General features: G+C 38.2%; 4 protein-coding genes across 5 annotated transcripts in view; 3 read left to right on the forward strand and 1 right to left on the reverse strand.

Annotated features, from left to right (window-relative positions):
• Nucleotides 1-9,868, reverse strand: part of LOC6036524 (cleavage and polyadenylation specificity factor subunit 6) — a 10,831-nt gene extending 963 nt beyond the window's left edge. The window contains exons 1-6 of one of the 2 annotated variants that reach the window (XM_038263266.1): nucleotides 9,551-9,868; nucleotides 8,776-9,489; nucleotides 8,483-8,704; nucleotides 8,284-8,344; nucleotides 4,711-5,095; nucleotides 4,346-4,654 (exon numbers count right to left, since the gene is read on the reverse strand). In XM_038263266.1, the coding sequence (XP_038119194.1) occupies nucleotides 4,346-4,654; nucleotides 4,711-5,095; nucleotides 8,284-8,344; nucleotides 8,483-8,704; nucleotides 8,776-9,489; nucleotides 9,551-9,616 (1,757 nt within the window). In that variant the 5' untranslated portion in view covers nucleotides 9,617-9,868. The remainder of the gene's footprint in view (nucleotides 1-4,345; nucleotides 4,655-4,710; nucleotides 5,096-8,283; nucleotides 8,345-8,482; nucleotides 8,705-8,775; nucleotides 9,490-9,550) is intronic. The other variant, XM_038263267.1, reaches the window with a different exon arrangement.
• A 4,403-nt stretch (nucleotides 9,869-14,271) lies between these two features.
• LOC6036526 (40S ribosomal protein S9) lies at nucleotides 14,272-20,148 on the forward strand. The gene is made up of 4 exons (XM_001846516.2): nucleotides 14,272-14,367; nucleotides 14,570-14,800; nucleotides 15,153-15,339; nucleotides 19,885-20,148. Exons 2-4 carry the CDS (start codon nucleotides 14,578-14,580, stop codon nucleotides 20,060-20,062), a joined length of 588 nt encoding a protein of 195 aa, XP_001846568.1. The 5' UTR covers nucleotides 14,272-14,367; nucleotides 14,570-14,577; the 3' UTR covers nucleotides 20,063-20,148.
• A 4,045-nt stretch (nucleotides 20,149-24,193) lies between these two features.
• Nucleotides 24,194-25,273, forward strand: LOC119769254 (serine/threonine-protein kinase RIO2-like). The gene is made up of 2 exons (XM_038261192.1): nucleotides 24,194-24,203; nucleotides 24,375-25,273. Exons 1-2 carry the CDS (start codon nucleotides 24,194-24,196, stop codon nucleotides 25,271-25,273), a joined length of 909 nt encoding a protein of 302 aa, XP_038117120.1.
• A 1,762-nt stretch (nucleotides 25,274-27,035) lies between these two features.
• Nucleotides 27,036-41,151, forward strand: LOC6052781 (transmembrane 7 superfamily member 3). Its single transcript, XM_038264746.1, has 4 exons — nucleotides 27,036-27,118; nucleotides 27,177-27,354; nucleotides 27,415-28,515; nucleotides 40,409-41,151. The coding sequence occupies exons 2-4, from the start codon at nucleotides 27,198-27,200 to the stop codon at nucleotides 40,969-40,971; spliced, it is 1,821 nt and encodes a 606-aa protein (XP_038120674.1). The 5' UTR covers nucleotides 27,036-27,118; nucleotides 27,177-27,197; the 3' UTR covers nucleotides 40,972-41,151.
• The last annotated feature ends 30,938 nt before the right edge of the window (nucleotides 41,152-72,089 follow it).

The raw sequence follows: 72,089 nt of genomic DNA on the forward strand, positions 1-72,089 counted from the left end.
TGCACATAATCGTCGACTTCTGTTGTTTTACTCCGTCGACGTGCCTTCCGAGGTGCAATGCTAAGAGAAAAAAAAGATAAATGAACCAAAATACAAGATGTAAAACATAAAAAAAAAACATTAAAAACTTATATTCAAGAATTCAAACATTTCAAAACCAAAAAAAAAACATTTAAAAATTACTGAAAATTCGATAAATTTTCAGAAAAATGAAAATTCCGCGATTTAAGAATTATTTTAGAATTATAAAACTTTTAAATTCCGAATATCTGAACTTGATTTTTTTCCCTGGGCATGAGTAGAGATCTCAACGCCGTTAGCAATGTTGGCTTAAAAATAAAATTCATTGGATAATATCACCCTCCCCCCAGCCAACATTTTTGCCATGCGAAGCGGGCCTCTAACACTGTGTCTAGGTAACACCTAGCTAGGAGCGATCAGTGGACAAACACAAGAGGTGATCCCAGGGTCGATTAGGAGTTCATGAAGCAAATTAGTCGTCTCCCACCCCTTTTAAATTGAAAAATGAACTCTGAAACCAGCGTCTACTCAAACAACAGAAACCGAGGCCTCTTCTAGGCATTGTAGGGTCTAAATTACTGTTTGTCATACAATTTTGAAATCAATGTTTAGAGTATTTAGGATACCCTGGGCTTTGTCATAATGAGTGTCATAGGTTTGATGCTTGTTTGGCAAAGAGTATGATTTGATTCAATGTGGAATTAAAATCGAAGTGTTCAGTATATTGCTGAAGCTTCCATTTTTACACATGGACACCACTTCATGCTGCGAGAACCCACTTTGGCGTAGTCTCAGGGCTTAATCGATGGCCGGTAAGCTGTCATCGAGACAAGGAGGTTCTCTGATAGTGGAAATATCACATTTGTACAATGAACCGCTACATATGTGATTTTTCCCTATCTTAATGTGGGTGTCAGGTTAGGATGCGGGTTTAAAAAATAGTGTTTGTAGAATTTAGGATTTTAACTATAAATATCAACTTTTTATACTTTGCCTTTAGTTATTTAGGGACAAAATTAGTAACAGTGAATTTAGTAATTCTATCAGAATCGGTGATTTTCATTCAAGTAGCATAAAAACCATTCTGATTTGTCAAAATTTCCATAGAATCTCGATCAATCAATAGTGAAATGATATCGGACTAAATTCGTTGATCTGTTGAACTAACGGTTGTCGGATTATGATTGTATCGACCATTGTTGCGAATCGAGGATCTACTGGAATTCTGACGAACAAATGGTCGTCTCTTTTTCAATTCACGACTTGTAAAATATCAACTGTTATTTTTTTTTTAAAAGAAGCCAGACAGGTTTTAAAAGAAACGTTTTTTTTTGGTTAATAATTAAAATGTCGGGGATTTGAGATAAGAGTAGCTTTAGAATAGGTTGCTTTAAATCTTGTATTCAATTCAAGTTAGGTAGTTATCCGCAAATGAATATTTGGACTTATATGAATAATTGAACATTTTGGACTTATGAATAACACACAACTGTGCATTTATTCTAGAGTCAGATCCATACAGCGTCAGTGTTTATTTGGTCGAAGTGTACTAATTCATTGGCAGATCTGATTCTAGTTGTAATGTACGACAAGACTACTGACGGACGTGACAGGACGAGGGCCCAGTTTAGAGGTTTCGACATCAACGATGTGCGGCTGGATCACCCTCCCAAAAAAAAAAAAAAAAATATCTGAACTTGATTTTTTTTAAATTTTAAATATTTTAAATTTAGAATTTTGAAATTTTGCAGCATCTTTGAATTTTTAAATTCATGAATTTTAGATTTTCTTTATTCTCAGATTTATGATTTTTTTGTTTCAGAATTTTCGATTTTGGATTTCTGAATGATTTTTTTTTGTTTTTGGATTCTGCGTCTTTGAATTTAGAAATTCTTGAATTTTAAGGTTTTCTTATTTCTCAGATTTTGGAATTATTAATTGTCGTTTTTTAAATATATATTTTTTTCTGAATGATTTTTTTATTTTTTATTATTCAGAATTTATAATTTAAAAATTTTGCATTCTGCATCTTTGAATTTTAAAATTCATGAATTTTGGGTTTTTAAATTCTCAGATTTTAGAATTTTCAATTTATGAATTTTCTATTTTTTTTATTTATATATTTAATTCATTGATTTTGTTAATTTTGGACTTAAAAAAAATAATTCGGAATCCAGAAATTTAAAATTTTGCATTCTGCATCCTTTAATTTCAAAATTTAATTAATTTTGAGTATTCTTAATTTCCACATTCTGGATTTTTTTATATATAATTTATAGATTTTTTTTACTATGGATTTTTTCAGCGTGCATTTTTTTAATTTTTTATTATATTTTGAATTTGTAATTTTAAAATTTTGCATTATGCATCTTTGATTTTTAAAATTGATGAATTTTAGGTTTTCTTCTTAAGTCTCTGTTTTAAAATTTAAAAATTTCTGAATTTTCTAATTTTTAATTTATTTTATTGTTTTGGATTAAAAAAATAATAATTCGGTATCTATAAATTTAAAATATTGCAATCTGCTTCCTTCAATTTCAAAATTTATTGAATTTTGAGTATTCTTAATTTTCACATTCTGGATTATTTGTACATAATTTATAGATTTTTTTATAATGGAATTTTTCAGTATGCATTTTTTTATTTTTTATTATATTTTGAATTTGTAATTTTAAAATTTTGCATTATGCATCTTTGAATTTTAAAATTCATGTATTTTAGATTCTCTTCTTAAGTCTCTGATTTTAAAATTAAAAAATTTCTGAATTTACGTCACAAATTTTTTTTTTAATTTTTGAATTTTTAAATGTATTTTTTTTATTTATAATTATTTAAAATTTAAATTTTTGCATAATGCATTTTTAGGTATTCTTTATTATCACATTTTGAAATTTGTAATTTCTGAATTCCAAATTTTTTGAGTGTTTAATTTAGATTTCTCATTTTAAAATATGAACAACTAAGAATTTTTGAAAAACATGTTTTTTTTACTTTTTTTTTATTTAACATCTTAAGTTTTCTTGATTCTCAAATTTTAGAATTTTAAATTTTTGTATTTTGGAATTTATTCTTAAAAAAATATTTTTTTTAGATATCTGTATTTTATAATTTTCGGTTATTTTTATGAATTTCTAATTTAATTTTCTAAGAAATTTTAAAGCTTATGTTTTTTTTAATTCCGAGTTTTTGATTTTTAAAATTTTTGCATTCTTGAATAATTTATTTTAAATGTTCTAAATTCCCAGATCTTTAAATTTTAATTACTATGTTAGATTATTTTTAAATTTTTGATTACAGTACTTGTTCGGTAACTGGGCTGAGAACGTAGCCCAGTCATCGAATGCTGCTCGCTAACTGGGCTTAACAAAAATAACGAGGGGACCACCGATGCATAATATTTTTCTGATGAAATATAAACGTAAAAGTTAGTCAAATTTATTTACAAAGCTTACTTTTAATATTTCTTTAATTGTGACTTAATATTAACTAAAAAAAAAAGTTGTTTTATTTATCGAACATGATTTTTGCATCCATTAACCCCTCGGTAATTTCGGTTTGTTTTGGTTTTTGACGTTCGACTGCTTTTTAACTCAAGTTAAAAAGCAGCCCGGTTAAACAACGCCCAGTTACCGAACATTAATAATATAATAATAATTTTGAGCAAAAAAAAACCCCCGTCCGTTTTATTTTTGCCATTTTTCACCAAAACAGCAACGTGTCTTCCCAGGAAATGTTTTTTGAAATGTTGAAAAAAAAAATTTGGAAAAATATTATTGGAAAGTAAAAAAGTGTTTCCCAATTTTAATTCTTGGCAATGCCTTATCTTAGCAATTGTTTGTCTGAATTTAAAAATGAAAAAAATGTAACCTTTACAGAACTAACTCTGAAATGGTTTTAAATTAAAAACAGTACGTTTTACCAAAAAATAACTTTTAGCTGGAAAGCAGAATTTTGGAATTTTTAAGACCATTTTTTTATATTATAAAAAAAAACAATTAAAAACCAAATAACAAATTTAACAAGCTTCAGAATGCATGACACCTTTCCAAAGTATTCTCGCTCGAATGGCACGTAAACGGACTGTTAAGAATATGTTTAGTTTTCTGCCATTTTTCGAGATAAAAATATTTTTTTTTTATAGTTAGAATGGCATGTCGAATAACAGAATATAGTTAGGATTAATAGTTTGGTTAGGAAATTGAACAATAATTCAATTAATTCAACATCAATTCACAAAGCAGACTGCAGAAATCGAAATTATTTCTTTTATCCGTCGACATGCCACCCAAGCTTCATTGCCATAACAAACAATCACACAACTCACCCGTCCCTCTCGCGATCGCGCTCTCTATCTCCGCGATCTCTCTCCCTCGAACGCTCACGATATCCACGCGAGCTGGATCTCTCCCGTCTCGATCTGGACCGCGGATGCGATGACCTATCCCGCGACCTGGACCGCTCCCGACGGCTGTAACTCTTCGTCTCAATGCCGTGCAACGTGTCCTGCAGCGAACTAATCAGAATCTTGCACCGTTCGTCGTGCGCCACCTTAGACTGCTTGATCAACGAGATGGCCGTCGCAAGCGTTTCAATCGCACTCGCGTACTCCCCAGCCGCGGCATCCGACACGGCTCTGAAAGAACCGCAATTAGTAACTCGAAAACCCGATGGTCATCAAAGTGATCTTACCTTGCAATAGCGGAACTGCTAACGGTGCGGTTCCTCGTCATAATCTCCTCGAACTCGGCCTCACTCAGCTGGGGTGTTATGCTGTGCTCGGGGAACGGACCACCCGGCGGTTTCCCACCCGGTCCGGGCCACGGTCCACGGGGTGCCGCTCCGCCCTGGGGGTTAAAGTGCGGCGGTGGGCCCTGGCCGGAGGACGGGCCATGCGGGCCCGGGGGTCCACCGTTCGGGTGACTGCCGGGGTTGCCGCCCTGGTTGAAGAAGGCCGGATTCACGTGCGGAGCCGGACCCTGTCCGGGGCCACCCATGGGTGGGCCGCGGTTCGGGCCGCCCTGCATGTGACCGGGGGGTCCCTGTCTCGGTCCGGGCGGTCCCGGTGGGAAGCCACCTGGAGAATGAAAAAAATATGTTAAAGATTACATATTACAAAGAATGAATTCGATGGCGGCCCGAAAAATTACGATCAAAATTTGCAATAGCATTTCGATTCCTCTGTGCTCTCTTGTACTAAGCTTGCTGGTTTTCCTATCTAGTTAGTATAAGAAAGGGCATCGATTTGTTGCCTTAAAATCCACAAATAATTTTTTTATTTCTTGATTTTTTTTATTGTTTGGGTGTTTAGGTAAATGAACTCTAAATTTTTGAAACTTCTTTTTGAAACTCTGTTTTTTTTTAATCTTAAGGCTCTGGAAGGCATCATTCCCGATCGGCCATGATTGTTTTAGAAAAAAATCAAATCTTGATTCAGAAGTTTTCAATCAAAAAAATGGGTTTCTTTGTGTTGCTTGTAGAAGCATTTTACATATAGTGATCATTTATTCATTTCAATTTACTATTTCTGGGCCCTGAATTCAGAACCATCATTGACAGTCATTGCCCCAAAAGTGAAAGACACCATCTACCCTTAAGGTGAAACGGGAAGCCAGCACCATGTTGACACAACGACTCGAGTTTTTGGAAATCTTGTATTTCCAGAAGAAAGTACGAAAAATTATGTAAATCCTGCTCTGTGAAATCAGGATTCCTATCTTGAAAATCTAAACTTAAAAATAAGGTTCCTGATTTTCAGTTCAAAGATCAGAAATCACTCACTCATCATCGAACGAATCTTTGCCGACTGGAGCGCGCAACCATAGGGGGGGAGCGTCGCTATTTTTAGACCATATTTTCCACTTTTCCTCCATCGAAACCGACTACTTTATCTTTTTTTTAGACGATGACTCAGCACTTTTCCACTTCACACAACCTGATGGCAGCACAATGTAACGCCACGTCCCTATTGCTCAATCGCTTCACGCTGCAGCGAAACCAATACTTCGTGAATTTCGTTTCCTACTCCGTCCGTCAATCCGAGTCACACACGAACATGCTCAGAGAGTAGAGAGCCTGAAAAAAATACTAGCGCGGCGCTCACTTGGCCTGCACTACAACAGTTTTCCGTTAATTAGAATTTGGCATTGTGGAAATTGCTGTCAAATGTGTCTTTGATGTTGTGTAAACAGCAACGTATTATTGATTTTAAGCAATTTCTTAAATAATCAAAGCAAAGCCGTTCGCAAACTATGTTCAGTCAGCTTTGAGCGACTTAACGAAATCGGTCTCTCTGAACCATTCGCTGTACTACCCGATTGGAGTGAGAGGGAGAGCAAAGAGAGAGTCTTCAGTAGCGATTGGTGTGGAAGTGAAAAACGGAAGGAATACATCAGAGCAGTTTTTCGTTGCGCTAGATTTGTGCTCGCGAGTGACTGAGTCTTTTTGGAGCAATGAGGACCCCTGCTTAAAATAAATCAAATTAAAAAATTTAAGGTTTTAACAATTTAAGAATTGATTGATTTACAAATAAATCCGAGAAACAAAAATTTAAAAATTCTTACTCATAAAACCTAAAATTCAAAAATCCTAGAATTCAACATTTTAAAAAGCTTAAATTTTTAAATTTAAGGGTCCTTTAATTCCTAAATCCTAAAGTTCCTTAATTGGTATCTCCCGTGTTGGATTATTGTTCTGGATGAGGGTCTAATACAGCCACACCAAACAGTGGGATAAGCGGGGGGTCCTCCAAATGCTAATCTGTCTATGTTCGCATAAATGTCCCGTATGCTTACGTGTTAAGTTTTTGCGAAAAAAAAGGATTTCCTCCTGATTTCTTGAGCCAAAGTACTGGATGTTGTAGGCTTTTCTGAAAGAGCACACGATTTTGAACCAAACTGCATCAATAACTCAAAAGTGATGAAAATGCATATGTGACATTTATGCGTTCAGGGGCAGCAATGCTATATCCTTAAGTTCCAAAATTCTAAAAATCTAAAATTAAAAAATCGTTTGATTCTGAAATTCCCAAATTCTATTTTTTTAAATAATTTTTGAATGCCGCCATCTCAAATATACTTTAGGTTAGAAACACAAATTCTGAGAAAGATAAAAATTTCTTGATTGGATTGAAAATTTTCAATAGGACTTCGAACATTTCTTTTAATTTCAGTTTTTATTTTATTTTCGATTTTTATATACGGTTTTTTTCTGAATACAGTCCAGTCTCGATTATCCGAAGGCCTTGGCAAAATTTCACTTCGGATAATCAAATCTCGATTTTTTTTTTTCGTTGTCTTATTTTTTATTGTTGAGCTTTAGTATGACCCCTAAACTACTCTAAAGTGATTTAGAATTTTTAAATCCAAGATGGGGGAGATTAAATATTCAAAAAATGCATTATTAAATTTAATAGGCATTCAACCAGTCAAATTTGACTGAAATGGGGTCGCAGAACTTGATTTTGATGTTTAAAGTAAGAAAATATAAAAAAATATGAAAAAAAATGTGTTCATGATTTGATTATCCGAAGTCTCATACAAACCTACGGATAATCGAACTTTGGATAAATAATCGAGCTTTAACTCGATGTCTGGACTGTATTCAAATTAAGAATCTAAAAATTTCAGATTTTTTGTTATTTTTAAATATATATTTTTTTATTCATGATTATATATTTCAAGATTAGAATTTGTAAATTTTAGATTTTTTATTTTTGTTGTTGTTTATGTGTAACAGAATTTGATAAGTATTGCACTCTCCGGAGGTAAAAAATTGTTTCGCATTTCTCCGTACATTTTTGACGGTTTTGTCCAAGGTTCAAGGAGTAGAGGGAGAGGGAGTGGTCAGAATGAACTAAAATTTGGATTTGAACCTAGTGATGGACCGACCTTTGATTTCAGGGGTTACCCGGATTTGGATCACCCTAGTAGATTCGTTTTTTTAAACTCAAGAGTTTTTTTTGAAAAGGACCAATAAACTTTTGTCTTTCATATCTCGAGTTTTTTTTGAAAAGGTCCTATAAACAAAATTTTTACTTTTTGCTTTTTGGGTGTTTTTGAATACCCCTGACTCAAGGCGGTTCTAAAAACACCCAAAAAGCAAAAATTGGAAATTTTGTTTATAGGACCTTTTCAAAAAAAACTCGAGATATGTTTATAGGACCTAATAAAAAAAACTCTAGAACTGTTTTCGTACGGAATTGTTGAATGATTTGTTGAGCATAGATCGTACTAAGCTGATCTTTTTCTGGTAACAGTCACTCACCTGGTCCTCTGTGCATCGGCGGTCCATTCCAGTCGGGTCGTGGTCCTCCGGACGGCGGATACTAGAATTAAACATTTTACAAAAGAAACACAAAAATCGCTAATTAATGACCCGTCCCTCGCGGGGTTTTCGAAATTAATTGCGAGTATTTGAGATGATACTGGTAATGTGAAACAATTAAGAGAAAGGCTATATTTACATCCATGAACCTGTGACCTTGTGATCTCTGATGTGATGGGTGGTGACTATTTACCATTTGCGGTCTGTGAGGCATACCGGGCCCCGGACCACCCGGTCCTCCCCCGGGCCGTCCAGGCGGACCGTTCATACGCGGTGGTCCGTTCCACTGGCCTTGCCCACCCTGGAAGGGACGGGGAGGACCTTGCTGTGGGGGCCCATTTCCGTGATGCATCGGAGGGCCCTGAAAACGGAGAAAACGGAACAGATGAAGCAAGCACACGGATTTAAGGTGGAATTTTGCGGTGGACTCACCTGTGGTCGTGGAGGGCCTCCCGGTCCCGGTGGTCCTTGCATGTGCATCGGTCCGGGCATCGGATGATTGTGCGGGGGTCGCATTCCCGGTGGCATTCCGCCGGGGCCACCCATCAACATACGGGGTGGTCCCGGAGGTCCGTTCGGGCCGCCTGGTCCGCCGTGTGGTCCACCCGGGCCCGGTCCCATTCCGCCCATGCCCGGTGCCGGAGGTCGCGGTCCGTTCGATTGGCCGCCACTTTGGGCCGGTGGAGTCGGTCTCGTTTTCTGCTGACTTTCAAACTGGTTCAACGCTTGTTTCGTGGGCAGCGTCACGACCGGATTTTGGCCGTGAAGTTCCTTCTTCGGAAGTCGCTCCATCACGTAGCGCATGCTATTCTCCGAGCCCAGCGAAACCACGCAAAAACCTTTGGACTGTCCGTTGGCACGGTTCTCGAAGAACTTGACCTCCTGGAAGTCATTCACGCCCACGTCACCAATCACGTCCGCAATGTCCTGATCCGTCGTCCACCAGGACAGATTCCCGATGTAAAGCTGGTGCCTCCGGGCGATGTGGTTCATCGACCCAGATCCATGATGATGGTAGTCCCCATTCCGGTCCGACCCATCCAACCGGTCCATCGACGGTCCTCTTCCGGAATTGTTTCGGCCATGGTCGCCGGACGGCGTAATCACATCGTCGTACAAATCTCCACCCTCGCCACCAAATTCATCCTACAAAATAAACCCAATTAATCGTCACCGCTTAAACCCCCCAGGCCATCGTTACACCTACGTTAGTTTGTGCAAAATCCTGCTCTAAATCGTCCGCATACAAATCAATATCCACGCCATCGGCCATTTTTCTTCTCCGCCAGCATCCAACAGAAAAAGCCAAAACCCAAACTTTCACCTCTCCCCGCGTCAAAAACCGGCCAAGTTCACCCCAAATCACGCCCAATCGATGCGCGCAACGTCCACCGATCGAACTAAACCACTTTAGCCGCACTAAATCACTTTATTTCAACTATTTTAAGCGAAAAAAGACGAGCAAAATCGCGGGTTTCTGGAAAAGCGAAATGCCGCAAACCAGAGAGTGGAATAACAAGAGTCGGAGCGGCGGCGAAACCGAAGAAGAAGCAGGGCAAAACTGTCAAAGCAACTGTAAATTCTGGTACTGCAGCAGGGCAGAAGGGGTGAGAAACGTCAGAAATGCTGTGAACGTGCTCCGGGTGGGGGTCCGACAATGGGATTTTACGAGCGGATGTAATCGTGAAGCGGCGCGCTGGGAGATTTTTTCAAGAGTGGAAATAGGGTGATATAGAGTTATCTACGTGCGCATGTATTGCGTGTACGTACACGAAAAAAAGTGAGGTTAAATTTTGTACCAGCCAGCAAAACAAATGGTGTGCTAGTGTGTGTGAGGTCGGGCTTAGATAGCTCTATTGGCGAATATTTGTTTACATTTTATGATTCAATGGATACTAGAATGTAACAAAACGGGTCAATTTTTTGGGTATTTCAGGGCATGATCCCCTAGGTGTACTAAGCTCGATTCCTAATATTGCGCGTATTCCCGAGAAAGACACGCGGCATATCAGCCTCGAAACGACGCGCCGCACTTTCGGCAAATGCGCGCTGTCAAATCCCATACTGCTCGTTTTGTTTTTGTTGATCTTCTTCTTCGAATGTTATGGCATTTTTGCCGGATATGTTTTTTATTGCACCAAAAGTGCAGAAAATCGCTGGCAACAGTGTCTGCGGCACATTCTGAAATGCCGCGCGGCGTGTACCTTTGAAAGAAATGGACAATATGAGCTTGATTTGTTGCGACAGGACCTGGTACATCGACTTTAAAGTTTGAATGGGATTTAACCCGTAAAATCGGTGCGTTTTGGCTTTTGCCAGTTTTGAGCCCCTAAACGATTTTTACATTTTTTTAAAATCTCTTGAGCTAATAGTCCGTGTTCCAGGGAACAACTTTGCCGAAGAGTGCGAAAAGATTCGTCCACTATTTAACGTGAAGACTTCCATCATTGCCATGATTTTTCGTTCAAAGATATAAATTTTGAGTCGCTATCAATATTTTGACAAAATTCCATCTACAAGTTGTTTAGAATAGAGCCCTACACACGATTATTCCATTCCTTGCAAAGCAAAACAGCACAACACTATTATATAAATTTTGAAACACATTTGATTTAGACCAAAAATTCTTTCAGTGGCTTCAAGAAGGCAACAACGGCACATGCTGATTCATTTTGGTGCAGAAATTCGTTAAGTTGAATTCAATACAGAGCATTTTAGAGTGATGATCAATTTTCTTCGAAAATGAACACCGGCTTCACCTTAAAATGTTACAGAATTTATAACAACGCCGCTGAAAACATCATTTTTTCTTCACACTCTTCTGGAAGCACCATCAGCTTGCTTGGTTGCATGAGCGTCGCAACGCCTGCCTCAATCTTTTCTGCAGGAGCTGAGATTGAACCTTGGAAAAAAAATCGATAATAAAATTTTAAACGACTGTTTTAAGTATTTTTTTAGATTAAAACTTTTTAAGTTTAAAATTTGATTTGTAAACTTTTAAAAATTTTAGTTTTTTAGTTGTTTTTAAGTTGTTGTTTTGGTTGCTGCATCTTTAAATTTGTAGTTTTTTCATTAATTTTTAATCCGAAATTTGAAATTATAAATGTTTAGGCTTCTATTTTTCATGTCTCGAGATCATTTAAAATTCGGAAGTTCACAAATTCTAAACATAGTATATCACTTAGTGGATACCAATATGTCGGCTGCGCCTGTGTTAATTCTGAAATTCAAAACTTTGAAATACAAAAAATAAAATTTTCAAGCATACGAAAACAAAACAAAATTATAAAATTCAAAATTTTATAAAGCTTAAAAAACAAAAACATCTTCATTCAATAATTATAAAAAATGTTTGTGTTTGCTAAACTACAAAAATACAGAAATTTGGACATTCAATAAAATAAATAATAAATTTAAACAAAATTCAAATTCAGACATTCAAAAAATCTTAAAACTTAAAAAAAAACTCTAAAATTCATAATGTTCGAAATTAAAACTTTTTAGAAATTTCAATTTATAAAACACGAAATTTGTAAAATACAGATTTTAAAAATTAGGATATTCAAATCAAATCAAAATAAAAAAAGGAAATTAAAAACAGTCTAATTTAGAAATTAAAATAGTTTGAAACTCGGTTTGAAAATACAAAAATACTACAACACAAAAATTCATCAATTTATAAATCAAAAAAACACTAAAAAAATTAAAAAATTAAAATTTTAACTAAATATTAATTTCAAAAAAAAATTCAATTTTGTAATAAAAAAAAATAAAATGCATTAACTCAAAAAATCAAAAATATTTAATTAAAAAATTCTTAAGCAAAAAAAAGACAAATTCAGCAATTCTTGTATTAAAATTTCGAAAGATTTCTATTTACAAATTCAAAAGATTTTTTATTTTTGAAATAAGACTAAGTGTCTATTTAAATTAAAAAAAACTGAAAATTTGAATTCTAAAATTAAAACTTGAAAATTTACAAAAAAAGTGTTGTTTTGAATTAAATAAAACCCAAAAAATCAAAGAATTCAAATCTAAAGTTCAAAACTTTTAAAATATAGAAAAATATAGTTTGTAACTTTAAAATTCAAACTTTAAAAATAACTAGAAAAATAAAAAGGTCAGAGAAACAGAAATTGGGTCCAAAAATTAAGCTTAAATTTGTGATATTATTGTTCATAACGATACAGTTTATTTTTCTAAGTTCAATGACCCTTTGTACAACCGCAAAGGATTTAAAATTATTTAAAAAAAAATCACGGCTCTTCTTGACAAAAAGTTCCTTCTTGACAATATTCGAATTTCGTAAGGGTGGTCCATATGGTTTTCCCTTGAAAATTAGACTTTTTCAATTGAAGATATCTCGAGTTTAACATAGATCTAGGGTTTTTTCTCAAAATTTATTTTCCCTAAAAGAACACCCAGTTAGCAAAATCTAAACTTAGAAATATGTATCCTCCCTGCAAAGGCTAATGAATTGATCTCAGTTGAAAGGTTCTCCAAATCTCTGAATTGCAAATGTAACATCCTGGTGCAGAACAGTTAAATTCTAATAAACACCAATTGAATTGAATTGAATATCTCGAGTTTAAAGAAAAACACCCCTGAGATTTATAGTGCTAGATCCGCTACATCTCTCCTTTCAAATGTAACCTGGCGCTTAAAATATGGCTTGCGCCTTTTCGAGATATTTGGGTTTTAAATGTGCATCTTTTTTACCGTAAAATGGCTGTAACTTTTGACCCTTAAGTCCAAATTGACAAGTCAAAAGATAAAAATGTTCGTTTTTCAAAGCTCTAAAAGTGCCCCGAATATCACTTTTCTCTCAAACTTAACCCTGAATTGCCACTTTGAAAAAAATGATTTTTGAAGGTTTTCTCAGAGGCTTTTTATAAATTTGGTCGTAGAAGGCGTAGATTATGAGATAAATTGTTGGTGTCTTCGACAAAGTTGCTTGAATTGGCAAGCCCAACAACTTTCTAGAAGACGAAAAAATTCACAAAAATATTCCTGAAAAGTTAGATTTTCAAAATCATCCTAATCGTGTTGTCATGTCAATTTTATTTTTTGCATTAAAATAATATAAAAAAGTGATTTTAAATAGTTTTCAATCGCGTTTTTTACCATTGTACATACAAATCTACATAGGGTTTAAGGACCCTATTAAACAAAGCTCAAACACTAAAAAATGTGAATACGGATTTTAAAAAAAATACTAAAACTTAAAAAATAGACTTAAAAAAGTCTGTTGCCTTGTCTGTTGCTCAAAAACTTTAACGTTAAAAATACAAAAGTTAAGAAATTCAAAATAAAATTATATTGTATATATTATAAAAATAACTGTATAAGAAATATACTAGGAAATATATAAAAAAAAACTTAAATTTGAAAATTGGGTCCTAAAATGAAACTTAGATTGCTGATATCTAGAGTTTTTTTTGATTAGGTCCTATAAACATATGAAAGACAATAGTTTATTGGTCCTTTTCAAAAAAAACTCTGGATATTATTGTTTACAGCGATAAAGTTTATTTTTCTGAGTACAATGACCCTTTGTACGACCACAAAGAGTTTAAAATAGATTTTTAAATCAATTTTGAAAAATTAACCTCGCGGTCCTTCTTGACAGAAAAGCTCCTACTTGACAGCTCGTTCCAAAGGGGACCATAGTTGATCCATCGAAAAAATGTTGTCTTGTCAAAAAAAATTGTTTTGCATTGAAATGAAAAAAAGTGATCAGAAATGGTTTTTGATCGTGTTTTTTACCGTTGTACATAAAAATTGACATAGGGCTTTAGTACCCAATTATTTAAAAACATATTATGTTACTCGTATCTTCTCCCCCATCGCATCGCCCGACCCCTCGTCATCCCTAATCCCAATTGATTTCAACTTTGCAGCGCCGCTTCATTTTGCTTCACCCGCGTTCGTACCGCGCAGTCAAGCTCACTTCCGCCGTCGGCTTGGCCGATCTCTTTTCTTGTCTGGTTTCGACAAAGCAACACGCACCAGCGGACTGCTCAGGTACAGTTTGGTGAATTTAGTGATAAAAGTTGTTTAAATTTGAGGATATTCGATTTTAATTAGCTTTGATTAGTTGTGGGGAAGTGAAATTCAGTGAATGCATTGAGATATAAGATGATTTTAATACTTATTTTATACATTTAAAATTTTCACCACGTTTCTTCTAACTCCATCTTGTTTCTTCTCTTCCGGTTCTTTGCAGGCTAAACCATGGTAAACCACCGCATTCCGTCGGTCTTCTCCAAGACCTACGTGACGCCCCGTCGTCCGTTCGAAAAGCCGCGCCTCGATGCGGAGTTGAAGATCATCGGCCAGTACGGTCTGCGCAACAAGCGCGAGGTCTGGCGCGTCAAGTACACGCTGGCCAAGATCCGGAAGGCGGCCCGTGAGCTGCTGACCCTCGAGGAGAAGGACGAGAAGCGTCTGTTCCAGGGTGAGTTGTCGGTCGGAACATTTGGAGCCAAACATTTCAAAAGGGCACAAAACTTTTGTAAACAATAGTGTATCCCTTTCACTCAAATGACAGTTTGCATAAGGTGTGAGAGGGATACACTCTTGTTTACAAAAGTTTTGTGCCCTAATGAAATGGAAAGCACGATTTTTGGTTCCACCGGAAGTTAGTGCTCGTGATGAAATTTCTTTAGTTACCACCTTATTCTGACACCTCTTGGCAGAACTGTTCTTGTTGAAAAGTAACTTTAATCTACTGACTTGAGTCAATTACAAAGTAGATTCCTTAAGTGTCAAGACCAGATTAATGACCGTGTCCCCCTCTTCCCTCGTAGGTAACGCCCTACTGCGTCGTCTGGTCCGCATCGGAGTGCTGGACGAGTCCCGCATGAAGCTCGATTACGTGCTCGGCCTGAAGATCGACGATTTCTTGGAGCGTCGCCTGCAGACCCAGGTGTTCAAGCTGGGACTGGCCAAGTCCTACCATCACGCCCGCGTTCTGATCCGCCAGCGTCACATCCGGTAATTATGAGTTCCCGTTTGCCCTTCCTTCAAAACAGCCCCCTTTCAGCTCTTCCAAGTTCCAAGAAGCTCACCGCCTCTCTCCTCTTACTCAGTTCTCTAGAGAGATTTTGCCAAGGCCTCGTGCCGAAGCAAATGATCGTGAGTGCCACTTAGGTGCCGGGTCGTTCCTGACCGGGTACTTAACGCCTCACACCGTGATTGTGACCATTCGAATGAGTGTGCCCGTCCAATCGCAAAGAACTTGAACGTTCTTCTCCATCAAACTCTCTCTCGAGTATGAGAACGGACTCACGAGGATAAGCTGCGTGTCCCCTCCGAAGGGAGCTTCAACGACTTGGATTGGATCGACGTGCGAAAGAGGTAACAAACTCATTTTGACTAGCGTAATTTTTGGGAGATTTGAGAGGTTTCTTATTGGGTGCTAAATCCGTAATAGTCAGCACTTCTCTAACACCGACGTGAATGTCAAGTACCCAGCTTAAACTCTTTCATCACCACGAATTCGGATACTTTCTTCAAAACTGGTCATTTTTAAGTCACAGTGGAAAGAAAAAAAGAATGTTTTCCCGACGACGGTGTCATCAGATATTCCTTCCAAGCGATGGACAGACATTTTTTGAATGAGCTCTCTCCAGCATCTGCTCCACTCTTAAAACTTAGCAGATCTTTGGATCCTTCAGTACATGGCATTCAACGTCATCTCAATTAGGCTTCGGCTTTGGTTCTTTCTTATCTATTTCAATCTCGACTACTCTACAGTTTGAAAGTAAATTTTTTCTGTTGATTTCAAATTCTGTAAGAACTGGGTTCCCGAAACACGGTGTACCGGAATTCATATTCTTATAGAATTTGATATCCACTGAAATAAATGACTTTCAAAATGTTGCATTGTGTAGTAACTAGGTACTTGAAGTTTACGTCCGTGTTTGGGAAATGCATTTTGAATGATATATTTCTCGGGTTAGCTTTCAAAACGTTATAAGAGCCGAACCCCTTAAGTGGAGAAAAACGATGAACAAGTTTTCGACCATTATTTTAATTCTTATTAATATGTAACAGGGTTTCAAGGGCATATTTTAAGTCAAAATCATTGCTTTGACTATAAGCTATGGTAGCCATGTCAAGTGAATTATTTTTTTTTGCATTTTTTACATGTTTAAAATTATCAGTACTTACGACCTCGCATTACTACGGACGTATGTGACTTTTAAATTTAAATTAATTTAAATTTATTTTTTTGAAAATTCTGCCCGAGTAGATTGTTAGTAGTGCATTGCAACCATGTCGAAAACTCAATTTTAGACAACTGGCGCTTACGACCTTTTGAAAACAAACCCGAGATATGTTCAAATAATTGTTCTCTTCAAAAAAATTTTTTTTTAAATGAGAGGTAAAACATATTTTCTTATTTAACTAAGATTTATTCATTGCTATAAAATAGTAGTTTATTAATGGAATTATGAGCCAAATGTCCATGTATTTAGTCAATCCACCGTTTAAGTCAAAACAATGCTGAAAAGTATTTATTTTCAAAACAAGTGCTAGAACTTTTGAGCATTTGTTTTGTAAAGTGTTTTTATTCGATTCTGTTATTTTGGTAGAAAAAAATAAACTGTTTAGTCGTTCGAGAATGACAGGAAAAGTTAGTAGTTTCACGACGGAATTGCAAAAATGTTTTTTTTATGAACTACAATTCAGACTCGACTTCGGATAATCGAATAATGAAAAAAACATTTTTTTTTTATTTTATTTAACAACAAATTCGAGTTCTGCGACCCCATTTCAGCCAAATTTGAATAGTTGATTGCCTATTAAATTGCAACATACTTAGTTTTTCACTGTTTTATCACCGCCAACTTAATAATTTTAAATCACTTTAGAGTAACTAACGGTATGTCCACGCATCCTTCCTCCCTTGTAGATTCTGTGAAATGTGACAGAATCCTCTCTGAAACACAACGCAGTAGGGCTGGCCGCTTTAAAACGTTTGACAAGAAAAGTGTTTGGGCCGTAATCTAATCACAAGAATTTCCAATATGCTTTCATCGGACTGGCTGCGTTTGTGTTAGATTAGATTAAATCACTTTAGAGTAATTAAAGGGTCATACTTAAGACAACATTTTTTTATTCGATTTTCCAAGCTGAATTTTTGTCCATGTCCTTCGAACAATTGGGTACTAAAGCCCTGTGTCAATTTTTATGTACAACGGTAAAAAACACGATTAAAAATCATTTCTGATCATTTTTTTTCATTTTAATGCAAAAAAAAAAATTTGACAGGACAACATTTTTTCGATGGATCAACTATGGTCCCCTTGGAACGAGCTGTCAAGTAGGAGCTTTTCTCTCAAGAAGGACCGCGAGGTTAATTTTTCAAAATTGATTTAAAAATCCATTTTAAACTCTTTGTGGTCGTACAAAGCGTCATTGTACTCAGAAAAATAAGCTTTATCGTTGTAAACAATAATATCAGCAATCTAAGCTTCATTTTAGGACCCAATTTGGTCCGGACAGTACATGAATTTTGGTTATTGAACATTGATTTTTGGAATTTAATTCCAAAATCCACTAAAAAGGGAAAACTGATAATAACAAATATTTCATTAAATTTTTAAACATCTGGAAAGAATTACGCTGTCCTGATGTTAATCCTTTCTTTAAAAAAGTTAAGAATAAGAAATTTAACTCAACAAATAGAACTAAAATTTGGATTGGTAATTTAAAAATGAAACGTAATATTTTGTTTTTTTTAGGTTTTATTGTTTTTATTAAATTTATTTGATTTTATTATTGTTGATGTTAACCTTTTATGAACAATTGTCGTATTGCAATCCATTTTGGGTTAGAAATTCATATTTGAGGTTTTGGAAAAGTCGGAAATTTGAAAATGGGATTTAGGGTGTCAAGACAAATTGTGCTTGCCATTTCATTAGGGCACATAACTTTTGTAAACAAGAGTGTGTCCTTTTCACACCTTATGTTAATTGTAATTTTAATGAAAGGGATACACTATTGTTTACGGAAGTTATGTGCCCTTTTGAAATGTTAGGCTCCAAATGAAGGGAAATTTTGAAAATTCGTAGGTTATAGGACACCCTCTGACTCAATTCCTTAAGCAAAATTCAGCATCTGTGCCAATTTTGAGACAAATCGGTTAATGTTTAGGGGTTAAAAACTGAAGATTTGTTTGTGAATTTAAAAAAATCGATTATTTTTTTTGATTATTTTTTTTTTTCGGAAGATGGTGAAAATTTGGTCAAGAGTGAGATATACTAATGTGAAATTTAACGCTGTAAAATTTTGTTCAAGAGTGTAAAGCGATCCGAGTTGATCCTAAAAAGCTGTATGTGATTTAAACCATTACTGATTTGGCTACGAAAAAAAAACAAACTTTTTGACAGTTTACCTGCATTTGTTTGCAGAAACGTCAGCCTGTATACATTTGGCTTTGTTTGCGAGTATGCCGCAAACAAGTTTGCGCATTTGACAAACTGTCAAACACAAACAAGTTCGAGTTTGTTTGCCATAGTCTAATAGCTCCTTAAGTTTGCCTAAGGAATCTAAACTAAACATTATTTTTTTTCTAACCCCACGGCCACGCTTGGTTCGACGTACCACCCTGTCGAATCCGAGTGCCAGAAGAGCAATGGTAACTGCTCGCGTAATTCAAACGTTGGGGAACAGTAAACTGTAAAGAATCGCATTAGGAACCTTTCTACCTCTAACCAAGATGAGGAGAAACGGGCCGAAAAATGTGATACAAAAAAAAACTTTTTGACAAAACTTGGTAATTCTACTCCTGGAAAGGTGCTTCCACACCTAATAACCCCACGGCCACGCCCGGATCCGTCCACAACCCTTCGGCGTTCCGGGTGCCAATAGAGCAATGGTAACTGCTCACGTTTATTCAAAACGTTGGGGAAGAGTAAAGCGCTTCGCATTAGGAACCTTTCTGCTTCTAATCAAGATGAGGAGAAATGGGCCGAAAAATGTGAAACATTTTGACAAACGGAAAACAAACGGGAAGCCCCTTTCCACGAGTGGAATACGTATTTTGAGACCCCCGCGGCCACGCTCGGAGTCGGCACAACCTTTCTTGCCGGCATCGGGTGCCAATAGAGCAATGGTAACTGCTCACGTTTTAACAAAACGTCGGGGAAGAGTAAACTCTGTTCGTATTAGGAACCTTTCTGCTTCTAACCAGATGAAGAGAAATGGGCCGAAAAATATCGAAACATTTGATTGCGAAATTTTGGTTCAAACTGTGTTTTTTTTGTTAACCCCTGGGCCACGCTCTTACCGGTTCCACCGTACCGATCAAGGGTGCCAGAAGAGCAATGGTAACTGCTCGTAAACCACATAACGAAGGGGAATAGTAAAGTGTCTTTATTAGGAACCTTTCCTCGCTTGTCCACGTAGCAGGAAACGGGCCGAAAAATAAAGAACAATCTTTGTTATTCACACTATCAAATTTTGTTCTCAAATCCTAACAAGTTGAGTTTTTACTAATTCTTTTTTCTTTTCTTTCTATTTTCACAACAGTGTCCGCAAGCAGGTCGTGAACATTCCGTCGTTCATCGTCCGTCTGGACTCGCAGAAGCACATCGACTTCTCGCTCAAGTCGCCCTTCGGCGGTGGCCGTCCGGGACGCGTCAAGAGGAAGAACATGAAGAAGGGCTCGAGCGGCGGCGGCGCTGCCGAGGAGGAGGAGGAAGATTAAGCTTCACGCCCCCCTTCCGGTTCGGGCTGGTCTTTAATGGATAAGAGATGAAAAAGGAATAAAACTGCTGTGCAAAGTATAAGAAATGTTATTTTTTTCTTCGAATGTTTCGAATTGATGTCTGAAATTCCCTTCGCAAATTGCTTTTGATCTTGTCGTGCATCTTGTTTGATAAAATCGTTTTTTCTTTAATTCGGTTATTTCGGAACACACGATTACCTGAGAGTGGCAAATGGGCAGTATTCATGATTGCTGAGAGTCGCAGGACTCTCGCTCTTTGCTATTAGTAAGTATCCAGCAAAGCAAAGGGTATAGCATGCATTTAATACTGTCAACTCCCATTCGGCTGTGTTCTCGTCGCTGTCATGTTGTAAACTGGAGCCGAGGGAGGTCCTGTTGTGAATTCTAGTTGGAGGTGGTCCGAAGATCATTGAAGAAGGTAGAATTCGCCATCACCCAAGACACGAAGGCACGAAGGATAGACCATGTCTTGGGGGGTGAAAGGATGATAGGATTTAGTGATAATACCACAATTTTAATATTTGTCTTTCTCTCTTATTTCAGAGGATGCCTATTCTGAGTTCTAAGTGTTGCAGAAGCCTTCCGCTCTACATAATGGAGCCTTCCTTCTATCATTTCCTGTTTTTTGAAAAAGGTGATGCGCCGAATGTCGACATATAGTTTATCACACTTACTCCATATGGTGTGAGCGTGAAATGTTGTATGTTTGCAATTGGTGCATTGGCTATTTTCAAATCAGGCTAGATTTTTCCTATTATTTTAAGATAAAATTTAGTAAATCTATCCATCTATTTATTTTGCTATTGCTATAACTTGTCCCTTACCTCACAAACTTTAACTACTCTATTCTTCAAACTTGGAATCGCAATACATTATTGTAGAAATGTAACAGTTGAAAAAAAAAATTGGTAAGAAATTTGGGCATAACTGTTATTAATATGATTAAAGGTACGTTCAATCTGTTTTATTATATATATTAACTATTCTAGTTTGTTTGTCCTTTCCCATATTTCACAACTTCAGTTGTTATCTTGTAAACTTCTCGTTACAAGTTGGTAGTTCTGTCTAGTTGCAAAATAAGGTTTCTTTATTCTTTCTTTATGTGTTAGTCTGTTATTCAATGTTCGATTTTATTTTACATTGTACTTATCCCATTTTTTTTTTTTTCTCTTTTTCTCTTTCATGTACCTTGCGAGCATACGATGACCAAAAAAGTCATTGTATAAGCCAACACACGTGTATTGTTCACAAAGCCGCGAAACAGAACAAGTATTTTTATAAGTGCGTGAATAACAATCGGTCGTTGAAGCTCAAAAAATGTGAGAACAATATCGCGCCGTGGTTCAGTGATAATAAGGCGAAGAAAGTAGACGACGATTCCGCATGAAGAATATAGCGGAAATTATGTGTTAATTGCACAATGGATGAAGGTTTGAAGTTGACACTATCAAAAGGGAATGGTAAGATGCAATAGTAATATTGCTAGGTTTGATAGTGTCAAAGGTAAGATCAAGGAATAGGGATTATATGAAACTGTATTGTCATAATTATTGTATTCACTGAAATATCTATCCGCTTTCTACCCCCAATGTGTCCTGCACTGGGGTGCCTGGGGTAACTTCGAGTTGACCTGGGCCGCCCGAGGAATTATGTCGTAGGTGGTTCGTGTACTTCTCACTCACCTCTCCTCGCGGCAAGGTTTTCCGTAGGTCTACACTCGAACATGCAACATGGGACAGCATGAATCTTCAGCTGAAGCCGGACGAATGTATTCCGAAATTACAGAATTACAGAATTACAGAATTTCGGAACACACGATTACCTGAGAATATTTTCGGTTCAAAACATGTAGGATTTCAGACACTTATAACCCCTTCTTCCTCATATTTTAGTTCAACTATTGAAACAAACAAGTCGCTGGTCGATGTTCCCGGTGCGGTCCAGGTAGTCCTCGTCCGCGTTCTCAACCATTCTCCAACTGACTCCTTTCTCCTTGAGCTTTTCGACCCACTGGCGCTTCTGCCGTTCAATATCGGGCATTTGTTACCGCAATTTGTTCAACTTCTCGCGTAGTTCCTTCATCTCCGACGGAGCGTCCTCGTTCTCCGTCCTTTGGCCACGTTGCATTCGTTCCCATTCTTGTCCTCGACTGCAGCTCCTCGTCAAAGTCCTCCAACTCGCTGCTTTCGACGACCTTTTTGCGGCATTTCTTCCTGGACGAACTGACTCGCCGCCTCACTAAATACGGCATAACCTTCCTTTCGGTGAAATGTTCCGTCCGATTCTGACAAGGATTCTGAGCTGTGCAGATTGTAGTGATCAAATAGTCGATCAATGATGTTTTTCTGAGTTGCAGAAAGCCACACACTGCGTGCACCACATCCTTGGCCACCGTTTCTGCGTTTTTGCGCAAAACAAACATTAATGATTATGGGGAATAAGCACTCTCTGTAGGCATTTTCTCAGGACACGGGCTTGTTCTGCAATGTTACTCATGGTCAAAAACCGCGTCTAGATCTTTGTCAAATTGATTTCGACTAACTTCCTGGTCGATTCGAAGAAATTGTAATCCGGGATTCCTGAACGAGAAAATGGTTCCAACACTTGTTGCTTCGATGATGATTCGACCTGTCCGTCGAACACAGAAGAGTTTTTGATGAAGTCGTCTTTCCCGTCATCATATTCGTCGACAGGAAAATATCAACAACATCTGCGGTGTTACACTTATATCCGAACACATCGGCTACGAACTTCCTGGGCTTCACAAATACGTTGGGATAGGCTTGTTGAAGCTTTTGGGCCACCTTGTTGCACAAAGTAGATTTCTTATGTTTGCGTAAAGATTCAATGTATGAGAATGTCGATAGACATTTGGAGCCTAACATTTCAAAAGGGCACAAAACTTTTGTAAACAATAGTGTATCCCTTTCACTCAAAATGACAGTTTGCATAAGGTGTGAGAGGGATACACTCTTGTTTACAAAAGTTTTGTGCCCTAATGAAATGGCAAGCACGATTTATCACAAACCACACATTCTAACGCCGACAGAAAAGTTCCCATTCTTCGCCAATGCGAGTTGCTCTTACCCGGAATAGTTTGTTCAACACGCATCTTCGCCTTTTGGTTATTTAAGCAACCCACTCTCACGTTGTTTGGTCGAGTATTTCCCATTCCGAATTCGACCCTCTCACCAAGTGAAAAATCATTTCGCCATCTTGATCTCTTATGCCCGCAGTTGCTGTGCTGACCTGTATGCTGCGTGGAACGTTCGAATTAGCGCGGTACTTCCTAGTCAACGGAAGTCTGGAATGCACTCCGTGGTTTGCAATTAAGTAACAATCGCAAATTAGTGTATTCCTGGCCTTGTCATATTGTGAATGCAGACAAAAATCAAATTACGAGCGCATCTCCCAAGGCCACCACTTAACACTCGCGAAAGAATTTGATGGAATCCCGTTTAGAGTGTAGTATTTTTATGTTGTCATCTTTCACGAAAAAAAAAACAACCGCATCAAAACAAAGGTGACTTTTGAAACATTTGGAACCGTTTTTCCTAGAAAGAGTACGTTTTTGAGCGTTTTTGATAAATCGAGCTTAAATTTGATAATAATACCACAATTTTCGTTTATTTTCAGAATGGACAGTGCCGAGGAACAGTCGGAGATGGAGTACGATGATTATGATGAGGCGGAATACCTCCGGGATCCGGTTGACATTGATTATGATCCGTTTGCAGACGAACGCGTCGATGCCGAATCGACTGAGGACGACTCCGTCGAAGACGGAAACGGAAGTAAGGATGATCAAGGAGAGGAAGTTCAAGTAGAAGGGGAACCGTCGCAAAATCGATCCCATGTTCTGGAAATCACCAGACCAGGCGGCGAGGACCTTTTCTCGTTTGAAGGCGTTATTTCAGCGTAATTTCAAGAACCAGCTCAGACCGAAGGAGTGTTTCGTGAAAACGGTCTGCGGGCAATCGGTTGGAGATATAATCGATTCTTTGTGGGAATCCAGCGTGAGCCTGGTGAAACACAAGATCATTTTCGACGAATGAATGCTTCATTGTGATTTTATCACTTTTATACTCGAAATAAACTTTTTTTAGTCGTATGGTAGGTCGTATGTTTATTATTCGCATCAATTATAGCAAAATATTCAAGCCGAATTTCTTCGGGTTCTGGTCCAAACCTTTTTCCGGCAAGAAAGTTCCACAGTACTCGAAAAGTTTTACGCACGGATAACACCGGAGGTTGTTGGAGTTGTGTTTAATTTGTTTTTTTTTTTCGGTAGATGACGGGTACCGGTTGACCAACATGGGCTACGACTACCTGGCGCTGAAGTCGCTGACGCTGCGCGGGTCGGTCGCCGGGTTTGGGAACCAGATTGGGGTGGGCAAGGAGAGTAACATCTGCACGGTGGGGGATGAGGAGGGCAATCCGTTATGCTTAAAGTTGCACCGGTTGGGACGGGTTTGCTTCCGGAACGTGAAGGAGAAGCGGGACTATCACGGGAAGCGGCACAAGATGAGTTGGTTGTATTTGTCGCGGATTTCGGCGACGCGGGAGTATGCGTACATGAAGGCGTTGTACGATCGCGGGTTTCCGGTACCGCGTCCGGTGGACTTTAACCGGCACTGCGTAATTATGGAGCTGGTTGATGGGTACCCGTTGACGAACGTGGCCGAGGTGGGCAATGTGGAGCAGTTGTACGATGATTTGATGAACTTGATTGTGCGGTTGGGGAATTGCGGAGTTATTCACGGAGATTCCAACGAGTTCAACGTGATGATCACGGAGGAGGACCAGCGGCCGATCTTGATCTATTTTCCCCAGATGGTGTCGACATCGCATCCGAACGCGGAGATGTACTTTGATCGGGACGTGCAGGGCGTTCGGGATCTGTTCCGGAAGAAATTTGGGTATGAAAGTGAAGAACATCCCAAGTTTAGCGATCTGGAGCGGGAGGATGAGCTGGACCGGGAGGTTCTCTGCTCTGGGTACGGATTTACGCAGGAGATGGAGGAGGATCTGCACAAGGAGTATCATCAGGAGGGAGGTACGGAGGTACCGAGGAAGGAGGAAACTTATTTACGTACCGAAAATCCAAAAGTCGAGCAACCAAAACAATCCCGAGAAACGTCAAATCAGATCGGCTACACGCTAACAGGGGAATACTCAAATTTATCTTGACAGTTCGACAGAGAGACTGCGCAACAGATTTTTTTGCGGAACAGATCTGTTGCGCACTTCGGTTTGGTGGAATAAAGACAATAAACAACGTCGAAAGGCGTTGGGACAACGTCGTTGGAAGCGGACTTGCCTGGTTGCGCTGGCATTGGGTAGATGTCCAGAATGGTCGGTGAGGTGAGAACCGGCATGTTAAGCTTTCGCAGCAAGATGATAAGATCACGTTGGTTGTCGTTGAAGATATCGCGAAATCTTTCTTTCACCTCTGTTTCGGTTTCATCGTGTTGGTGCAGCAGGTCTTTCTTCAATTTGTGTCAAAAAAGAACTGCTGGAGCCTCTGGTTCGAGCTTGCTTCTCTTTACAATTTTTCGTGGGTTTGTTCGAAATCAATTTTCCCGACAATCTTCTTTGGAAAACTCGTTGGCGAGGTCAGTTCGCCGGGTGGATTTTCTCCCACAGTACAACAGGACACTTCTTCTTTATTGCTGCTGGGAGCGGCTCGTTTTGAGTGCGACAGGTTGTTCGATTTTCACTTCTGCATTGAATTAAACAACCAAATTTCCGTCCAGACCCGGTCACGGAAATTTCTAGCAGAAGTCGTTCTGTTAGAACCCTGCTAGAATGATTCTAGCAGGCCTGCCAGACTTCTGTTAGAATTTTGCTAGAATATTCTCACAGAGCGAAACCTGTAAGAATTGTGTTAGAATTTTGTGATCAAATTCTGACAGAGCAAAATCTGTCGAAAATGATGTCATTTCCGCCAAACCGCTTTGGGGCGAATGTGATTTCCGCATCTCCATCTTGTCATTGAACTTGTTCAAGCAAGTTCATTTTTTCTAACGTTGAATCTTGCCTTGAATGGAGACTGCCTAATTTGGTAAGTAAAATGAACTTGGGTAACTCGAATCAACAACAAAAAATACAACATTCTGCTTTTAAATTCACAGATGAATTTTTCCGATGGGACTCGGAATGTTCCCGAAACGAGAAGTCCAGATCACTGTTTCTCGGAGGCCGGTGAGCACAGCACCGGAGATGTCGTCGATGACCACAAGCATCCTGGAAAACTGCAAGACCGAAATCTTCAATTCGTCGTGTGCCAACTTCCATGGGATGTGTCCATCCGGAACCGGCATATTGAAACACACGTGAGGTGGAATAAAGACCTGCAGAAAGTGTTTGCTTCAATCCCACCAGAAAACGTGGAATTAAAAGTGTTTAAGTGAAAAAGTGAAAAGTGCCTAGTTAAAAACGTGTTGTAAGAGATGATTTTTGAATAAAGATAATTTCAAACAAACAAACCTTTTCACCCAAAAAATCCTATCCGTTCTATTCTAACCAAATTCTAGCAGGATTCTAGCAGAAAAATCCTGCCAGCTCATTCTAGAAGGATTCTTACAGAAATCTAGCAGCTGGCCTGTCAGAACAGTTCTAGCAGCATTCTAGCAGGATTCTAGCAGAACCGGTTGATTTCGCCGTTTCTGCTAGAACCGGTTATTGCATTTGAGCTAGAATTCTTTGAGAATGCTTGCAAAAATCTGGCAGAATGATGGCACAGTTCTAGTAAGAATATTTTCGCTCTGCTAGAATTCTGTTAGAATCCTGTGAGAACGCCGTGACTGGGGAGATTCGCAAGCCGCGGATTCGTTGAGTTTTCGGATCAACTGTTCAACTTGCATGCAGTTTCTTTTTGGGATAGGATTCATGAACGGACCCCACTTTGCGGTGGTGTCAGTTGCTGACACTGTCAAAGAGGAAAAAAGAGGCAGTACTAGATGGACCCAACAGTTTCGGTGGGTGCAACTCTTTGTTTTTGTGGTATTTCTGAATGTTTTGCTTTTTATTTCGGTTGGTTGACGGATTATTAAGATTTTGGACAGGGTTTTAATCCGTTTGTGTGTTCCAGATTCCTCACCAGTTCTTACCGATGAAGTTTAAATTTGTGCACCGCAAGTTCTTCTGTTTAGTTTTAATTTTTCACCTTGGTTTCGGTCGAGCAAACGATATTCCAAAAATCGATGAAGACACGAACTCAACTCTTCCGGCGGCGTCGACGACGCCGGATGACGATCTGTACAGCTACCGTAAGTTCAGCGGGTTAAGTTACCACCAACGAAGAGATGTCTAATTGCTTCCAATTACAGGCTACGACGTACTCGAGCTGATCGTCCCAAAGCACATCAAAATGAACGACATCAACGACTATCACGAGATTGTCCTTCCGGCGTACTCCAACACGGCCATCCAACTGCGCCAGATGGACCACCACGGCCGGGACGTGGGCTTTGCGCTGATCCAGATCAACGCGTACGAGTACAACATAACGCTCAGTTACAACGCCACGATCATCGACGGCAGTCACCTAACCGGGCGGAACGTCGGCCTGGTTCTGTACGGGGACGGCACCTTGTACGCGATCAACACAAACGTCCACGAGGACGTGATGGTTTCGCTGGTGCTGATGCTGTACAACAAGACGGCTCCCCTCCCGGGCGGATGCAATCTGGAGTTCCCCGTTGAAATCTCACCCGTAATGAATCTAACCCTGAGAGACTCCACCATAGAGGTGGACACACCACCGGCATCCCTCGCCAAGAAAATCCCCCCGCCGGAGAACCAGTGCGGCAAGTCCAACCTGCGCTACGAGTCGTACTACCTGTCGATGCCCTCGTACGACTTTTCCCAGCGCACCTACTTCACCTACATCCGGAAGTTGATCAGCTACGCCAACGCGAAGGCTTCCGGCCAGATAAACAACCTCACCTCCCCCCTCCTCACCGGCATCAAGCGGGTCTACGACCGGCAGGTCGGTCGCGGAATGGTCTTCGTCACGGTCGCCATCGACCCCGTTAACCACGGCTTTTCCGCGTACGTCCCGGTCCACACGTACGCCTGCCAGCCCTTCCTGAACATCGTTGGCTGCTACGAGTTCAACATTCCAACGCGCGTGCTAGGGTTCATAATCACAGTCGTAATGGCGGCCGAAATCGTGGTCGGATTCTGTCCGTCCGTCGTGAAGGCGTTCATCTGCGGTGGCATCGTGGGTGCGTTTGGGACGATCAAGGCGGCCACCAGCTGGAACGTGGTCGTCACGGAGAAGGAGTTTATTGCGATGCTGGTGGCGGGGGCGATCGTGTGTGCGGTTTTGTTTACCGTGCTGGCGGTGATCTGCCCCATTGCGATGATCATCGTGTGCAACGTGGTGATCGGGTTTCTGCTGTGCAGCGTGTTTTACTTTGGATTTTGTGAGTAGCATTTTTTGATATTTTTTCTTTCCTAATCTTCATTTATTTTTCCTTTTCATTCTATCGTAAATATTCTTTTTAACCCTTTATTGCTATTTCTTTCGATTTTTTTTTTATTTTGTTATGTTATGTTAGGCAACTTGTTCTACAAAAATTCTGGGAACATACATTTTGAAAATATTTGCAACGGCTTTATTGGTACCTAGTTTCTATAATTTCCAAATATTATCTTTTTCCGTTTTGATAATTTTTATATTATTTTGCAGTAACTTTTGCAATTTTTTCAGCGTTTTTCACACTTTTTTAATTTAAACATAAACTTATACTTAACTGGCAACAAAATGTGTCAAAGCATGTTCTTTTTTCTCATGAAAGGATATTAATAAACACGGCCCAAGGTGACTCCTGATAAATATTTAAAAAAGCTAAGCGTTTAAAAAAGTAAGACTTTCTGAAAATTATAGATTTCTGCTATGTATAGCTTTTTGCCGATTCAAAATAGGTTTTAAAAGTCAAACTAGTTATGCCGTGACATAACCGGAATGGCTTTGAATAATGTAGTTCATATTAGTTTTGTTCATCGAAAGACTCTAGAAGTTCTAGAAATAGACATTCGATTGTGGGTTTGTAAAACACAACATTTCCTTCAACATTGTAGGCATTCTAGGTACTTGAGGTTCACATGCGTGTTTGGGAAGCGCTTTTCATTCTAGGTACTTGACCTTCCCGTCGGTGTTTGGGAAACGCTCACTTTGCTTGCAAATTCTCTGCATTTTTAAAAATTTCATTAATGTGGCAGTAGTTTCCCAATGTTTAAAATCTAATCAAAAATTGCTTAATAAATTTCGAAAATATTTCCAATTAATTTAGACTTTTTCAAATAATGGTGTTGAATTTCAATATTTTAATCTATTTCTGCTCGAAAGTTGAGATAATTTCATAAACGTTTGACATCGAAAATCGATTCAAAAGGCGCTCAAGAAGAAGAAGAAACCGAAGTTATGAATGTTTTGACAAATGGAAAAAAATTGTCAAACAAAATTTCAAAAAATCATTTTTAAGATGCAAAATCTAATTTGCAATTGACAAAGACTTCGCTTTTTTTATCATGTGTACTGTTTATAATTTATAAGCATTTTAAAGTAATTTTTTCGAACAATGTTCAGTTTTTGTTGCAGTTTTAAAGAAAAAGCAGCACTGCTAATTATTTCCGAAAAGCTTGGATAATTTCCTACAATTTGCTTTTTTTGACTGCTAGTTGCTGAGATATAATTTCAAAAAAAAATCTACTTGCCCAACACCTGAAAATGTTTTTTGTGCTTTTAGACCTTTCAAAATATTAATCTTGATAAAAAACGAAGTTATTTTTAAAGAAAGGAGACGAAAAGGGCGGATAAGCATTTTGACAGTTTTAAATGTTTAGCCAATTCTCAGGCTAATATTAACTTTTTCATGAAACTTAAAGTGTTTTTCTCAAATTTTAAAGTAAAAACTATCACAAAATGCTTTTCACATTAGGTATCACAGTTATGCTACTACCACAAATTTGCAAAATATCAATAAATTTATGATATTTTTCTTAAAAGTTTTATGTATTTTTCCGATCCGGTCCCAACATTATTTTTTTCAAGTCCGAAAGTGCCCTATTTGATAAAATGCAAAAATAAATTGTACATGTTCTTTTGATGAAAATTTCAACTTACAATTATACAATTTTCTTGCCCCCTACTTTTTGTGGAATTTTCAAAGGAAACAAAAACTGAAAATAAATTTTGCAATGGCCTTACCAGCAACCAGCAGTCTGATCAACAATGACAAAAGGGAGAAATATAGAGAGTTTTCCCAGTTGTTCGAACATATTTTTTGCCGGGTGCATTTCATTCATGACTTAAATTGCAAAAAAATGATATTTATTTTCAAATAAAAAAAAAACACTTTGAAATGCTTATGATTTGAAAACGGTTTACTTTATCAAAAAAGGTGTCAAGTCATTATCAATGACTAATATGATTTTGCATCTTAATATTATTTATTTTTGTACTGAACTTATTTCATCAAATGATTGTATCTCAATTATTTTGTAGCTGTAAGTATCTCCAAAACTCTGCATTTTGTTATTAGTTAAGCAAATTATATTATGATTAGTACAACAAATATACATGAATTGAATTATTTATTTTTATGTCTTTTGAAATAATATTTGACACTTTTAATTTTTTCCGCAAAAATCACATATTTTTAAAAAAATTATAATTCCACCGCAAACAAAAAAAACAAACTCGCACTTTTTCGTGTTTGACAGTTTGTCAAACTCGCAAACTTGTTTGCGGCAAACTCGCAAACAAAGCAAAATGTGTGCAGGCTGATTTAAATAAAAAAAATAAATTGACAAGACAACATTTTCTCGATGGATCAACTATGGTCCCCTTGGAACAAGCTGTCAAGTAGGAACTTTTCTGTCAAGAAGGGCCGAGATGTTAATTTTTTAAAATTGATTTATAATTCAATTGTAAATCTTTTGCGGTCGTACAAAGAGTCATTGTACTTAGAAAAATAAGCTTTATCGTTGTGAACAATAATATCTCAAATTTAAACATAATTTTAGGACCCAATTGCAAATGTTACATCCTGGATAAATGGTAATAAAAACACTAACTAAGTTGAATATCTTCGGTACCAGATTTTGCTCCATACTTAACTCTAGCTCAAAAGATTAGTTTTCTAAAATATAAGGAAAAAAATCAAGAATTAAAAAAATACGTGTTTTGGGAATTGAACTATTAATGGCCTATCTACAATCACTTAGCTTAGAAAATTTCACTTAGCTTAGGAATTTGAATCAATGGAAATGAAGCCGAGCTTCTACAATGGAAAAGTAATCAAATTAGAAACTGACGTATGGTTTGAAAAATTTCAAAATCTACGGTAAGTTGACGTTTCAATATCAAAGGTAAACAAACAACTGCATAGCAACGTATATCAGCCCAGCAAAATTTCTAAGTTGATTGTGGATGACGGCCGTAAGTTGCGTACTTTCCTAAGTAACTACTTTACTTAGATGTTCTAAGCTAAGTGATTGTAGATAGGCCATAAGGAGCTATAGACGGTTTCCACGCGAAATCGACCACTCAAAATCCGGACCATTCCCGATCGTCATAAAACTTGCTGGATCGTTTGTCCTACTCAAATCAACAACTCCTGTGCACTCAGTTTAGTAATTCACAATGGCATTTGAGTTTTAGGAATTCTTTTAGTTTAAATTTTTTTGTAATTACGTTTAAATTGAATAAATCATATCTTTTGAAGGAGATGTTCAAAAAAATCGATCGAAAGTGTGTTTTAACGGAAAGCGTGCGCTCTTTTCAATGAAAATATTTCCAAAAGCCTAAACTTTCATTTTCGATCAAAAAACGGCCAAAAATCAAACTTTTTTCGAAAATCAGGCTGAATACACCCTTTGATTCAATTTTTGCCATTACCATTCGAAAGAGCGGACAATTTCCTACTTTTCTTCCATAGACACCAAGTTGGAGCGATAGCGTTTTCGAGTGGTTTTTAAATAAAAACCTTTTTTCGTTTTTTTTATTTTTTTCCAAAAAGTTAAATTACATGTTTTATGGCAAATTTTATAACAGATCCCATTTTTAAACATGAAACAAAGTTCTGCTTCCGTGTTTTTGAGTTTTATCTTGAAGTACCGGTTTCAAATACATATAAAAGGAACGAAATTATTACTAAAGATAACCAAACAAGGTGCACTTAAAATAACATTTCCTGAACCACTTTTGTTATGGAAAAATGTTTATCTCACTCGTCGGTGTTGTTAATACCTGCAAAATAGTTTAATTTTTCCTAATTTTTCGGGTTATTAGGGTGGTTCCTGTCGCGTCAAGGCGGTTCAAAGATGACCATTTTGAGTATTTTTTGAATAATCATTGTCAAACGCCGTTTCAACAGAACTCATGCGTATTTTTCTTGGAAAACCTTTCTTTTACAATCCGGATAACTATAGTTGGCTGAAAAAATGTCAAGTAAGCCAATGTTTTTGAAATATGTGTTGTTTTTTTTTGCAAAATTGCCATAATTTCCAATAGTTTTTTTCCTATTTTATGGGTCATTAGGGTGGTTTTTGACAAATCAAAAATTCTGGGTAGGATTTAATCTTAATTTAATTGTAGAAAAAAACACGTTGACAAATTATTGAACATCTTACAATATTCTGCTAAGGACTTAGGTGTATTGTTGAATAAAAATGTTGTATTTACGGTGTTCCAATACAACAATTTCCTACGCAAACAGCATGGCCTAACTCTAAAGTGCTCGGATCGGCTTCAAATTTTCGGAATGCTCTACCCAAAATAGTTTTATACATAATTTTTGTTAGGTCATTTGAGTGGTTCCTGCCGCGTCAGGGTGGGCCATAAAATGGGAATTATGGCGATTTTGCAAAAAAAAAACATATTTCAAAAACCTTGACTTACTTGACATTGTTTCAACCAACTATAGTTATCCGGTTTGTAAAAGAAAGGTTTTCAAGGAAAAATACGCATGAGTTCTGTTGAAACGGCGTTTGACAATGGTTATTTAGAAAATACTCAAAATTGTCATCTTTGAACCGCTCTGACGCGACAGGAACCACCCTAATAACCCGAAAAATTAGAATTTTTTTTAACTATTTTGCAGGTATTAACAACACCGACGAGTGAGATAAACATTTTTCCATAACAAAAGTGGTTCAGGAAATGTTATTTTAAGTGCACCTTGTTTGGTTATCTTTAGTAATAATATCGTTCCTTTTATATGTATTTGAAACCGGTACTTCAAGATAAAACTCATAAACACGGAAGCAGAACTTTGTTTCATGTTTAAAAATGGGATCTGTTATAAAATTTGCCATAAAACATGTAATTTAGCTTTTTGGAAAAAAAAATAAAAAAAACGAAAAAAGGTTTTTATTAAAAAACCACTCGAAAACGCTATCGCTCCAACTTGGTGTCTATGGAAGAAAAGTAGGAAATTGTCCGCTCTTTCGAATGGTAATGGCAAAAATTGAATCGAAGGGTGTATTCAGCCTGATTTTCGAAAAAAGTTTGATTTTTGGCCGTTTTTTGATCGAAAATGAAAGTTTAGGCTTTTGGAAATATTTTCATTGAAAAGAGCGCACGATTTCCGTTAAAACACACTTTCGATTGATTTTTTTGAACATCTCCTTCGAAAGATATGATTTATTCAATTTAAACGTAATTACAAAAAAATTAAAACTAAAAAAGTTGCTAAAATTCAAATGCCATTGTGAATTACCAAACTGAGTGCACAGGAGTTGTTGATTTGAGTAGGACAAACGATCCAGCAAGTTTTATGAAGATCGGGAATGGTCCGGTTCAAAATCATATTTTTTTGGTCGATTTCGCGTGGAAACCGTCTATAGGCAATCAAACGTCAAAATTACCCCCCACTAGAGGGCGCTGAAACTTGGGGTGATGTTTTCATTATAACCTACAGCGAGTAAGTTGGTTAGAAATTTGAAATTGTTTTATTTCATCATCAAATCGACATTAATAGCAAATTATACCATTTTTAGGTAAGAAATAAATAGCTTAATTGATATAAACGAAAATATTTTTGTGATTGCCGATTTAACCTGTTCATTATCTGATTCAAAATAAGGAAATGTTTTAATCAACCAAAACCTAACTAATCAATTGAGAATGTAGATTATTCAAGTGGACACATATTTTTTAAAGTCGCTTCTATCATAAAAATCGCTCTACTCGAAAAATGGTAATTGGAATGATTTTCAAAACTTGCAGAATTTTCAATGAAAAAGGCAACTTAGCAAAAAAATTAAAAAGTCAATCGATAGAACTATTTGGGTCATTCCATCTCAACTGTGCACGAAAAAGTGCAAATTTGAAAATTACCCTCTCCGATCCTGCTCAAATTTGGCAGAGCTGTTGATGCTATCAAAACATGCAAGAATCCCGAATTTCATCCAAATCGGACCACCCTCTCCATTTTTGACCAAACCACCTAGTTTCAAACGACGATAACTCAGGAACCACAAATCTCAGAGGGTCGGTCTTAGACTCAATTTTGAAGGAAATTGGACGTAGAATCCATTTCCGTGATCAAAATTTTGATTAATTTCTTTTTTCTACCTGTATTGCGCAATTGAAAACTTTAAACGGCCGTATCTCAAAACACCCCAACTTATTTTTTTTATTTGACCTCACCATCGTGTTCCCCGGCCAATTTTACATAAGAATCACTTATCGACAGAAATGAATATGTTTCGTTCCAGAGATATCGAATTTTAAAGTTTTGTGTTTTCGAGATTACCTACATCAGCTTCATTCGCCGCATCTGCTAGAAGCACACAGGCTGGCTGATCAATAACTGCTACCTGGCGTTCTGGGAGATGATTAATTTAATTAATATTTTTATAATTTTACGCAAATATTTATTCAAGTGGCTAATAAGGGAAATTCTCGTATGTTTGGCAGGTTAAGTCCTCGCTCCTAGTTTCGTCCAATTTGCTCATTTTCACTATTTAAACAACAAATTTTGCAAAACTTTTTATGGAAACTTGCTTGTTCACTTCTTATTGAGCTATTTATCACTCGATTTCAGTTGAAAACGCTTTTATTCAGCTGTAATTGAATGCCAAAGCGCTGATATGGCAACATTAGAGGAACGCTGGAATTAGATGCTGTTACCCTACCTTGATCAATCTATTTTTGTGAAAGGAATATTTATTGGGTTATTTTACGTGTTGCTAACCGTTTTAGAGTATCTCCGAGGCCATGACTAGGGCCTTTATCATGGGCGGTAGCAAAATAGTGCCATTCAGCAAAAACCCCAAAACCTGCTTTATTATTATTATTATTATTATTATTATTATAGTTTATTATTGACACTTTACCATAAATTGGCAAATCCGATTTATGGTTTAAAAGATAGATCATATTAAATCAATTTTTATATTGTGAGCCAGCTCCATTTGATTAAAAGAATTCAAGAATGATGTAAAAAAAAAACTGTTGTTCGGACGGTGTCGAAATCATAGCAACTATTTTTTTTTTAATTTTTTAAAATTAGCCGCTTTGCAGTAGATCAAACTTTGTGATTTTCTTACACTTTTCAGTTTTATACTTTCCAGAAATCCTTTTCCTACTCCTTGTGATCGTTCTTCACTAGAGTATCAACAAATTTTATTAATTTTAGTTCATATTGACATAGAACTTTGTCCTAAGGGCTCTATTCTGGTGAGGTGTCAATCCAGAAAAACGAAAAATGTCGCGCGTTACGAAAATGTTGCATGCTTGGTACTGCGGAAGGGGTCAGCAACGAATGAAGTGTGGTGCAACATTCTCGCGTGACAGTTCCAAGAAAGCAGGAGACGAGGCAAAATTTGCACCATGTTGCCACATTTCATGCGGACTATATAAGCTAACAGATAGCCTCTGAACAGTTAGTTTTGACCGAAAATCCGTCAGAGACGGATCGACGGTGGTAATTTTATTGCTCACACACACATACACACATTGAAAGACACAGGTTGAGCACCACCTTGGGAGGAATTCTGTTCTAAAGAACATTGTTAGAACGGTCACTCGGAAACCAGAATGATTCAAGGCAATGGGGTTGGGACCAAACTGGTAGGATATTGGCCACACCCGGAGTGGCCATGGCCCTGAGGGAAGGTTCTACCGGAGGGACATTTATCGAACCATACGACTTGGGACAATATGGGTATCAAAATTCATGGTTTTTGATACTGGTGATGAAAATGGCCATTTTGACAGGATTGGCCACACCCGGAGTGGCCATGGCCCTGAGGGAAGGTTCTACCGGGGGGACATTTATCGAACCATATGACTTGGGGCAATATGGGTATCAAAATTCATGGTTTTTGATACTGGTAATGAAATTGGCCATTTTGACAGGATTGGCCACACTCGGAGTGGCCATGGCCCTGAGGGAAGGTTCTACCGGGGGACATTTATCGAACCATACGACTTGGGGCAATATGGGTATCAAAAATCATGGTTTTTGATACTGGTGATGAAAATGGCCATTTTGACAGGATTGGCCACACCCGGAGTGGCCATGGCCCTGAGGGAAGGTTCTACCGGGGGGACATTTATCGAACCATATGACTTGGGGCAATATGGGTATCAAAATTCATGGTTTTTGATACTGGTAATGAAATTGGCCATTTTGACAGGATTGGCCACACCCGGAGTGGCCATGGCCCTGAGGGAAGGTTCTACCGGGGGACATTTATCGAACCATACGACTTGGGACAATATGGGTATCAAAATTCATGGTTTTTGATACTGGTGATGAAAATGGCTATTTGACAGGATTGGCCACACTCGGAGTGGCCATGGCCCTGAGGGAAGGTTCTACCGGGGGACATTTATCGAACCATACGACTTGGGGCAATATGGGTATCAAAAATCGGGATTGCCTCAAAAGGCCGAAACTCAAAAGGCAGAATCTCGGAAGGCCGAAATTCAAAAGGCCGAATTTTGTATTTTTCTCAGAAGGCAAAACGTCTTAAAAGGCCGAATGTCTCGAAAGGCAGAATGATTTTGGAATTCAGAGTTTTATTCATATTACAACGATTTTCATTGATTTTGATTATCAGAGATACAGTAAACTAACAAACTATGATACTTTTTGAAATTTTAAGCGAAATAAGTACATATTGAGTACATTCTGTTTATCTTTACCGATCATTTTGTTACCATGCATACAAGTGATTAGAGTAAATTGAATTAAAGCATTTCAACAGTGTTTCAGTCTTGTTTATTGATTTATGGTGACGATAATCGAAATTTTTATCATTCGTCACCAAGTATTTAAATGAATTCAAATAATTACAATTGTTTTTTTTTGCGGCAAATAAAATAAAAATTTAAAAATTTAATTAGTAGCAATGCTAAAAAGTTATGCCTTCTTTATTTCGAAAGCTATTTTTGTAATATCTCCATCCTTGCCCTGATAAAAAGTCTATCTAACAGGATATCGTTGCCAAATAAAATTACTATTACTATATAACTATGGTTTATAAAAATAATAAAAGAAAACCGCGCTCGAAAAGGCGGAAACGCATTCCAAACGAAGTTTGGAATGCGTTTCCGCCTTTTCGGGCGCGATTTGCCTTATGGGATTCGGCCTTTTGAGCATTCGGCCTTTTGTGATTCGGCCTTATGAGAATTCTGCCTTTCGATTAATTCGGCCTTTTGAATTTCGGCCTTTCGGGATTCGGCCTTTTGAGATTCGGCCATTCGTAGGAGACCCCAAAAATCATGGTTTTTGATACTGGTGATGAAAATGGCCATTTTGACAGGATTGGCCACACCCGGAGTGGCCATGGCCCTGAGGGAAGGTTCTACCGGGGGACATTTATCGAACCATACGACTTGGGACAATATGGGTATCAAAATTCATGGTTTTTGTTACTGGTGATGAAAATGGCTATTTGACAGGATTGGCCACACTCGGAGTGGCCATGGCCCTGAGGGAAGGTTCTACCGGGGGACATTTATCGAACCATACGACTTGGGGCAATATGGGTATCAAAATTCATGGTTTTTGATACTGGTGATGAAAATGGCCATTTTGACAGGATTGGCCACACTCGGAGTGGCCATGGCCCTGAGGGAAGGTTCTACCGGGGGGACATTTATCGAACCATACGACTTGGGGCAATATGGGTATCAAAATTCATGGTTTTTGATACTGGTGATGAAAATGGCCATTTTGACAGGATTGGCCACACCCGGAGTGGCTATGGCCCTGAGGGAAAGTTCTACCGGGGGACATTTATTGAACCATACGACTTGGGGCAATATGGGTATCAAAATTCATGGTTTTTAATACTGGTGATTAAAATTGCCATTTTGACAGGATTGGCAACACCCGGAGTGGCCATGGCCCTGAGGGAAGGTTCTACCGGTGCCATTGATTGAATAAATTTAATTAGAATTAATTATTCAGGATTAAATAAATAGGCAAAGAATTAAAAAAACATAAATAAAAATAGCATGATTTTTAGAGTTTTGTACAAAGTTCTTTGTCATATGGGTCTTGTAGAACATAACCACCTGCACCTTTTTTTTTACTCAGTAATGTATCTCTAATCTAATCTAATCGAACACAAGCGCAGCAGCCAGTCCGAAGAAAGCATCCGGGAAGAACTTATGGTTAGATTACGCCTCAAGTTCTTTCTTGTCATTATTAATGATTGCAGTACTTTCGAGAACCCCCGAAATGTATTACACTCACTAAAGCGGCCCGGCCTACTGCGTTGCATTAACCGCAAGAGACAGATTCTATGAACGGTACCCACATTTCATGGAATCATCAGGGGAAGAAGAAGAAGTGAGGACATACCGTACCAACCACTTCGAGTTATTTATAGAATATGGTGTGTAGTGTGTGTAGGGGAATCGTTGGGGATTGTTGTATTATATAGTAAATGACCTTGTGACATTATTTCACCACTACGGATTAATTCACTCAAGGGGTGTCAACCCCTCGGTGGCCGAGTGGCTAGAGCATCTGACTACCAATCCAAAGGTGTGAGTTCGAATCCCACCTGATTCCATGCGTTTTTTGTTCATATTCAAAGTTCAATTATAGTCGAATAATTTCAAGGAGACCGGTCGGGAATCGAACCCGGAACCTTCCGCTTATGAGGCGGGAGCCGTAACCATTAAGCCACGGGCCGGTCTTCATATTTTTTACTCAGTAATGTATCGTGCACTTATTGTTCAGTGTTACTAACAAGATTAATTGCATTTTCCTGCTCGCTCCGTCGGAATCCAATTCTGCCCTTTACTGTGTGTCGTTATAGGGGGGTGGCGTCGCTATTTTTAGACCACATTTTCCACTTTTGCTCATCGAAACCGACTACTTTATCGACTTCATTTTGCTGGGCGAGATAGGACGCCGTCTATTCTTAGACGATGACTCAGCACTTTTACACTCTTGCGCTTAAAAAAACCAGGTGGCAGCACGATGTAACGCCACGTCCCTATTGCTCTGTCCTGTGGGTTAGAACAGAAATTCACTTTTTTATTGAGCAGATAAACATTCGTGATTCAACTCCAGTTTCCTACAGTGTTATATAGTCAATTTTTGCCCAATTTGATAAAGATTTTTTATGATGAAATATTATTTCAATAAATGGCCAGGTAGCAGTTATTGATCAGCCAGCCTGTGTGCTTCTAGCAGATGCGGCGAATGAAGCTGATGTAGGTAATTGAGATACGGCCGTTTAAAGTTTTCAATTGCGCAATACAGGTAGACAATATAAATTAATCAAAATTTTGATCACGGAAATGGATTCTACGTCCAATTTCCTTCAAAATTGAGTCTAAGACCGACCCTCTGAGATTTGTGGTTCCTGAGTTATCGCCGTTTGAAGATAGGGGTTTTGCTCAAAAATCGGCAAAAAGTCGATTTTTTGGAAGGGTACAAAAATGGAGGGGGTGGTCCGATTTGGATGAAATTCGGGATTCTTGCATGTTTTGATAGTATCAACAGCTCTGCCAAATTTGAGCAGGATCGGAGAGGGTAATTTTCAAATTTGCACTTTTTCGTGCACAGTTGAGATGGAATGACCCCTATGACAAACAAACAAAAAACTCGCACTTTTTGTATTTGACAGTTTGCGGCAAACTCGCAAACAAAGTCAAATGTATGCAGGCTGACAATTCTGCAAACAAATGCAGGCAAACAAACAGAGCAAAATTACGAAACTCTGAGAACTACACAGATGTTGAATCAAATTTCAGTAATTTTTTTTTAATAGATTGAGAATAATTTCACTTCTCACCTCTAAACAAATATTTTCATCTTTCATTTGTTATCCTTCCAGTCGGCAACATGTTCACCCACCCCTACCTGGTCACGGCGCTGCTCATCAGCTCCACCCTCGTGGGCTTCCTGCTGAGTTCGATAAAGATGTTCCTGTTCGCGAACGGGTTTCTGTTTGGTGCCGCCGGCCTCTTCTACGGCGTCAACGCGGTCTTTAGCGCGCGCCTCCACTACTCCCTCCGGAACCTGGCCCACGGAATTATGAACGGTGGCTCCGGCTACGGTGCCGTCCTTTCCGACTCGACGCTGGACGTGAACGAGCTGATGGCGGGGGCAAGTTTTGGCATCATTCTGACGATTTGCGTGTATTTGCGGCTGCGCTGTCAGCTGGCCGAGAACCAGCGCGTTCCGCCGGGACTGATTCGGCTGCCGTGTGGCGGCGATCGGCGTGGATCGCGCACCAGCGAGGCCTTCCTGGCGGACGACAGCTTTGCGTACGAGAACGTTTCCGGCGGGCAGACGACGATTACGCGCTGGACCGAGGGCGACGACGACGTGTTTGAGTCGCCCGAGTCGAACTCGAGATTTTGGGCGAGACTTCGCAGCAGGCACAGGCTGCAGTAGAGATGAGATCTGAACAAGAATCTCAAAAAACAAATTGGACTGAATTTAGACATTTATTGTAAGCTTCCAGCATTCTCCTGTAGTAGATAGTTGACTATATATTCGAATAAAATATACGCATTAGCATACCCATTCGAGAGATATACAAAAAAAATATATACCAATTTCCAAAACTACCAACTCAAACGTGTTTTGAATGGAAAGAAATGTGAATGAAATTCCCCAGCTTTTTACAGTTATTCTTAAGCGTGACTCGTAATTAATACCTTTCCCGACTGTCGAAATCCAGAATTTGAATACACCACACCACACCAAGAACGTTTTGCGCCAAAACACCCTACAATTACGCACGCCGTATTAATCCCTTCGGCCGAGAGAGAGAGAGAGAGAGAGAGAGAACGCATCCGGTGCAGCAGTAATCACCCCGTAATCAGTGTCGCAATTAACCAACGGCGGACCATTGGGAGGAGCATCTTCGGCCGTGACATTGTCTCAGCGCCAGAAATGGTACTCATTACGCCGAAAAACGAGTTTCGCTCCGGAGAAGGTGCGTACATTTCCCCTGCAATAATGTATCTTCGGCTATGGATATGTCACAAGCACAAACACCACATGGAACGTGGATTTTACTCGCATGACACGCGATGCTGTTTTGCATTGCGTAACGAGCGGAATTCAATAATACTTGCGTAGTTTTTTCTTTTAGGTTGAGCTGCCTCATTCGGTGAATCCTTGAAAATAGATTTATATTTTAGTGAAGAAATCAACTTTTAAAAAAGTAAAATTAAAAAAATCGAGTAATTTATTTTCCGAAAAGTCTAATCATAACCTACAACTTTGCCGAAGACACTAAATCGATCACATAAATCCCTTCTCAATATACTGATTTTCGATGCCCTCATAGTTGTATGGAGGCTAGGGTGACAATAAAAAAGCGTCATCAGGGATAATTCTACAAAAACTGATAAAAATTGCACAAACACATTAAAAAAATACAAAAATTGATATAACTTGTCGTACGTGCATTTTTAGGCCAAATTGAGTTAAGAACGGCCGGGACCGTGGTGTAGGGGTAAGCGTGATTGCCTCTCACTCAGTCGGCCTGGGTTCGATCCCAGACGGTCCCGGTGGCATTTTTCGAGACGAGATTTGTCTGATCACGCCTTCCGTCGGGCGGGTAAGTAAATGTTGGCCCCGGTCTAACCAAGAGAGAGGTTAGGTCGTTAGCTCAGTCCAGGTGTAGGAGTCGTCTCCCTGGGTCCTGTCTCGGTGGAGTCGCTGGTAGGCAGTTGGATTAACAATCCAAAGGTCGTCAGTTTGAATCCCGGGGTGGATGGGAGCTTAGGTGTAAAAAGAGTTTTGCAATTGCCTCAACAATCAAGCCTTCGAACACCTAGTTTCGAGTAGGAATCTCGCAATCGAGAACGCCAAGGCAATGCTGTAGAGCGAATAATTTAATTTTGATTTGATTTGAGTTAAGAACGCCATTTTGTGCATCTCACAATGCCTATCACAGCAAAAAAATCCGATGGTAAAATCGCATGCAAAAGCATGCACATCACCTTTGTGAGCAAAAGCATGTAATATTGTATGAGAAAACGTGTACACAAAAAGCATGTACAAAAGAAAAATATATTAATTTTGACCACCTCAGAAATAACATCAATCTGGAGAGAGTCATATGCAGATTACCAAATCCGCGCCCCAACCGTCTTGGCTATCTCACCGTCTTGTAAAAGCTGTGATCAACGCCGATATACACAGCAAAAAATCCGATGGTAAAATCGCATGCAAAAGCATGCACATCACCTGCATGTACAATTTTTGCAAACACAAATAAAAAGTTGCAACCGACGGGATTCAAACCCAGCACCTATAGTAAGGAATGGCGCCTTAGCCCACTCGGCCATTAGACCGATGGAGAGCTGTATGGATAAACGCATATATGAGCTTGACATTTTGGTCAAGTAACTTTCCCATACTGATGGGCTACATATTTCAGGGTGTAAAATCACATAAAATTGCATAAAAAATACAATATTTATTTTACACGCAGCTGGATTACTACATTTTTAGCTGTGTACCCGTAGGTGTCCCGTACGTCGTATACTGAATTAACTGAATACGATGTATGGGAAACGTACAGCTACATCGGTGTTGATCCAACTAAATTCACAGTGGCGAGATAGCCGAGATGGTTGGGGCGCGGACTTGGTAATCTGCATATGACTCTCTCCAGATTGATGTTATTTTTGAGGTAGTCAAAATTAATATATTTTTCTTTTGTACATGCTTTTTGTGTACACGTTTTCTCATAGGGACGTGGCGTTACATCGTGCTGCCATCTGTTTTTTTAAGTGCAAGAGTGGAAAAGTGCTTAGTCATCGTCTAAAAACAGACGGCGTCCTATCTCGCCCAGCAAAATGAATTCGATAAAGTAGTCGGTTTCGTTGAGAAAAAGTGGAAAACGTGGTCTAAAAATAGCGACGCCATCCCCCTATACAATATTACATGCTTTTGCTCACAAAGGTGATGTGCATGCTTTTGCATGCGATTTTACACAGAAATTTTTTACTGTGTAACCTTTTGACCTTCACAGATCCCCAAAATTCGATTTCAATCCTGATTAAATAAAAACCGAAAAAGCTCCGTACATTGTTGTCACTTTTCTTATGAAACACCCAACTGGCAGTCGCATGATTGTGATGCATGGCGTCATGAAAGTATATCAGAATCTGCATGAAATCTGTCCTCATGCATTTTTTGCGATATAGGAGTATGACATTTTTGCCCGTTACCGACAATTATCGACATTACCGACGGCATTTTGGTTGTATTTAACAAAAAAAAAACATTAACAGAACGAGGAATGAACCACCAACTTCTTGGTTATTGATCCGACACGCTACCACCGCGTCAAGGACGCTTGATGAAAAGTGAGTGAAAGAGCACCAACATATGCTTCTCTTTGGAGTGTTGCTCGGGGAGGGGCAAGCATTATATGTGTTGGTGAGAACTGCAGATCGCTGAAATGTTTACACGCGGGCAAAAATTATCTAGGGGCTTGCTGCAAAAAATGTTATAAAATGTGACATTTTCTGCAGCAAATCTACTGTTGCAGATTTTGAGATATATTTTTCCTTTGGGTGAAGAAGTTTCAATCTTGTCGCACTCTCTTGACACAGCCTGTAAATTGATGTAAGTGCGACATTTGGCCAAAGGGATTTCATGTCAGAACCCGTTTGACACAGGTACGAGCTCGACTACCGTAAGCATTTTCAGTTATAACTCTGGTCTCCAGAAACCAAATTTAACAAAACTTCGGGAAAATGTACAGAATGGTCAACCAAACAAAACATGTTTGTTATTGTTTACATTGCGTGCTCTCGTTTTTGTTTATTAAAGGTCAAACATTAAAACGCGTTTTTCTCAGAACGTCAAAAAACGACGTACGACAAGTAAGCACTACGGCGTCGATTTGACTGAAAAAAGTGTTTTAAAATCACTTTCAAAATTCCAACGCTCAAGGCTCCCAAATTGGTTGGAACGGTAACTTCAACTCAACGGTTCTCGGGCATAACTCAACCAATCAAGATGATTCTTCCTTCCAGCGATTTGTTAGGATGTGTAGATGATTCTGGAACTTTGCAGAACTTAATTTGATCAAATCTGTAATTTTTGCGATCAAAAACATCGTTCCAACTTTTTTTTCGCGTGTAAAAAAAATTCGCCGGAAATTCCGCGGAGGCATTCTTTTTAAAAAAGGTGGAACGATGTTTTCGGTCGCAGAAATTACAGATTTGATCAAATTGAGTTCTGCAAAGTTCTAGGATCATCTAGACATCATAAAAAATCACTGGAAACAAGAATCGTCCTGATTGGTTGAGTAATGCCCGAGAACCAGCGAGTTGGATTTACCGTTCCACCTTTTTTGGCTTGGGCGTCCGTGTAAGTTGGACATGCGTTTGGCGTTCCAGTGTTAAAATGCATTTTAAACTAGTTCTGTTGCATTGCAATCATGAGTTTTAAAAAATGTAATATTTGACGAAAACAAAAGTAACAGAATTTTTTGAAAAAAGAAACACGTGTAGGGGACAGTGGGGACACTTGATCCCTAGCCTGTATCTCGTCAGCATGCTGGTAAAAATTTTAACTTTGTTCTAGAAAAATGTGCGAAATTTACTAAAACTCTTTGTGGAAAACAAAGAAAAAAATTAAGAAATGTTCGGATTAAGTTACACACATTTTACCAAAACAGTGCTGCAAAAAACCACCAAGAGATCTTTTTTCTTTATTTTAATATGTATAGAAAACACTTAAAATTAATAAAATAAATTATGCATGAATTGTTTGATAAACTTATCAACTACATAACAACATCACGCATTTGACGTTAAATTTATCGTCATACTATATTTACAATCAATTGTTTAAAAAAGTGCAAATGAGGAGACTTGATCCCTGCATTTTTACAGTCACTGGAATCAGCCTCAAGCTTGATTAATTGGTTTCCTTCAGATACTTCAAAAAAGTGCCCACGTGGTACTATATTTTTTACCATCCTTAATTTTGGTGCACAAATTGCTGTTAAATTTTAAAATCGTGGAACATTTAAAAAATATCGAAAATTTACTTGAAATCTGTTTCCGGCTCTCGTAGATAATTGCCCAATACCAAAAAGCTGCATTTTTTTTTTCAGAACTCACATTGGCCGGTTCCAGTTTGTTCTTAAAAGAAAAGTTCCCCAGTGGATTTCCGTCTTGAGGCGTATGTTCAAAATGTAGGTTAAATACTCCTCTCTGTGCTGACAGCTCTCAGTATACCTGGTAGCCTACATTTTCCCAACCATTAGCCAGCATCGCACCGGTTGAAAACGTTTATGAAATACAAAAAAAAAATGTTTAATTTCCTATGCAGCTCTAAACAATTGCCGCAGTTCAATGGCTCACTTTCCGTTTTCTTTTGCAGTTTGAACGAGCGCGCGCGTACGCCTCACGCAAGAGATTATTATTCCTTCTTTTATTTTTTTGCTCTCTGACGCAATTTTGGCCCCGAGCTTCGAGCCTTGGCTGATAAGACATTTATGAGGAAAATGAGAGTTTACAGTATCAAATTATAATTTATGAAATGAGAGTTCCGTTTTTCACGGGCACCGGCCTCGAGTGATTTTTCTTTTGCCTTGCCTCCTCCCTGTGTTGTTGGCCACTTTTCCGACCGCCGCCGGCCCGCAGAAACAGAAGGCAGGCAGGTCGGCTAGCGCCACAAAGTGTTATAACAACCTTAGCCCGTACTGTAAAGTTGCATGCAATTGTTCTGAATAATTAATTACCGATAAAATTGTTGCCTCTCTCGTGTACGCGGGGTACGTGCACGTTCAATGATCTTTTTGTATATCGATGCTGATTGATTGGCCGAGGCGCCTCTCTGTTTGCGGAGCCCCGTTGCTGTTGGGTGTGTCTGGAGTATGTACCAGGTACCAGTACAGCATATTCATTGAGAGAAGAGAGATTATGCAGACCACTGATGATGTCCGAGGGATTCGTTAACGTCTCCTAAGTAGAGAGTTTACTGTGCTGAAACCTAAACCTAGCGTTTGAATTCTAACATTATTTTAAATATTTCATTGACTACATCTTCAAAAACTTCTATTCTTTAAAAAAAATCACAATAATCATTTGTAGGTTGAAACTGAAATGCTGTGGGTGACACCCTATTGAAAATTATTAAATTAAATGTAGGGGAGTTTGGGGTAATATGGACAGTGGGGGTAATTTGGACACCCCTTTAAAAATCACCTTTTCTTCGGATCTAAAGTTAAAATGGCAATTTAAGTGATAAGGCTAGTACTAGTAATGGCCTACGAGTATGGACAAACCAAAAAAGTTGGAACAGGTTGAGTAATTTTGTTATAATATGTAAAAGTTTCCAAAGGCTGGTTGGCACTGCCTTAAGTTCTAATATTTAAGGGTTTTGAAATAAGGTTTTGCAGGGATTATATGGCAAAAAAGTGGACAGTATTTGTTTAAGGGGGTTGCTTGGACGATGCCTGAGATATGTACGTATAAATATTGCGGATTTCTGAGATTTTTGACAATCGTGCAATTTGTGGAAAGCTCTCCAACAAAGTGCACACCTCAAACTACAGCAGAAAAAAACTATCCAAGACACATACCCTAGTTTGAAACTGTTATAAAGTGGTCGAAAGCAACAAAGCTCAGTCGAGACACGCACCACTCTAGGCGAGAGGGGGGGAGAAGGGGTAGGATTTCAAGTGTGCAAATATTTGGTGTGCAGTTATGATTTGCAAGGGTGGAGAATTGGGTGCAAAGTGTGCAATATTGTGCATTTTATCAATTTTTATCATCAAAAATTGCAATTTTTGATAGAACAACAATGGGGGTAATTTGGACATGGCTTGTGGGGTAATTTGGACATACCTGAAAGTCTACCTGTCAGGCAAAAAAAAGTAACTTTAATGGTCGGTTGAGTTTTTAAAGGGATTTAATTCAATTTAGAGGGATTTAAAATGTCAAAACACTCAAAAAGGAATGTGAGCAATGAGACTTTCACAAAACCCCTATTATTTGAATGGACCCCTCAATATTTGAATGGATGAAAATCTGACTACTGCACATTTGGCGTTCAACTAGACTCTATTGTTGATTGTTTTTAATTAATTTATTTGACATTTCTAAGTTCTATGCTGGTTTACAATAATATTTAAATTTGAAGGACTACGGAATGTAAAATTTAAAAATGTATGGTTTCAGGTTAATTAGTTCCAAATAAAAATTGATTTAGATAAATCTAAACGATACCTATTATAAACTAAACTTGTGCCTAATCCAGAATCAATGTTGAAGGTTAAAAAACATGCTCAAAAAATCAAATGTTAAACTTATTCTTCAACATGTGTCCAAATTACCCCACAAGGCATGTCCAAATTACCCCACAAGGCATGTCCAAATTACCCCATAGGGGTGTTCATATTACCCCCACACAAAAATGTGGGGGTAATTTGGACACCTTTCAATTTTTGCGATAAAAATGGGGTTTTCACTAGGGTTTTCATCAAAATTTATCGAAATGAATGAAATTTTTCCATCAAATATGGTCTCAATTATCCTCTGGTGTCATCCACATTCCTTTAAAATATCCATACAGCCCGTGACAGAGCTGTAGAGAGAAATTTCCTTAGGGTATCCAAATTACCCCACACTCCCCTACTGGCCAACCGGGTTTTTTCTTCAAATTACTCATTACAGCAGGCTATGGATTTTCTTACTTTTGACAGTTAAGAGATAGAGCTTTGATTTCTTCGGCAAAGTTGTAGGGTAGAAAATTTCCACAAACTTTGTCGAAGACGATAAAGCACTATCTTTGCGTGGAATACCAGTTTTGTAACCATTTTCATAAATCACTGCCAAACAACAGCCGACACCTAGTTTCGAGTAGGACTCTCGCAGTAGAGAACGCCAAGGCAATGCTGTTGACTGAAAAAATTGATTTTTTTGTATGAACAACTGCCAAAATTGTATGGAGACTTGTACTGCCCATAATTGAATCAGAGAGAAGGGAAATGAGAGGGTACACTGGCTATTTATTTTTGACCCCGTAACGCGGTACACGCGGTACACGTCTCAGCAGTCTAGAAAATAAAAATCGGGGTGCTCAATTTTTGTTCAGTGGCGAGTTGAGGCGTTACGTTTTTAAGTGACATTTCTCGCTGTCATTTTTTTAGAAAACGAAAAATTGTATTGTCAAAACATTCGATTCGATAGCAGCAGTATGTGGGGAGAAACATCTCTCTAATCCTGCTTCTCACAATTGTAGTTTAAATGGTGCAACAATCTCTGTCGCCGGCGTGGACCACTTGCTCGGGGAATGGGCGCGTCCTGGCACGCATGTCCGATCACGGCCAGATAATTACAAGCTGGGATGACGGGAACGATTCAGTTCGTGCTTTACCGCTTTACCGGGGCATCCTTATGAACACGATGCTATGCTGCTGCTGTTTTTTCAGCGGAGGGACGACAACGCTGACTACACTGCCGGTCAATTCGCGATCACGTGTACTGATCTGCTTCTGCTACTTCCGGGCGAACTCTCAGGCATACCACGCCCTCGTTATTGCGCGTATTCCCGAGAAAGACACGCGGCAAACCAGCCTCGAAACGACGCGCCGCACTTTCGGCAAATGCGTGCTGTCAAATCCCATACTGCGCGTTTTGTTTTTGTTGATCTTCTTCTTCGAATCGCCTGGCATTGTTGTCAGGTATGTTTAATATTGCACCAAAAGTGCAGAAAATCGCTGGCAACAATGTCTATGGCATATTCTGAAATGCCGCGCGGCGTATACATTTGAAAGAAACGGACAATAACTGTCCGTATTTGAATTGATCTGGAATTGGTATAGATCGATACAACTTCCAAATGGTTTCTTTCATCTCTCCCCAAAAACAATTGCGCAAATTGCTAAAAACATTTGCCGAACAAATAGTGCTAGGTGGTCAATGCAAAAATTGGAAGTTCCGTAACTCCCTTTAGATTTAACCAATTGGGATGCTTCTCCCTGCATTTTGTTGTATTTTTAAAGCCCTTTCAGATGCATTTGAATTTTGAAATTAAATTGAGATTTGCCAAAGTTATAGCTTTTTTAAGATTTCTGACGTTTTTGAACCTTTAAACTTTATGTCCCGATTTGCCCACTTCCCGTTGACCTAGATTGCTCATATTTTGGCCAGATGCTAGTTTTATATGTACAAACAACCCCTGAAAATTTCAGGCAGATTGGTGAGGTCGATGCGAGATGGGTATGCTTTGCTCGTGGACTCGCTCTTAAATGTTTTTATCGGTTTTCAGTGACTTTTCCAAAGAAATATCTTTAAAATCGTTAAAAATCTACAAAAATAGTTGCTGTAGAATCCACGACGAAATATTTCAATTTATCCCGCGAAATGTCGGTAAAGACGGTTTGTTCTACGAAACACACCATGCAAGATAAGGCTCAGCCGATTATTCTAGCAAAAACGGTGCAGTGCTATCGATTTTATTAGATTTTTTGCCTTCCTCACCTTACTGAGGAAAGGCTATAAAATCACTCAGAAAACGAACTTCTTAGTTTTACCTCCTAGACCCACCTTCATGTATACATATCGACTCAGAATCAAATTCTGAGCAAATGTCTGTGTGTGTGGTGGGATGTTGATCAAGAAAATTTGCACTGGATTATCTCGGCACTGGCTGAACCGATTTGGGCCGTTTTAGTCTCATTCGATCCGTCTTGGGGTCCCATAAGTCGCTATTGAAAATTATAAAGTTTAGTTAAGTACTTCAAAAGTTATGCTAAAAAAACGATTTTAACAAAAGTCCGTAAGATTGTAAAAAGGGTGGTTTTTGTAAGAAAACCCATCATGCTATACATTTTTAGAAAGGTAATAATATCAAAAGTTATAAGCACTTAAGTGTTATTCATGAACTTTTTGGACGCCGGATCTCAGATATTTTGAAGAAAACGTTGTCCGGATCTTTCATGCGACCTATCGTTGGATAGGTAATCAAAATACCTTTCCAACGCGTTCAAGACATTGAAGATCTGACAACCCTATCAAAAGTTATAAGCACTTAAGTGTTATTTATGAACTTTTTAGAGGCCGGATCTCAGATATTTTGATGAAAACGTTGTCCGGATCTACCATGCAACTTGTCGTTGGATAGGTAATCAAAAGACCTATTCAATGAGTTCAATAGATTGCAGATCTGACAACCCTATCAAAAGTTGTAAGCACATAAGAGCCCTGAATTATGAAGATCTGACTACCCAATCTGATGGTATGAATAATGAATCAAGTTGATAGAACACTGAAAGGTCCGCCCTTTTGTATCTATTTTGGATAGCATTACCCTCTAAATGTGAGGAAGGCACCAACCACCAAAGGGTGGATTAAGTAACGTTTTTTTTAAAATAATGGTTAAATAAAAGAATCATTAAAATCAAATAAAGAATCTTTTTTATTTTACGTGAATTAATTGTTTCTAAAGAGTTTTTTAAATGTTTTAAATTTTGTCTGTTCCTTCCATATTTTCTTAAAAGAAAAATAGGAAAAAAAGCTCACATAATTAATTTGAAAGAATAAAAAAAAATCGATTAAATTGAAAAAAATCTCAAAATGTTTGCTCATGTTTGAAAAAATAACAAAAGCATCAGAAATATTACTGAAATAAGATTAAAAAAAATAAAAATAAATCGTGCAGCTTGTTCGAAACCATGGAAAGACAAAGTTATTCTTTAAACAAGACTGAATTCATTTGAATGAATAGATTTTATTTTATAAAGTATGATTAAAGTTTTTATGAATGTAAAAAACTTACAAAAATATAATTGAATACAAGAATATTGTTATAAGGTTTGGAAAATCGCACAGAAATATTGGGTAAACGAAAAAAATATTAGGAAAAAATCTTAAATTCTTCAAATATGTTCGAATTTATCCCTTTTTTCCTATTTTATTTTCAAAAGAACTTCGCACGTTTGAACGAATGAAAAAACTAACCAAAATATTACTGAAAGAATGGACAATTTCACAGAAATTACAAAAGAAAAATAAATTGTTCTGAAAGAATATGAAATTACTTAAAATATTTTAAAATTTATTCCTTTACCCCAGAAACGTTTCTATTTTTCCCGATCTGTCTCAAACAACCATTTTTTAAACAGATTTGATCAAAAAATAAGGCAAAATTGATCATTTGTCGAGGTTTTTGGTGGACCTCAAAAATGTATATGTCAGGTTTTCTACATAGAGATAATTTTTTTTTGGTTTAGAAATCTGTGGTATTTGTGGTCCAGATTGATTTCATGGGTTTAACAGTGGGTTGGGTTTTTGTTCAAGGTCGTTTTTCTTAAAACGTCAAAAATCATTTTGAGGCAAAAGATTTTTTTCTCAAACTATGTTGTTATACTACTCAATTTTTGTAAAAGTTTTGTAAAATGGTTTCAACAACTAAATTATTACTTTTATTTTTTATCTCTTCTTCTGCCGTTTTACGCATGATAGTTTTTTTTTGAATTAAATATACTTTATTGAATCTTTCTTATAATAATTACATTTGGTTTACATAATAAGTGGTCAGCTGTGGCTCTTCAGCTTTAATTTGCTTTTCGTGATTTAAACACTGTTCATTTTCATAACTTTAAAAATATATGATTTATCATTTTTGTAACACTAGGTACAATGAGGAAAAAAATGTTAAGAAAACATAACCTAACCTAAAACTAACTTAAACTTACAATAAACTAAACCAATCCTTGAATCAAGGGGTATTCAGAAATAGCACATTTTTCCCTGAATTTCAAACATTTTTCTTGAATCTTCTGATCCAACATTTTTACTTCTGCTAATTCATGAACCTCACTTGATCTTGTCCAGCCAGGAACATTCAAAACCATTTTGAGTACCTTGTTTTGGACACGCTGGAGCTTCAATTTATGAGTTCTAGCGCAACACTCCCAAACAGGTACTGCATACTCAATAACGGGGTAAATTATTTGTTTGTAAACTGCTAGCTTATTTTTCAAAGAAAGCTTTGATTTTCTGTTAATTAAAGGATACAAACACCTGATGAGAATGCTGCACTTGTTCAATATTTTGTCTACATGCTGCCGAAACAAAAGTTTCGAGTCAAGTATGAGACCTAAATAGACAACTTCCTTTGACCAGGGTATCGAAACATCATTCATTTTATCAAAACATCATCCTTTGGGACAAATCTGGCCGATTTGGAAAGTGGAAAAATGATGGTTTGAGTTTTGGCTGCATTTATGCGAATTTTCCAGTCGCCAAAGTATTCGGAAAGAACGTCAAGACCCTTCTGAAGACGGCCAACTAAATATCTGGTTATTTTACCCTTATAAATAACGGCAGTGTCATCAGCAAAAAGTGACAACACACCATTACCAGGAAGAGTAGGCAAATCAGATGTAAAAATATTGTACAGAAGTGGGCCAAGAATACTTCCTTGGGGAACCCCAGCATCAATGTTGAATAATCCAGAAGCAATCCCATTCAGAAAAACCCTGAACGATCTCTCCGAAAGATAGTGCTGGATAATTTTGATAAGATACATTGGAAAACCGTATAAATACAGTTTATGTATCAAACCATCATGCCAAACATTGTCAAAAGCCTTCTCAACATCCAACAAAGCCATAGCAGTTGATTTAGACTCAAGCTTGTTCTGCTTGATGATTTTAGTTACTCTCGTAAGCTGATGAGCAGTATTATGTCCCTTTCGGAAGCCAAACTGCTCATTCAAAATTATATTATTATCGTTGGTAAAATCCAAAAGCCTTGAATAGATGACCTTCTCAAAGAGTTTGGACAGACTACTCAAAAGACTAATGGGACGATAACTTGTTGGCGATGTTGGATCTTTTGAGGCTTCAAAATTGGTATGACTTTGCCCAGTTTCCAATTGGTGGGGAAGTAACCAAGTTGCAAACATTTATTGAAAATATTGGCTAGATGTTGAAAGAACTGATCACTCTGTTTTTTCAACACTAGATTAAAATGTTATCAAAGCCAGGAGCTTTCATATTTTTCATTTGTTTAACTGCAACTTTGACTTCCTCACCAGAAACATGGGAATCTGCAGGAAATTCAAAGGTAGAGTCATTGATTGTTGAAATACTATTGGCAACTGATGTTTCTTTACGGCTGGTCATGGAAGCGCCAAGATTATGAGAACTAACAAAATGAAGCCCAAGTGCATTTGCCTTTTCCTCGGATGTAATCAAAGGAGAATCCTCAACAATAAGAGGAGGAATAGGCTTTGGTTTGTTTTTAAGAACTTTTGAAAGTTTCCAAAATGGTTTTGAATAATTCCCAAGCTGGCTTACATGTTTTGAAAATTCTTGATTTCTGATATTGTCAAGTCGGTCTTGTATGATTTTGTTCAAATTGTTCACTGAAATCTTTTGTCATAGTCCCCAGTCCGTTGATATTGTCTCCTATAAACATTCCTAAGTCTAATCAAGTGTTTAGTATCTACGTCAATATCAGTTACCTTAAAATTAACAGGAACCTCCCGAACGTTGGCAGCCTCTGCTTGGTTGATAGCCTGCTGGATCACCTCCAGCGAACGATCAATATCGGCAGAAGTTTCCGGGTGTTGATCATAGTCGATGTTGCTGTCGACCACTTGCTGAAACTGCTGCCAGTCAACGTTGTGGTAATCTTTCCGGGTTGGTTGCCGCTGCGGAGTAACGGAAGCTCCAACCTCCACAACCACCGGATAGTGATCAGAACTCAACTCTTCAAACACCTCAGGATGAGCCACGTTCTCAGCCATATTGGTAATGAAGAAGTCGATGATTGAGTGATTCCCAGACCGAGCCACCCTCGTTGGACGATCCGGACTCACAACGTTGTAGTATCCGTTTTGCAGATCGTTGTGCAGAATCACTCCGTTCCGATTCCTCCTGCTGTTGCCCCAAACTTCATGCTTCGCGTTGAGGTCACCAGCGATGATGTACTTTGCGCTCCGCCGTGTCAGCTTCTGGATATCGCTCTTCAGTTTTGCTGCTGAACCATCTCTGGCATTCACCTGACGTGGGCAGTATGCAGCAATGAAGAGTACTGGGCCAACCGAAGTGGGAATTTCCACCCCAACGGCCTCGATGATGTCCAGCTTGAAGTGTGGCAGCCGGCGTGGCTTGAGATCACGATGAACAGCGACAAGCACACCTCCTCCTCCAGAGGTGGTCCTGTCGAGCTGCGTCGCGATCTTGTAGTTTTGCAGATAAACTTTTTCACCGGGCTTCAGATGAGTTTCCGTGATGGCAGCTACGTCGATCTCCTTCTCGCGAAGAAAATCCACCAGCTCTAAGTTCTTCCTCCTAATGGAGCAAGCGTTCCAATTCAGCAGCTTGAGGGACCTACGATCCATACTGGATGACGAACGAGGTCAGCACTTCAATCTGCTGGGTCTTGGTTTTGCATCCACGCAGTGCAGCGGACATCTGTTTGAAAATATTGAGGAGTTCGGTTGAGGTGTAAAGATCATTACCATTTTCCTCAACTGCTGGTTCTTGGGTTGGTCTTGGCTCCTGGCTGAAGCCCGGTGGTGGCGGTCTCGGCTCCTGGCTGGAACCCGGCCGTGGATGATTCATCTCAGCTCTCTTCCTGGGATCCAACGGCAACGGTGCCAAGTTCGGGACCTGGCGTCGCGGTTGAAGAGGTGGAAAATTTTGCTCCACCAGGGCTGGAGGAGTTCTACGACGCTGAGGCTGATTCTTCGTCGATGCTTGCTGCCGAATTTTCACGAACTCAGCTCTCTTGGGGCACTTTCGGTCGGTTGACGAGTGCTCACCGTTGCAGTTGAGGCACTTCACCAGCGAATCTTGGATGCACTGGGATGTGATGTGCGCATCGGTACCACATTTGGCGCAACGACGCTTCAGGTGGCAGTTCTTACCTCCGTGCCCGAAACCCAGGCAGTTGAAGCATTGTGTGACGTCACGATGCACTGGTCGGTATCGCTCCCACGACACGATAATGTTGAAAACCGCTCGGATTGCCTTCAGCTCAGGAAGCGTCGTCGATCCCTTAGCCAAATGCAGCAGGTAGAGCTGGTCACGGTACTTGATGTCTTTGTTGCGTCGGCTCATTTTGTGCACGGCCAACACATCCAGTTTCAAAACTTTTAGCTCGGCAGCTAATTCCTCCACTGGCATGTCGTACAGACCTCTGACGACGATTTTGTACGGCTTATCCATGGCGACATCATGGGTAAAGTACTCCGCCTCGTTTTCGGTCAAGTAATCCTTGACCAGTTGATAGTGCTGCCTGGATTGCACCAGCACCTTAAATCCGTCCTGACACAGACGAATGTTGCCTTGGACTTTCCCAGACTTGATGAGTTCAACCAGCCCCGCTCGAAAGTCGATCGTTGCTGCTGATTGCCGTACATAAAAAGGAGGCAGTTTCTCCTTTCGCTGTTTCACTTCATTCTCCTTTGCTTCCGCTACCTGGTCCTCGTCAGGCAGTCCAGCGAACTTGTTGTTCTTCAAAAGCTGCTCCTCGTGCGACGAAGAGTTCTCCTCCTCCTCATCCATCGGTACAGTACCGTCGCTCTTTTTCGTCTTTTTGCTGTTCGATGTCACTTCCAAAAGCACCTTCCTCTTGGAAATCCCCGGTTTTTGGCCATCAGTTGAGGCCTCAACCTTCCTTTTGGAAATTCCCACTTTTTTGCCTGCTTGAGCCGCAGGTAGGGCGATATTGCCGGCGTTTTGCGCCGGGACGCGACGAGTCATGTTGAATCAGACAACCTTCTCCAACGAATGCTCGGATAACAATGACGCATGATAGTTAAATTGAATTAAATTGAATAATTACTATCCCATGTTATTTTGGGTCGATTTGGATTAATTGGCATTTTAAGTTGAGTCTGACGTTTTAGAACTGATGTTCTGTATGGACAGCTAACAACATTCAACTTATGTAGGCAGTTTTTGATACATTTTTCCATATTCGGGGCACATAATGATTTCTTAATTGTGCACCTAACTTAAAAAGATAAAAACCAATCGCTCTCTTGGGATCATCCTTATTGAGATTGGGCAACATTACATTTAAAAAATACCTTCTCATGAATTCACAGTTAGTCACTGTACTGATCCCACCTTGATTAGCGTGAAAATTACCTTTTTTTCGGTAGATCAAACCTCAAAGCAGTGTGCTGCATGAGATTCTACTGTTCGGTCCGAGGGAGGCGCCAAACGGCCCAACTAAGACCACTCCAGAAAATCTTCACCCGCAATTAAATTGAGCAATCATCTTCCTCCAAAATCATCGATTCTTGCCACTCTCGGGGGCCACCACCAGAAGAAAGCTAATGCATGGGAGCTGATGGTTTCGGAACAAACAAGAGCGCTTCCGAAATAAAACCTCGAAGAAAAAAAAAAATAACCTAAAGAGACCGACCAACTGGGAATTGGGATTGCTCAAGTGGGGGCCCCCTGAAGTGGCCAATTCCGGCTAATTTTCATTGTTTTTAGCTTTGTGTCCCGGGTTGGCCGCTGCCGCTGCTGCCCCCTGGTCAGTGTGGGAAGTAATTTGTGAAAATTAGATCCGTAGTGCTGCATTTTTCGTTACTGGAGCCGCCACCGCCGCTGGATCAAGTCCCGGGACCGCCGACGCCGTGGCCAAAGGCCCGCGGACCGCAGATAAACGTGAGAAAATATTGTTAGTTCACGCGTTGTGCCGACTGGCGGCGCTGGTGTTCTACATTTTTCCCCCGAGGAATTATCTCTGTAGATAATGAAATTAGAAAGAGAAGAAATCGTTTCACTATTTTAAATCTAATTATTTTCGGTTTCTTTTTCATGTTCTATTTGCAACCGATGCCGCCGAGGACGATGCCGCCAACCCGGAGCACGGCACAGGTGCCCCTGGTGGAAGGAACCTGACCCACGAATTGATAAGCGTGAAGTGGTGGAGAGGTTCGGGATCGCCGCCGCTTTGCGCGGCCCAGATCAAAAAGGGCGTTTTGTGCTGAGCCGCGCGTTACGCGCGTTTAAGGCCCGCGCAAAATGGCGCGAAAGTTGCGAGTCACGTTACGGGTCGCGGTACCGGGTTCGGAGTTGGAGGGTGATCGGAACGGAATTAGGAGCATGTGGGACTTAAACTTTGTGAGTTGGCCTTTTTTATAAGGTGGGAATTTTAAAAAGTTTATTCCATCATGACCTCGAAATGATTCTCCGACGGAATTGAATTTAAAAATGAATATTTGCAATATTTAGTTGCCCTAAGTGTTCCTCACACTTTGTTTTATTCTTTGACTTTAGGAGGAAGGAAATATCATTGTAATATCAAATATCAATACACTGAAACCCCGATGGTTTGACACCAATTGTTGTCAAACGAACGGGGTCACTTTTTAGTTTGACACCCTCTTTACACAGAGCTCACACTTACTACCAAACGTTTGGTTTGATAGTAAATGTGAGTCCCGTGTAAAAAGTGACAATTCGTCACTTTTTAGTTTGACTTCTTCAAACCAACTGGGTATAAACTAAAAACGTTACTTAATCCACCTTTAGGTGGTTGGTGCCTTCCTCATATTCATAAAGTCAATACATTCTGTAAAAATAGCAACATTCCCCCTTAACATGTTTAACAAATCAACTTTATTACTCATTTCTTTTGATATGGTTCGCAGACCAACAATATTTCTGGCTCATCGGCAAGGTCTGATAAAAAAAACCTATCCAACGATAGTTCGCATGGAAGATTCAGACAATATTTTTATCACAATATCTGAAATCAAACCTCTAAAAAGTGTATAAATACCACTTAAGTGCCAATAACTTTTAATAGGGTCGTCAGATCCTTGATGTTTTAGGCTCATTTGAAAGGTCTTTCGATTATCTAACTAACGATGGGTCGCATGATGGACCCGGACATCATTTTCATTGAAATATCTGAGATCCGGCCTCCAAAAAGTGTATAAATAACACTTAAGTGCCAATAACTTTTGATAGGATTGTCAGATCCTTGATGTTTTAGGCTCATTTGAAAGGTCTTTCGATTATCTAACTAACGATGGGTCGCATGATAGACCCGGACATCATTTTTACTGAAATATCTGAGATCCGGCCTCCAAAAAGTGTATTAATAACACTTAAGTGCCAATAACTTTTGATAGGATTGTCAGATCCTTGATGTTTTAGGCTCATTTGAAAGGTCTTTCGATTATCTAACTAACGATGGGTCGCATGATGGACCCGGACATCATTTTCATTGAAATATCTGAGATCCGGCCTCCAAAAAGTGTATAAATAACACTTGAGTGCTAATAACTTTTGATAGGGTTATCAGGTCTTCAATGTTTTGGGCTCATTGGAAAGGTCTTTTTAATACCTTTCTGAAAATGTATAACATGACTCTTACAAAAACCACCCTTTTTACAATCTTCCGGACATACGCCAAAATCGTTTTTTTTAGCATAACTTTTGAAGTACTTTACTAAACTTCATAATTTTCAATAGGGACTTATGGGACCCCAAGACGAATCGAATGAGACCAAAACGGTCGAAATCGGTTAAGCCAGTGCTGAGATAATCGAGTGCATATTTTTTGGTGCACAGACCCACATCCCCACACACACACACACACACACAGAAACACACACACACACACACACACACACACACACACACACACACACACACACACACACACACACACACACACACACACACACACACACACACACACACACACACACACACACACACACACACACACACACACACACACACACACACACACACACACACACACACAGAGAGAGAGAGAGAGAGAGAGAGAGAGAGAGACATTTGCTCAGAATTTGATTCTGAGTCGATAGGTATACGTGAAGGTGGGTCTACGAGGTCAAATTAAGAAGTTCATTTTCGAGTGATTTTATAGCCTTTCCTCAGTAAGGTGAGGAAGGCAAAAAGTGTCAAACGAAAAAGTGACCAACCACCTTGTGGGTTGTGGGGGTTGAGTGTATGTTCTAAAGATATTTCAAAATCAGATCAAATTTATAAAAAAAAAAACTAATAAAAACCAATGAAAATGTTTGCTTGAAACTTTTACAGTTGGTTGCACTATTATTTTGATTGTAATTTGGAAGATATTATTTTTATGTGAATTTTTGAATATTTAAAAAGGTTAACTAAACTTAAGAATTAAAAAAGTAATAAATAAATGTGTGATATTCAAACAGACTAAGCGTTTTTTTTACTGACAACAAAATAACGCAAAAATAGCGAGGTGTGATTATCCGCTCTTTTAAATTGAAACAATAGACCGCGATAACAGAGAGGGAGAGCAAAAATAATCCAAAATTCAACAAAACCCTATTCAAATCGGACCGCGTCTTTCTTTACTCTCATACCAGTTTGGTCACCGCACTATTAGAATAGCCGCAGTTTCCTCTTCCGATATGGTTCATATAATTATGGCCGAAAAACTGAGCGATTGTTTGAAGAGGTGTGGTTTTTTTTCATGAGAACTGGAGAAAAGTGCGCTAGTTGTGCCATTATTATCCGGTTGCGTTCCCACAGACTGTATTTTTTTTGTGGGAGCAAGTCTAGGGTGGCAACAACCCTGGCTACGGTGGCTAGATCTTGTTTTTTTTACCACTAGGGTTACCCGAAAGAATTAATGGAAATTTAATTATGTTTTTAAGCATCCATTTTGACTAACTTTATTACATTAACTTGACCTCGAATTAAAACTCAAATTCTGTCAGGAAATATAACTCTAACACTCTGACTTTGTTTCTGACTCTGACTCTGACTCTGACTCTGACTCTGACTCTGACTCTGACTCTGACTCTGACTCTGACTCTGACTCTGACTCTGACTCTGACTCTGACTCTGACTCTGACTCTAACTCTGACTCTGACTCTGACTCTGACTCTGACTCTGACTCTGACTCTGACTCTGACTCTGACTCTGACTCTGACTCTGACTCTGACTCTGACTCTGACTCTGACTCTGACTCTGACTCTGACTCTGACTCTGACTCTGACTCTGACTCTGACTCTGACTCTGACTCTGACTCTGACTCTGACTCTGACTCTGACTCTGACTCTGACTCTGACTCTGACTCTGACTCTGACTCTGACTCTGACTCTGACTCTGACTCTGACTCTGACTCTGACTCTGACTCTGACTCTGACTCTGACTCTGACTCTGACTCTAACTTTGACTCCGACTTTAACTTTTACTCTAACTTTGACTCTGACTCTGATTTCACTCTGACTCTGACTCTAATTTTGACTCTGACCCTGACTTTTATTTGATTCTCATTCTTATTATAACTTTGACTTTTGAGCAATTTTCTCAGATTTCTGTCATTCATTTTTTTTTGTATTTTTTAATCCGGCTGAAACTTTTTTGGTGCCTTCGGTATTGCCTTAGAAGCCATGTTGCATCATTAGTTTGTCCATATAATATTACATACAATTTGCCCACTTTTGAAAAAAATATTTTTGAAAAGCTGAGAAAATTTTCTTTATTTTGCTTTTTTTAACTTTGTTTATACGACCCTTAGTTGCTGAGATATTGCCATGCAAAGGTTTAAAAACAGGAAAATTGATGTTTTCTAAGTCTCACCCAAACAATATTTTTTCTAACATTTTCTAATGTCGATATCTCAGCAACTAATGGTCCGATTTACAATATTAAATTATGAAACATTCGTGAAATTTTCCGATCTTTTAGAAAACAATATTTTCAAATATACGCTCTTTTGAATTGTTATTCTTGATTTAATTTTTTTGAAAATATTGATTTTCACGAATGTTTCATATTTATTTCCAAAAAAGTTACCTAAAAATGAGTATAAATTGAAAACGGTACACTTTATCAAAATTTCACTAAAGTGCTTTTTGATTGCTAATTCGATTTTACATTGAAAAAGTTTTGCGACCAATATTTCTATTTTTTTAAAAAAATCAGTACTTATTCGAAAATTCATATCTCGGTTAATGGTTTTTTGCCCATTCTGGAAATTTCTTAAAAGTTGGCATTTGATGTCCCCATGTCAGAAAATAAAAAAATAAAAATAGTGTTTTTTTGCAAATCAAGTGTTTGTGACAAAAAGTTAAATTAAAAACCACCATAAAATGTTTTACCGTTTATATTTTTTTCAGTGTAGTCAAAAAGGTCCTTAAAAATATCCAAATTTTCGAATTATCATATCATTTTTGTACGGACAGTTACAAATTGTATGGAAAATTATATGGACAAACTAATGATGCAAAATGGCTTCTTTGGGCATACCGAAGGCACCAACAAAGTTTCAGCCAGATTGAAAAATACAAAAAAAAATAATCGAATGACAGAAATCTCAGAGAATTGCTCTCTGACTGTGATTCTGACTCTAACTTTAAACTAAATTTCAAATACCAATCAGACCACCCTATGCCGGCACTAGGCTCCGTGATGGGACCCGATCGCGATTGCGTATCTTTCTAGTTCAAAAGCCGCCTTCGGTCCATTATTCCCCACGCCCACCGTGAAGTCATCATCAGCAAATAGCACGGTGGGAATCAGCATCACAAAATAATTGCCGCGCGCCGAAAAAAAAAAGAGCGCGGTACTCCCGCCCGTAAAACAAAGGCTAATTTCATTGATAAGTTATAACCAGCTTTACCGGTTCAACTGCTTTGGCTAATTCACACCACTAGCACTAGCATTGGCGAAAGTATCATCATAACTGTAATTATTGATACATTTTTTTTTTCAAACATTTCACTTGAAATAGCTAATTTGAATGATCAGGTCTACAACAAGACTCAGGTGTGAAAGATGACAATCGAATCGCTTTCATTCCATGGTTCGATTCATTCCCAAAGATTGAATAATCTCCCATTCTTAAAGGCGTGCTGAGTGCTGTTACCCATAATTGATGTATGACCGTGGTAATTATCAATAAAAATTCTTCCAACGTGCCCCCTGTTCAATCCATCGATCGATCGAAGCCATTCACAGTTCGATTGGTTCGCTTTTCAATGAACTTGATGCGATTCGCGTGCCGCAAACCGAAACCGAAATAGGAAGTTCAATTTGTGTATTCACCACACACACACAAGTGTACCTACTTTACGTATCTGATGCGCCAAATGAAGAAGAAGCCAATAAAACTGTTAATGACATTCATATTGGGGCTCAATTTAAGGCAATTGTAATGGACACTAATTGATGCGCCAATTAGATTTTGAGGAGCAGCGCGGCCGTGGTCATCAATTAGCGAGTGAAAACAAATGCATTTCTATTGTGGAAAATTGAGTAGAGATCTGCGAATGTCAGGTTTATTTTTATTTCGCAGTTGCAAATCCAATTAAATATTGTTCAGTTTTATCATGATACAACAGCTGGTTGGCATATTTGAGAAAAAAAATATAAAATGAAAAAAATAAAACCACTGTCTTATCTGATTCTTCAAGATACAATCTAGATTACCACCAATGCGCAATGGGTTTCCTATGTACATAGGACCTTTTGAAAAAGTAATAGAGAAATATCCGAAGCCTGGAAGTTTAAAAAGAACATTATCAAATCATAAAAATGTATTTTTTCTTGTAAAAAAATATAAAATCTAATTCGAGTTCCGTGATTTACAGTACAATAATGTGTATGTTTGGAGGATGTAAAATTTGATGTTGTAATATTACCACTTTTATAGGTCGTCCAATTTTCTCGGGTTGCCCGGGATTCCAGGATTTTTTTTTGAAATAGTCATAAAATCTATGTTTTCATTACATTTGTTATGTTTTAAAGTTTAAAATCATAGAATTAGCTTAACAATATCAATTGGTGATAATCTACACTTATATCTAAACAAGGACGACACTTTTTGAATAGCTTCAAAGAAATTAAAAATGTTTTTTTGTTCTTTGTTGTACTTTGGATTTTAAATGAACTACAGTTTTTTTATCCAATCAAATTAGTATTTATAAATATATTTATTCTATATGACATGACTAGAAATGCTTGAAAAAAATGTTTGAAAATGTCTAAAAAAAACAACAAAATAATGATACCAGTCAATGAACAATTTGCTGATCTGTAAACTAAAATTTTAACAATTTTCCCTAATAAGCCACAATAATGCTGATATATGCCGAATACTAGAGCGTCTAATTTCCCGGGGTTACAAATTTCCGGGAAACGGGACATTTTCAACAAATTTCCCGAGAAATTTTAAAATTATCGAAAATTGTTCAGATCTTGGTTCGGATTAAAATTCTTCATCAAAATTGTTTAAAATATATCAAAATAAGTGCGAGGGTCAATTAATGCTTTATCGCTTGTAAAAAAAAAACAAAACAAAAAACAGGAAAATAAATAAACAATTTCTAAATTTATAGGCTGACTTTCAATTCGTATAAAATATCAATAAATAATCATCAGTACAACCAAAGGAAAAATATATCTCAAAATCTGCAACAGTGGATTTGCTGCAGAAAATGTTATATTTTATTACATTTTTTGCATCAAGCCCATAGATCATTTTTGCCCGCGTGTAAACACGTCAGCGATCTGCAGTTCTCACCAACACATATAATTCTGGCGCGTCCCCGAGCAACACTCCAGAGAGAACATTATGTTCGCGCTCTGTCCCTCACCATTCATCAAACGTCCATGGCGCGGTGGTAGCGTGTCGGATCAGCAACCTAGAAGTTGATGGTTCAATCCTCGTTCTGTTAAGATTTTTTTTCTGCAATACAATCAATCTGCCGTCGGTAATGTCGATAATTGTCGGTAACGGGCAAAAATGTCATACCCCTATATCGCAAAAAATGCATGAGGACAGTTTTCATGCAGATTCTGATATACTTTCATGCCGCCATGTATCATAATCATGCGACCGCCGGTTGGGTGTATTTATTGTTACGTATTATTTGAAACAGTGAACAGTTTGAGAGCATATGATAAAGAGTTAAGACGATAAGTCGAAATGAAAAAAAAAAATCATAAAGAATATATTGGCAAATCTTTTATTCTGAACAAATCTTACTTGTTTGAGCTCATGAATAAATAGATAAGCATTGAGTTTACCTTAAAAATCTGCTTTTTTCACCAGAAATATAATTTTTATGGAACCACAATTTTTGGACACCTTTTATATAATACAAAGTTGTCCAAAGTTGTACTTTAGCTTTATCGACAAGCCCCGCCCTGAAGAACGTTTGCACCATTCGGATTCAAACGTTATTTAGAACTTCCGAACCCTTGTCAAATGGATAAGGACCCAGCGCGTATATAGTTGATAGTAACAGTATTCCTAATTCTAGTCATAGTTCACCAAGCCGCGATGGCCTATTGGTTAGCATTTTTGCTTACCAATCAAAAGGACGGGGGATCGAACCCCGACTCGAGCGACTTTGATTTTTCGTTCATGTTCAGAGTTTCAAGATTTATATTTCCTATACTTTCTCGTTGGGAGCAGATGGGAATCGAACCCAGAACCATTCGCTTACAAAGCGAACACCATAACCAGTCAGCCTCGGCCGCTCCCTACAAATGAACCAAATCCTTCTTGCACAAAATGAGACATTAGATAATATTTTTTTCATGCATACTATTTGGACATGGTAAACAAAATAAAAAAAATGTTTTGGGCTTGGCGTAGAGGGGTGCCTTATTTTCAAATGAAATAACAACAATTTTCGTTAAAAAAAAAACTAACCAGAATTATAATAGTTAATGTCAAAAAAATCGTAATTTTTGTTGCTTAACAAACAAGCAGTTGTGAATGCTTCAGAAAATAATATTACCATAAAAATACCTTAATATGAAAATTTCAGACGAACTGATAAGTTCAATAACAACAGTAAATTGAATTAAGGGGTTACATACATGTAGAAAATCACAAAATTTCATATTACAGAAAACTTCTTAAATCCACCTAAAGGATGATTTTCAATCACTCCTGAAAGTTTCATGAAGATATTTTATGGTTTAACTGAGTTAGAGACGATTGAAGCTCAGAATTTTGCCATGCGCAAAGCCAACTGTCTAACTTTCTGAGCGTTTTTCTCTGAACATCAAGTTGATTTACGGGTGCCACGATATCTCGAGATGGGATAGACCAAATTGGCTGAAATTTTGGGTGAAGACTCCCAAGACATGTCCCGTGTGCATGACGAAGCCCGATTTTGAAATTTTGAATTTTAAAAAAATACAAAAATCAAAAACCGACGATTTTTTATATGGAAAACCGAAAAATATTTTTATCTTTTTTTTTAAATAAACTTTTTGAAAATCGGCTTTCGTCATGCACACGGGACCGGTTTAACGAGTCTTCACCAAAATTTTGAGCCGATTTAGTCGAAGCAATGTTGAGATATCGTGGCACCCGTTTTCTGAAACTGCTAACTTCAAATAGCTTTATCTCGACAATGATACAACCAAATGTCTTCAAATTTGTTTTGGTAATAGATGAAAATGCATATTTGAATGCCCTGAAAAAAGATTTTGAAAAAAGTTTAATTGTGTGCTCAAACCGACCTCTGACATTTTTGCCGATTTACATGTATGTAACCCCTTAAATAAAATAAAATTTAGTTGTTTCAATATTATTTGTTGTAAATTAAAAATGTGCCAAGACATTGAGTCATACAAAAATGCTGAAATTCGTATGACCCAATCTCACCCCCAGACCCAATGTCACCCCTGATGACGGTAATATTACCGCAATTTAGACTGAAAATTTGAAAAAACACTGGAATAGTGGTAAATTTACTCATTGTTACATTGTTTTAGTGTGCATATTCCTTGCTATTGCCCTATTCTTATAGGTTCTTCAAAAAACTCGGGTCAAAGCAGGCCTCCTATTTCTTTTTTTTTGATCTTTTAAGACTTCAATCAAAAATCAAATCAAATTATTCGCTCTACAGCATTGCCTTGGCGTTCTCGATTGCGAGATTCCTACTCGAAACTAGGTGTTCGAAGGCTTGATTGTTGAGGCAATTGCAAACCTCTTTTTACACATTAGCTTCCATCCACCCCGGGATTCGAACTGACGACCTTTGGATTGTTAGTCCAACTGCCTACCAGCGACTCCACCGAGGCAGGACCCAGGGAGACGACTCCTACACCTGGACTGAGCTAACGACCTAACCTTTAGGTTAGTCCGGGGCCAACATTTACTTCCCGTCCGACGGAAGGCGTGATCAGATCAAACTCGTCTCGAAAAATGCCACCGGGACCGTCTGGGATCGAACCCAGGCTGACTTGGTGACTTCAATCAAACTTACGAAAATTCTCTCTCTTGCTGCGATCCCTGTCTGACATCGAAGTAACAAAGTATACAGGGGAAAAAGTGACAACGAAACAAATCCGAGGATTTCGGACAATCGAGGTTGGGCTGTGATGAAAAAAAGAACTTTTTCTGTCCAAAACCGTTCTGCAGTTGATCGGAACAGTCGGGCGAGTGTTTTAAGGACGTATTAGACTAGGAAAAACAAGCAAACAAAAACTCTCAAACAAACCAACTTTTTGACAGTTTGGCAGTTCGCCTGCTTTGTTTGGTTACATTTGGCTTTGGTTGCGAGTTTGGCAAACTGTCAAACCCAAAAAATGCGAGTTTGTTTGTTTGTTTGCCAAAGTGTAATACCTCATTTAGATCATGTTTTGGCACAAAATAACAGAATAATAACATCGATTTTCAAATGTTTAGTTTAAAGCTTTAAAAACTTTGTCCTGGCTTACTCCAGCTGACGGAATTTGAAAGTTCAAGTAAATTTGGAAACTGAAGTATCAAAAATGCATTAAAAAGATCAAAAAAATTCTGAATTGTGTTACAAATGGTAAAGCTTCAATTGAAAAAAAAAAATATCATTTTGTTTAGAAAAGTTTCAAAGTAATTTGCACGTGCATACCGTTAGTGACAAATGCAGGAAGCCGTACATGCATTTTGCACTGTACAACACCTTGCTGCAGTTCAAAACACCACCACCAACCAAACAGTGTAATGATCCGTACCATGTTCCACTACAAACCGGCAGCGGCGGCGGTGCAGGTCGTGTTGTACGTACACGTGTTTAGTACGCAGGCGCGCCATTTCCACCCTCCACCGACCTGCGTCCATCAAAATTTCATCCCTCGCGGGGTGCGTTTCCGTACACATTTGCCGAGGTAAGGTAGGGATGTCATGGGAAACGGGATGTTGTTGAAATTTGACGAAGCTGATAAAAAATTGGTAAAAAATGTTTGAAAAATTCACTAAAACCCGCTGGTTGGACTTCTTTCAGTTTGAAAATTCTTGTTTTGTATCCTTCTGTTATGGTTATGGCCGAAAACGGTGTGTTTTATGGTAAATTATGTAACAGGCCTTGTCAACAGCCTTCATACTGAGTAACTATTTCTAAACTCAGCCGCCATGTTGACCACCATCTTGAAAATCTCGCTTCTCTTAAGGAAATTAAATGTCATACACTCAAACCCCGATGGGTGACCAACCACCGGGGGTTGAGTGTACTAAAAAGGTTTGACTGTTCAGAGCGGATTCGTTCGTTCGAATTTCGCTACTTCGAGTGTCCACTAATTTGAATGCTTGCTAATTCGAACGTATGCATTCTGATTAAAAAGCACTCGAACGCCAAAACCAGTTGTCAAACTGATGTTGACATTTTTTTTGTTCGTCTATTTTCAAGCACGTAGTTTCAAGCTTTTGACAGCTGTCAGTCGTTCCAATTCCAAAATCATTCGAATGCAATTCCATTCAAATTAGCGAATCATTTTTGTGTTTACAATAGAAAAAAAATATGTTTCAGATTAGCTTTGTGACATTATTTTGATGGTTATAGAGGGTCTAGGGGTTAATCACTTCGAGTATACTGCATACGCGTATCATACGCACATAATATTCTCATTGTCTGCATACCGTATTGACGATATAGACCCCATATTCGTCGTATTTGAGGTCATACCTACCCAAATATCAGCGTGAATATCATACGCGAATAATACTCGCGCAGTATTCCTTGGCTGCATACCCTATCGACTCCAATATTGGCTTCATATTGGTGCAATATCAGAAGTGAATTGTCCTTTGTAGAGGGTAGTACGAAAATAGGTTCAATGTGGCGAAAAAAAAGGTTTAATTTACAATCCTTTGCGATTTAAAACCAAATCGATAAAAAATCTGCTCGAAATGTACATTTTGGATGAAATTAAGTGAATTTGTCAATGAAGTCACGTAAAATGTTGGACATTCGAACATCCCTACCAGCTTCGCCAACCGTCCCGACGGCACAGTCCGTCCGCAGGATCTCCACCGCAACGCACCCAGCACTCAGAACGAAAACAAATGGCGTAAACAATGAACGGTGCCGTGGGCCGGGATGTCGTAGTGTGCTCGATTTCGGGGAATTTCTGATCGATTGCGGCGCGATTTCGAGTGGTGGACTATGGTCGAATAGTGCGGGTAGTGTTTCCGGTTTCAATTTCGTGAAATTCAGTTAATATCAGTGATAATTTTAAGGAGTTTTGGCTAGTCCTGACAGAAAGAAGAAAGTTCATTCAACTTAGCTGTAGGTTCCCGATTTGGGGTTAGAGAGGGTAGGGTGGAAAATGTGTTCGGTTGTGGGGTAAAATGTGCTGCAAGTGTGTGGTGGAACAAGGGTAGGAAGTGTTTGGTAATGCAGGTTATGTCGGTGGAATGCTCAAACACTTCCTGGAAAATGGAAAAATAATAATTTGTGAAAAGTAACAAGCTCATTTAGAAGAAACAGTGAATATAAACACGTAATTGTAAGGGAATTGTGACTATTCTTAGGCCTTTTAGATGTTGTTTGTATTCGTGTTCGAGTTGTCAGTCGTGAATGTGTTGGTGAGTTGTGATATTTATGAATATTTCATGTCATTCCAGTAAATAAGAAATAACTTTACGCCGATGGCTGTGCCACGTGTTCCAGGTTATTTTTAAAAACAAGTTATGTTTATTATATCCAATCAGTTTTTTTTGTGTTTCAAATATATTACTTGAGTTTTGTAAATTTTTCAAACATGTTTTGTGGAAAATTCGCATGTTTGATCCTACATACATTCTCAAAAAAATCAAATTATTCGCTCTACAGCATTGCCTTGGCGTTCTCGATTGCGAGATTCCTACTCGAAACTAGGTGTCCGAAGGCTTGATTGTTGAGGCAATTGCAAACCTCTTTTTACACCTTAGCTTCCATCCACCCCGGGATTCGAACTGACGACCTTTGGATTGTTAGTCCAACTGCCTACCAGCGACTCCACCGAGGCAGGACCCAGGGAGACGACTCCTACACCTGGACTGAGCTAACGACCTAACCTTTTTTTAGGTTAGTCCGGGGCCAACATTTACTTCCCGTCCGACGGAAGGCGTGATCAGACAAATCTCGTCTCGAAAAATGCCAGAGGCAATCACGCTTACCCCTACACCACGGTCCCGGCATACATTCTAGCCGGTTTATTTTTTATCAATGAAAGTCAATTGATTACTCCCAAAAAGCTTATAAAACCACATGTGAAATTTGCCCTCAGATTTATCACCTTTTTTCCTCTTATAACTACCAGCGCTTTGTCGAGTCTATCCAATAAATGGTTTGAAAAAACGGTTGTTTCCAAAACACCTCAAAACATCAACACAGCAAAAAATCCGATGGGAGCAGTTCTCTACGGAATCGGTCTTTTTTCTTTAATTTAAATTTTTGTATTTTTTAATCCAGCTGAAACAAAGAAGCCATTTTGCATCATGTAAAATCAATTTGCAATCAAAAAGTACTTTAGTGAAATTTTGATAAAGTGCACCGTTTTCAAGTTATAGCCATTTTAAGGTAACTTTTTTTGAAAATAGTCCCAGTTTTTATTTTTTTTAAATTAGTGCACATGTTTGCCCACTTTTGAAAAAAATATTTTTGAAAAGCTGAGAAAATTCTCTATATTTTGTTTTCTGAACTTTGTTGATACGTCCCTTAGTTGCTTAGATATTGCCATGCAAAGGTTTAAAAACAGGAAAATTGATGTTTTATAAGTCTCACCCAAACAACCCACCATTTTCTAATGTCGATATCTCAGCAACTAATAGTCCGATTTACAATGTTAAATATAAAACATTCGTGAAATTTCCCGATCTTTTCGAAAAAAATATATTCAAAATTTTTAAACCAAGATTAACATTTTAAAAGAGCCAAACGTTCAATATAAAAAAAAATAAATAAATATAATTTTAGTTCTGATCTGAAATTAGTTGCTGAGATATCGACATTAGAAAATTGTGGGTTGTTTAGGTGAGACTTAGAAAACATCAATTTTCTTGTTTTCAAACCTTTATATGGCAATATCTCAGCAACTAAAGGTCGTATCAACAAAGTTCAAAATAGCAAAATATAGAGAATTTTCTCAGCTTTTCAAAAATATGTTTGCAATATTGCACTAATTTTAAAATATGAAAAATTGCGACTATTTTCAAAAAAGTCATCTAAAAATGGCTATAACTTGAAAACGTTGCACTTTATCAAAATTTCACTAAGGCCGATGCAAATATTTAAAAAAGTTTTTGTCCCTCGGCCCTAGCCGAGGTCAAGGGGGGGCAAAAAAATAAAAAAATATAAAAATTTAAATAACAAGCCATAGTCTTCACATTTAAATGAAAAAAGTGTTTTAAAATGCATTTTACACTAGTTCAGTTGTTTTGCAATCATTAGTTTTCAAAAAATCTAAGATCTGACAAAAACAAAAATTGTATCGAAAAAAAAGATTTTGCATCGAAAATTTTCAAAAAATCTTCAGATTTTTTAATAAACCCAAACATGCTAAAAATGATTTTAAATGCAGGAGAATGTATTTTAATTTGATTTCAGCTGGTTGCACTTGAAAATTCATTGAAATTTTGAAGTTTATTGTAAAAAAATTTTTTTGCCCCCTGATTTTTCGGGCCAATTTTGAAGGGGGGGGGGGGTGACAAAAACTTTTAAAAATATTTGTACCAGCCTAAAGTACTTTTTAATTGTAAATTTGATTTTACATCGAAAAATAAAGTTGAAATTGACCAATATTTCGATTTTTTGAAAAAATCAGTATTGATTAAAAAAATCATAACTCGGTCAAAGATTTTTTGCACAACCTGGAAATTTCTGAAAACTTGGCTTTTGATGTCCTCTAAAAAATATCAGAAAATGGAATTTTTTTTAAAGGGAGTTTTTTGGCAAATCAAGTTTTAGTGAAAAAAAGTTAAATAAAAAATCACCAAAAATTGTTTTATCGTGTAACATTTTTTTTTCAGTGTAGTCCGTATCCATACCTACAACTTTGCCAAAGACACCAAATCGATCAAAAAATTCCTTCAAAAGATACAGATTTTTGAATTTTCATATATCATTTTTGTATGGAAAGCTGCCGAATTTGAATGGGAAATTACATGAACAAACTAATGATGGAAAATGGCTTCTTTGGGTATACCGAAGGCACCAAAAAAGTTTCAGCAGGATTAAAAAATACAAAAAAAAAGCGAATGACCGAAATCTGAAAGAACTGCCCTATACTAGACCCAAAAAAGAACCTGCTATCAATTAAACTTTCA

Source organism: Culex quinquefasciatus, chromosome 3, assembly GCF_015732765.1.
Source record: "Culex quinquefasciatus strain JHB chromosome 3, VPISU_Cqui_1.0_pri_paternal, whole genome shotgun sequence".
Lineage (NCBI taxonomy): Eukaryota > Metazoa > Arthropoda > Insecta > Diptera > Culicidae > Culex > Culex quinquefasciatus.

Coding starts and splice junctions, on each gene's coding strand:
- LOC6036526 (XM_001846516.2), top strand. CDS start 14,578: ATGGTAAACCACCGCATTCCGTCGGTCTTCTCCAAGACCTACGTGACG. Junction 14,801..15,152: donor CGAGAAGCGTCTGTTCCAGG/GTGAGTTGTCGG, acceptor CTTCCCTCGTAG/GTAACGCCCTACTGCGTCGT. Junction 15,340..19,884: donor ATCCGCCAGCGTCACATCCG/GTAATTATGAGT, acceptor TTTTCACAACAG/TGTCCGCAAGCAGGTCGTGA.
- LOC6052781 (XM_038264746.1), top strand. CDS start 27,198: ATGAAGTTTAAATTTGTGCACCGCAAGTTCTTCTGTTTAGTTTTAATT. Junction 27,355..27,414: donor TGACGATCTGTACAGCTACC/GTAAGTTCAGCG, acceptor TTCCAATTACAG/GCTACGACGTACTCGAGCTG. Junction 28,516..40,408: donor CGTGTTTTACTTTGGATTTT/GTGAGTAGCATT, acceptor TTATCCTTCCAG/TCGGCAACATGTTCACCCAC.